Source organism: Centroberyx affinis, unplaced genomic scaffold (genome assembly GCF_046629955.1).
Source record: "Centroberyx affinis isolate AG114_WGS23_722 - 3 ecotype Tasmania unplaced genomic scaffold, CSIRO-AGI_Caff_v1 ptg002863l_1, whole genome shotgun sequence".
NCBI classification, from domain to species: Eukaryota; Metazoa; Chordata; class Actinopteri; order Beryciformes; family Berycidae; genus Centroberyx; species Centroberyx affinis.
In genome coordinates this window covers 14,346-76,038 of record NW_027280998.1, presented here as the reverse complement: position 1 = coordinate 76,038, position 61,693 = coordinate 14,346, and the positions used below count along the sequence as shown (strand labels likewise).

General features: G+C 42.8%; 3 protein-coding genes across 3 annotated transcripts; all 3 read left to right on the top strand.

Annotated features, from left to right (window-relative positions):
* Positions 1-1,492: 1,492 nt before the first annotated feature.
* Positions 1,493-17,187, top strand: wdr91 (WD repeat domain 91). The gene is made up of 14 exons (XM_071536360.1): positions 1,493-1,863; positions 3,426-3,535; positions 6,926-7,097; positions 8,427-8,648; positions 9,388-9,578; positions 10,641-10,695; positions 10,950-11,045; positions 11,197-11,291; positions 11,778-11,931; positions 12,716-12,824; positions 13,915-14,027; positions 14,538-14,645; positions 15,501-15,590; positions 16,093-17,187. Exons 2-14 carry the CDS (start codon positions 3,474-3,476, stop codon positions 16,255-16,257), a joined length of 1,632 nt encoding a protein of 543 aa, XP_071392461.1. The 5' UTR covers positions 1,493-1,863; positions 3,426-3,473; the 3' UTR covers positions 16,258-17,187.
* A 1,168-nt stretch (positions 17,188-18,355) lies between these two features.
* Positions 18,356-21,009, top strand: LOC139658278 (myb-like protein V). Its single transcript, XM_071536362.1, has 2 exons — positions 18,356-19,114; positions 20,224-21,009. The coding sequence occupies exons 1-2, from the start codon at positions 18,605-18,607 to the stop codon at positions 20,386-20,388; spliced, it is 675 nt and encodes a 224-aa protein (XP_071392463.1). The 5' UTR covers positions 18,356-18,604; the 3' UTR covers positions 20,389-21,009.
* A 10,107-nt stretch (positions 21,010-31,116) lies between these two features.
* thap1 (THAP domain containing, apoptosis associated protein 1) lies at positions 31,117-38,062 on the top strand. Its single transcript, XM_071536361.1, has 3 exons — positions 31,117-31,275; positions 33,203-33,398; positions 34,858-38,062. Exons 1-3 carry the CDS (start codon positions 31,205-31,207, stop codon positions 35,434-35,436), a joined length of 846 nt encoding a protein of 281 aa, XP_071392462.1. The 5' UTR covers positions 31,117-31,204; the 3' UTR covers positions 35,437-38,062.
* The last annotated feature ends 23,631 nt before the right edge of the window (positions 38,063-61,693 follow it).

Sequence of the window (61,693 nt, the reverse complement as noted above, 5' to 3'; positions counted from 1 at the left end):
TTAATGAGCAACTACCTTTTAGAAACTATGTATGTTAATTCTTAAATCTGCATTACTTTCAGCTGCTATCTTAGAAAAAAAATACATGTTGCTACATATAGAAAAATTAGACTGTTAAGAGTTGGAAACTTTTTAGCCTGATACCGTATATTAAAACCAACACTGGCCTTATTTAGCTGTAAATACCCCAATTACTATCACTTGCTTTCCAAGTTTGACACACACAGTAGTAAAGGACTAATGTTAAAGGAACAAACGTTAAAGTAAAAAAAAGACAAAAAAAAGAACTGCCTTTGCCTACGCAGGCAAGGCAGTTTTTTTTTTTACTTTAACGTTTAAATCTCTGCCCAGCGATGGCACTTTGTTTTTTTATGTGAGTGATGTTAGCCTCATCCTGCAACCTTCTTCTTTTTTAAAACTTCCCACAAAGTAATGAAAACTAATGTTAGTGATTATACTGTACATTTGACAGCAGTGTTGTCTGCCATGTTTGACAAGCAGTTGTGTAAGTTAGTTGTCATGGTTACGCATGGACCAGGTTGCTTAGTGGAAACACTTCAACAAGTTTAGCCCAGCGCTTAAGTTCCAGGCTGGAGCTCCTGGGCCAAAGTTCTTGGGCTTTTGGCCTTCAGTGGAAAGGGGGCTAATGAGTCCCATACTGATGATGTCATATTGGATCTCACACAGAGCCACACTCTTCACCGTCAGTTTACAGACATCCACATCTTCTTCTGTCCTGCAAACCTTAACGGTCGGTCACGTTATCCCCTGTGGAATAGGTCATTTAAGGAAAAAGATCTCCAGCCACATTTTGAGTTACAGGACACAGACGGTAATAAATTATCAGCCACGCTCCTCTGTTGTGTTATTCGTTGCTCTGGGTGGGTTTTCCTGGGCTTTCAGACCAATCGGGAAAGAACAGACTTGTACAAAGCAAGATCATTGTTTTCAATGGGTGACATAGCTGTGCTTTCCCAAAGGTTTTATACCCGAAGTCCAAATAACTTCAACTTTAACCCCCAAAAATACTGACCTCTAGAGGTGGGACTGATGGGATTTGGTTATGTAGTAAATGGAGACTGAAGTTCAACCTAATTAACATGCAGCAGAATGAAGAAGGAGAAATTGATCTTGTGTGTCTGACTATTCAGTGGTCTTTCTTCTTCTGTTCCTGGACCAGGAAAGACCAGGAGAGACGATCAGAAAATGAAAACTCATTATTTTCTTCTTTGTGGCGTTGTGCGCTCTAGGTTGCGTCCCGCCTTGAGCAAAGTGCAGAGCTTTCTGTGTCCGGTCTGAAAGGCTGTCAGCCAACGGCAAACAGACAGAGATGCAAAGTCTGATCAGATGTTCCTGATGCAAACTTGCTAGTTGTTTCAATACAAATTAAATGGGTTCCACATCCTGCTCAGTCTACAGATAGGTGACCATCATCACCTCATTGGCTTCCCAGGATTATATGGCCTGGGTGAAGGTGGGTTCATAACAGTTAAATCAGCAAACCCTCCTCAAATGCTTCCATGTCAGCCTGTCTTCACCTTCAACTTCAACTACAACCAGTAGTTAGGACGTTTACATTTTTGTCATTTAGCTGAGAAGTAGAATAAGCTTCAATTCCTACATCAACACTACAAGGCCAAGGAGAGAGGAAGGACAGGACAGACAGAGAATAGAAGTATTCCTTGAAGTATTTCTTGAAGAGATGAGTTTTGAGCATCAGATGGACTAAGTGTAATCAAACTGTCAGCCCACCGGTTTCCAGTCCTTAACTGGTTTCCACCTCAGCCTGTCCTCCTGAGTTTTGACGCTGAAGTCCAGAAGACGACCAGCTTGACAGAAGAGAATGAACAGCTACGCCAACTGGTAAGAATACAATGTTATAATAAACTCTGTTAGTTCACCACTTCTCCTTTTTAAAGAATGGTAGCTTTACATTTCTTAATAGAAATAGGGATCAAAAATAGGAATTTAAAGAAGAAAAGATTAAACTTCACATGAAAAATTAAAGGTAATAAAAGTAAAATGAAATAAACTACATGAAAAATTAGGTAAAAGTAACTCAAATCTGATTAACTAAAAGTCCATAAACGTGAGCTTTTAAGTCACTTAGAGGAAGATTCTGGTTTGGTTAGCCTTATGTCCTCAACAAGCACATCTTTAATACATCTGCATACACATCAATATAGACTGTGGTATCCCAGTGGTGACTTAGATTATCTTCTGTCTTCATGCACTCATTGTACATGTGTTGTAAAGACACCGGGTGTTTTTATTTCATCTCATTAAGAATGATAATTAGCAAATGAAGAAGTCATTTCCATAACACCATGTATCTATTTTGGAAAACAAAAATCCAAACCCCTGAAGTTTCATCATTCAGTATCATTCAGCGAGTGTGAAATCTAGAGGATAACCCTAACCCAGTCTGTAAAAGTGAGTTAGTTCCCTACTGTCCATTAACATTCCCTTCATTTGGTTTAGAAGGCACCATTATTTGGTTTAAGAAGTGCCATCATTTGGTTGAAAATGTACCATCACTTTTCTTATGAAGTCTTGACTAATTGGAACCAATCACCAATCATCACACTAAAGGAATAACAATAAGGTGCAAACATTCCCTGAATAGTGTAAGAATCCCATCATTTGGTTTAGTAGGTACTGTCATTTGGTTTAAAAAATCGTATGTTTGGTTTAAGAAATCCCAACATTGGGTTTAAGAAGTCTTAACATTGGGTTTAAGAAGTCCCATCATTTGGTGTAAGAAGTCCCGTCATTGGGTTTAAGAAGTCCCGTCATTGGGTTTAAGAAGTCCCATCACTGGGTTTAAGAAGTCCCATCACTGGCTTTAAGAAGTCTCAACATTGGGTTTAAGAAGTCCCATCATTGGCTTTAAGAAGTCCCATCCTTGGGTTTAAAAAATCATATTGTTTGGTTTAAGAAGTCCCATCATTTGGTTTAAGGAGTCCCAACATTTGGTTTAAGGAGTCTCGTAATTTGGTTTAAGAAGTCATGTCATTTGGTTTAAAAAATCATATTGTTTGGTTTAAGAAGTCCCAACATTTGGTTTGAGAAGTCCCATCATTTGTTTTAAGAAGTCCCTTCATGGGGGCTTCCTGGTGGCTCAGTGGTCTAAGGTGTGTACCATGTAAACGCAACGTCCTGGGTTTTAATCCGGCGCAAGACCTTAGTCTTAGTCCTAAAAATAAAAGAAGTCCTATCATTCAGAAGTCCCATAAGTTGGTTTAAAAAGTCCCATCATTTGGTTTAGAAGGTACTATCACCTGGTTTAAGAAGTCCCATCATTGGGTTTAAGAAGTCCTGTCATTTGGTTTAAGAAGTTGCACCGTTTGATTTGGTTTCCTGCTGTCAGTTTAGGTTTTCTCTGCCATTGTATCTTAACTCTCGTCCATCTCGTCTCGTCTCAGCTGTTCGCCCTGCAGGGGGAGAGTCGGGACCAGAAGGACGGAGATGAGATGGTTCACCACAAGCTGCCGGCCTACGTTCAGAACATGGACCGCCTGGGAGACACTGAGCTGTGAGACACTAACAGTACCGCTTTAACACACAACTGCACTGGACAGATGGCCTCCTCTGGTACAACTAAGATGGCTGCCATAGAATATTTTTTAAATCTCATCATGGAAATGATGTTCGATGTGTCGACCATGGATTTATAATGTGTAGAAAGGACACTTATCATATAAGATGAAAGATTTGGTGGATGCTTTTATCCAAAGTATTTTATCGTCCCATGAGTCATTACCTTTCTAATATGGCTGACCCCAGCAGCTCCTTCCTGATGGAATGTGTCTATCTTTGGTACGCCCAAGATGGCTGCTGTAGACTTCCTCTGAAATGTTGTCATGTTAATGAGCGTTGTTTTGCTGTGGGCGGCGCTTCATGCTGTCAGTTCAGCACAACTGACCCTGGGATGCTGAGCGAAATATTCAGTTTGCCATTTGAACTTTCACGTAGTAACTTTACTGTGGTAAATTTACTGTCTCCTGGCAACTTCACCATGATATCTTTACCGTTGGTAACTTTGTGGACACCAGGGTGTCCTAGGGTTAGAAAGTCCGTCCTTCGACCTCAGTCCAAGGTTTAAACCTCCCCACAATAATATGGAGAGAGGAGCACTGTCCCTCTGTCTGACTCCAACCACCAAACTCACCATAAGATTAGACAAAACTTTAGATCAGATGTAACCTCCATTACGTTAAACACGCACTGTCACCACTTAATCTGTTCATATAGCAAAGTGGTATGGTTGCAGGGTTAAAAAAGAAGATAATCCCAAATATTTTGCTAAATATTGTTATCATGGTTAAAGTAATGATTAGTAGTTTCGATGAGCAACAAAATTATTTTGCTCCATTTACATCTGAGGCAGGCGTTCTAAATTAAATTAAATGTTTGTGCTGCTGATATATAAACTAAAAACCGTGATATTAGAATATACAACATTATTTATGCTGTGTTTTCATGTCAGTTTAAGCGTGTGTTTAAACCAAAAAACTAGATTGTGTGTTGTCTGTTACACATGGCAGCCATCATTAATGTTTCAGCCAAATGGTCTTCAATAATATTGACCTGAACACCCTTCCTATCCGCCCCAGTTCTGTGTTTTTCATTCTGATTATTTTCATATTTAGACAGAAGTGTTTTGATGTTAGCTCTTCGGCTGCCATGGCACTCCAGCTTGTTCAATTTTACCTCTTGTCATTTTCCTGTTATATGAAAATCTTTTACTGAATTTCATTGCTGGTATTTCTTTTAATATACTGTTAATTTTATTCGTAAGTTGAATGTATTGATTGTGAATAATATTAGTTAACTGTATGTACGCTGAGGTTTAAGGACGTGACATGGCTGGCTTCCTGGTGAATGCAGCATGCTAAAGTTGTGTGTTAATGTTGTATGCTAAGTTGTTTTAGAAGAAAACATCAGTAACTTGAGCGGAAAAAAGAGGATAGAAAATGAGAAGCAGATGAGGAAAAGGAGGAGTTGTGTTTTCAGAAGGTTTAACAGGGTATCAGTAACCTCTTCTGCCTTCATCCCATCTCCCATAGAGTCATGTAACTTATAATATAATTTACACACATTTCAGACACTTTAAACCAGACTGAACTGCCAAGGCATTTTGTGTTTAGCCGCGCAAATAATTTTATGAAGCATTTAGATAAAACTAACTTATTGTCAATGATAAATAATTTATACTGTTTTAACTGTGTGTGCTGTGGTTTGATGAGGTTGATGTTGCCAAATAAACAATTCACCTGATGAATTGTTGTTTCTTTTCACTACGACCCGTTTTTCTTTCACTTACGGTTTTCAGTTTGACCAAAGTCTGTAGATTGCCAGGTAAACAACTACTGGGCTGACCAGCACTCTAAAACTAGAGGTTCATCTGGGGTTCTTCTAAGATCCAAAGGGAGCCAGCAAGCACCTTAGGGCTCCTCACTAGAAGAAATATCCCTAAAAGGTTCCTTGAAGAACCACCATATAGGAGGTTCCTGAAAGTACCATCAGTGTTTATGAAGCCTTTATGAAGGGGTTCCTCGTGGAACCCTCTGGGGTCCCCCTATGGTTGCAATTTGAAAAGCCCTAAAGCTTCCTAGAAGACTTTTTACTCTTTGTAGTGTGGGAGCATCAGGTCTGCTCGGTCCAGACAGAGTTCTGGTCCTGGTGTGGCTCGCAGAAGTTTGTCTCTGTTGTCAACAGTGTAGACTAGATATTCCGGAGACCTTAGGTTTGACCTTGGCTTTAGAAAAGCTTGGCTGGTAGCACGGCAATGTTGTTATGCAAAATTCAAACACCATGTGACAAAGTTCAGGGGCCAGAGTAAGACTTTTGGAGCCCAGTCAGGAGCCTTATGCAGCTCAAGGAAGGTTGGAGCTCATTCAGGAATGTAATGCCAGGGAAACAAACGTACATTGAATACCAGAAAGGTTCCTCTGTGTGGTCAGAAAAAACAATTAAGTGGGACATCTAACAGCGGAAAATACTTCAGCTGTAGATTTAGGGCGTTGAGTTGACACTGACACTGACCGAGCAGCTGAGCTCTCCTGCTGTCCTCCCTGTTCAGGATTACTGTGGTACTGACAGAAGGTCTTAAGTTAGATGTCGATTAGGTGGCAATTGTCGATTTGGTGAAATAATTGAACCTCTAACCCCGGCAATGTTGGCACCAAATGAGCTATATGGAGCCATGATTATTATGATCTATTGAAGATTTTAATGCATTTATATTTGACAATGCAATCCAAACTGAAAGATATCAACAGGCTATTTGGGGGAGAGGAGGGGGAGGGGGAGGGGGAGGGGTGCAGGCAGTCTGTCTAGTAAAATAGAGACAGTCAGCTAAATGGTTAGATTGTAGGACATCAGATTTAGATGAATGAAGTCTGAGGTTGAATTACAAAAAGACCAAATAAAACAGATTTCTTAACTTTGTATGAACCAACAAACTTTACCTTTACCATCACCGGCTTATGAAGCACACAACAGCCTCTCTCTCTCTCTCTCTCTCTTTCTCTCTTTCTCTCTTTTTCCCTCTCTCTCTGAGTCTAGAAACACTGTAAAAAATATCACATATGTGATGAAGATAAACTTCATACTATAAACTGTTTATCAGATGAACTGTAACAGCAGTGCAGCGCTGCAAGTGCATAACTACTTTTTGTACTTTAGGAGCAGGTGAAACCTTTCTGTACATTGTGTTTATTTTCTGTGATCCATTATGTCTTATCTGTGATTATCTGTCTGTCTGTCTGTGTATCTTGCCATCTGTAGGTCTGTTCGTTTATCTAGTCTTTATTTATTTGTGTGATTTGTTTCTGTTTCTCTTTTATTGATTTAATTAAGTATCTAAGTAATGTATTCGGTTATTTACTTGTTTACTTGCTGTTTCCTTCTACCTTTCCAGGGACTTGGTATCGAGCCAGCGAGCGGCCAGCACCACCACCACGCCTTCCAGAAACTTCTTCTCCACATTCCTGCCGCAGGGCCGGCGGACTCCGGGGAAAACACCCCAGGGTGCCGCCGGGTCCTCGCCGAGCCAGGGAGCGCTGGGCAGGAAGGACCCTCCGACTAATCAGGTGAGAACAAGGGGCTGGACTTCAAGTTCAAAGGTTCAGCAGCGGAAAACAAGACAGGAAACCTAACTTCTTCGGATAAAGGCCAGAGCAGCTGGAAACTTTACAAGCCACTTCCAGTATTTCAGCAGCCAACTAGATGTTTAGAATAGAATAGCGCAGGGCTTCCCAACCTTTATAATGCCACGGACCGGTGCATACATAAAAAAAACAATCGCGGACCGGTGGTCAATTTTAATATGCATCGTAGCAAAAGAAAAGTGCAATTTAAAAAGTAGGCTATTATTAGGCTATTATTATTGTTTTACAGTGGTTAATTTACAATGGTTTTAGTTGCATATATTTACTCACCAGCGGGTGGCAACAAAGGCTAATTTTATGTAAATATCAGCCTATTTCAACGGTCAGACCGCTTCACAATTAGACATTTCTTCCCCTTTTCACCACTAAAGACATTACTTCAATACACAACTCACACAGTGATTTCAGCCTATCATAAAAGTAAATGTAGAGATCAAGCTAGCTTTACAGATATTAATGAGCATCAACTTACTGATATTCATGTCAGTGAGACCCCTGGGCTTGTTTGCCGGCCACAAGAACATCATCGTGATGGTTGACAGTGAGACGCACAGGGAGTTCCTCACATCGAGTCTGCTTCTAAGTCTGTTCTTAGTGGCGGTAATTTCCTACCATGCTAGCTGCTTTTCCCCCCAAAAGTTCACGGCAGAATTAACTCCTCTCCGATTGTAAAGGGCTTTTTAGCTTTGGCAATTCGGTGAGCAACGAGATATGAAGCCCTTGTTGCAGCGACGTTTGTTTGCTTTTCTTTTTGGTAACATTTTCCGGTTGTGCATCACCATCTCTTTTACCCGATCAGCCTGCAAAGAAACGGTCCGGAGGTTTGCTGAGGCCCGCTCACCTCTGCCTGCACACTGCGCTGTGCTGTGCAGCTCGGAAGAGGAACTAATGAACCGCCAAGCCGACGTTCAAAACTCCACCGATCACAGGGCTGCCGCTAGTCAAAGAAACCAATTTGGAATTTTTGATGTTTTGGATGAGATAACATGACTGGTGTAGGTGCGAAAATTAAAGACTTTTTGAATGATAAAGAAAATTATAATTCCGCAGCCATTCCATGGCCTGGAAGTAGCACCTCTGTGGCCCGGCACCGGTCTGCGGCCCGGGGATTGGGAACCCTGGAATAGCGGGTTTTCAGGTGATGTAATCCCCCTCTGGAGGCCATATTGCAGGTCCTCAGCTCTGCGAACAGCTGGTTGTGTTTGTGAACTGAAATAATCTTCTGTCTGTAAATTCATTTGTCTTTTCCAGGCTGCTAAATCCAAGGAGGCAGCCCCAGCTAAGGAGGTGAAGCCAGGTGTTTCCAGCCAGGTGTCAACCAGTGAACCTGTGAACTCCCAGTCCCAACCAGCACACCAACCAGCACACCAGACAACACACCAAACAACACACCAACCAGGACATCCCAGACACAAGAGAGTCCAGGACCATGAGAAAGAGCGGAAGGAGCTTTTCTCCAAACCCCCATCTCAGGTACCAGACAGGTTGGGATGGTTTAGCGTTAGCATTAGCGTTGGTTGTGGTGGGCTTGTGATATGTTGGTTTAGGGTTAGCGTTAGCACTAGCATTAGTGTTGGGTTGGGATGGGTTATGGTTATGATTAGGAAAACTCATTACTTGAAGTTGATCATTCAGAATCTTTCATTTGGTCGAGGGTTAGGGTTACTACTGTCCTTTCAAAAATACCATCATTTGGTTTGATGTTGTTTTATCGATCGCCAAGGCTCCGTTCACATGAGCATTTGTGATGGGTCAAAAATCTGACAATATCCCATGTATTTCAATGCAATGTTTAAACTAGTTGAACTTAATGGAGTTCAGGTAAACATCGTGTGGACTTCCATCAGCCAATTAAATCTGTACTGTACTCCTGGGAGAAACAGGGTCCTCCCTGATTATCACCTGGCCTCTGCCTTTCCAGAGCCACTTCTTAAAATGTATAAAGATATTCACCAGAACATTCGCAGGGCGAGTGATGAGCGCTCAGACTGGACCGACAACGTGACCTAGGTGGTTTCAACGCATACTTGTCTGAATTTGTCAGATGCCAAATGTCCCATGAGAACGCCTCCTTAGGCAACCAAGGACCTACGTTGCTCACTGTCTCTCATCAAATGGCAGAGATCTCATTTTGGAACCAAACTCTTCTTGTACTGTGTACCTCTACAGTATGTGTTATGCTGTAATATACATTTGCTTGTGTTTTCCTCAGGCAGCAGAGAAGAAAGGGGAGAGCAGTGACGTGGAGGCTCCTGCCGACGCCTCCATCGACGCTCCTGACTCTCCAGCAAACACCAGGAGCTCTGGAGGAGGAGAGGGAGGAGGTCTGTCAGTGGAGCAGCCTTTCATCAAGCTCAGCCAGGAGGAGTATGGAGAACACCACTCCTCCATCATGCACTGCAGGTCAGGCTTCACCATACTTCTGCTTCAGTTTTAAGGGATTGATTTAAGGGAATGATATGTCTCATGGCTCCATTCTTGCATTTTTAAAATTGCATTGATTGGAGACACCACTGATCTGATTTTGGTGAAATTTGGGGAAATGGTGCATCTCACCGCTGCATTCATCATTCAGAATGACTCTGGTTGGCCCAAGAGGAACCACAGCTACAGCTCAGAACCAGGGCCTCGGTCAAAGCCTGCACCGTGTTGCTGTAATGAGAAACAGTTAAAGGATATGTTTGCTTCCAATGGTGTGAAACCTTTTGCAACGGCTTTTGAGGTCCATTTGACCCCATTTGGGTGATTCTGCAGTTTCATTGGCTACGTGCAAACGGCTGTCATGTGGCTGCGTAATTGTCTTGGAGAATTCTTTGAGGAGGACGCACAGATTCACCGTCTCAGCCAGTAACAACCCTTAACTAACGCTTTGCAACACACTACTGTCTTCTTTTTAACTTTGTTTGGTACTTGTTGGGGCTATTGAACTAGGCTAGGTGACATAGGCCTATTGGTTCCTGATTGGCCCAGACAGAGCTCCATCGTTGGGGGACGACATGTTTACTGCTGGCTTGTTTGCATTTTGTTATGCTTGGCAGCAGCTGGTATCTACAGGAGATCTTGGTTTGTCGTAACTGAAGAACAGTTAGATGTCCATGTTGAACTGTGCTGGTCTGAACTGACTGGTAGTGAGACAGCAGGTGGCGCTGTTCCATTAGATTATCTGTGAGGTGCTTGGACCTGTGGTTGTAACACCTACTGGCCTCTAGGTGGCACTGATGGACTACTTAGGCATTATGTTCTGTTAGTGAGATAGTGCCCCATAGTGGTGTATCGTAGATGGATGTGGATCTTCACATCATGATGACCACAATGAAAAGAAAAAGACCCTGACCTTACTGTGATCATGTGATATACAGTATGCTTTAATCCATATTTGCTTTTAAACATGAAAATGATAAAATCAGAAACCTGAAGCCCCCCTCCTCCTCTCTTTCCTCTCTCCCTCCATCTTTTGTTTTGCAGGGTTGACTGTTCAGGTCGCAGAGTTGCCAGTTTGGATGTAGACGGAGTCATCAAGGTAAAACTGCCTCGTATATATTATTATGGGTTTGTTACACCAAACCTGAAACCTGTGAACTGTTCTGAGGTTTACATCAGGACCTGCTAAAAATGATGACTGTGCTTATTACAAGTTGATGTTATTAAATTGAGATTGAGCTGGTTGGGGTTCAGTGCCTTGCTCAAGGGCACATGGCTGTTGATGGACACACGTTGGGGATTGAACCCCTCCTCCTCTTCCTCATTCTTCTTTATCCTCCTCCTCTTCCTCAGGTGTGGTCGTTCAACCCCATCATGCAGACCAAAGCCACCATCATGTCCAAGTCGCCTCTGTTGTCTCTGGAGTGGGCGACCAAGCCTGACAGACTGGTAACACTCTTTAATACTGGTTGGGCTTTTTAAACCATTAATAATGCTAAAATGTATGTGTACCTAGTTTCAATACATAGTTGAAATTAGGCTGTAAGCCACAGACACTAAAACAAGTGTGTGTGTGTGTGTGTGTGTGTGTGTGTGTCAGCTGTTACTAGGCAGCGGCGTTGGCACAGTGCGACTGTACGATACCGATGCCAAGAAGAATCTGTATGAGATGAACATTGATGAGACTCATCCACGGTAAACCTGTCTGTCTGTCTGTCTGTCTGTCTGACAGTTTGTTTGAATGTATATCTGCATGATATAATATGCAGTATTATACATATTATAGAGGGTTTGGGGTTTTCAGATGGAGTAACCCCGCGCCCCTCTGGCGGCCATGTTGGAGGTCTTCAGCTCTGTGAACAGCTGACTGTGTTTCTGTCTCAACAGAATTGAACAGACGGTTAATTTCTGTCTGTTTCTGACTGAACTGATCATTTCATCACTGATCCATCTGATTGATTTAGTGTTTAGATAATGTCAGCTTGTTAGCTAGCTAACCATAGCATCTGGTCAGCTAACCATCACTGTCTTGTTGTTAACACATCTGATTAGCACACTAGCTAACGTAGCTAGTAGCAGCTAGCGTTAGCATGTTGACATTAACATCAGTGTGTTTGCTGGCTAGTTAGGTAGCTAACAGTTTGTTCAGGTTAACTGAGCTGACTCTTCCCCCCCCTCCAGTATCTTGTCTTTAGCCTGCAGTCCCAGCGGTTCATCGTTCGTCTGTTCGGCTGCAGCTGTCAGTCGCTCAGGAAGCGTTGAGTCTGTTCCTCGCCTCCCTATACCTGTATCTGGACAGCTGCTGCTCTGGGACACCAAGACAGTCAAACAACAGGTAGCACTATCAACAAGTTTAATTCATTTGTTAATTAGTTAACAAGTTTTTTCAGTCTGTCAGCATAACAGTCTGTTATGCAGTCAGTATAACATTCATTCAGTTAGTCAGTTACGGGGTGGAACTAGCCTTTCATTTAACATATTAGCATTAGCATTTTAGGAAAATAGACGAATTATAGGAAAGAGATGAAAATAGGAAGAAAGGATGAAGAGATGGAAGAAGAACAAGATAATACCTGTGGGTATTTTGGGTTGAAAATTAGCATAGTCAGTTTCTAGACAGAGCACCAATAGCTGTTAACCACATCTGTCTCCATTTGGATCTGTCACTCTCTCTGAACCAGTCGTTATTAACTGAACAACCTTCAACCACAGTACAACCTGAATAACAGAGGGGGCAGTGGACACCCCTGTCTGATTCCTCAACAGTTCATTAGTCTGTTTCACTCATCAGTCATTAGTTGTTCGATTAGTGATCATTTATTGTGTGGTGTGGAAAGTCATTGTCTCCTTGTTTCCAAACCTCAGTGAGAAAGACTTCTCCAAATTGATAGAAAACTATATTACATTCAGTTGAACACTGCAGGAATTCCATTTCCATGTAAAACAATCTTACTTCATTGAATTTAGGATTTTGATTAGTTTTGATAAGTTTCTAAAGTTGATAGTGAATCTATTCAATTTATCACTGCTGGGCGTTGTTGAAGGACATTATTACAGTTTAAAACATCAACATATCTCTCTAACTCATATCTCTCCCTCACTGTCTCTCTCTCTTTCAGCTCCAGTTCTCTCTAGAACCAGAACCAGTAGCCATTAACTGTACCGCCTTCAACCACAATGGAAACCTGCTGGTTACTGGAGCTGCTGACGGAGTCATCAGGCTGTTTGGTCAGTATTTAGAAAAAAAGCCTATTAACCCAGTCCTAGCCAGGCTATTTTACTAAAATATAAGGTCAGTCATAACCAGGCTATTTTAAACTGGAATGAATCTTTGCTGAACACCAGTCATTTCCATGTCTTCCTGGTCCCCTCCATAGACAGTGACTGGAATCTGGTCAGTTTGGGGATAATGTGCTCAACACACATGAGGTGCTGGAATCTAATGCTACAGCTGCATCGTAACTTCAGAAACATTCAGCAGCTTAATGTGATCGTCTGGTGGTTGCTTTTAAAGCTTAGATATTAACCTGGTTTCCACTATGGGACCTCACATCTGTAAATTTGTCTTTTTTATTGTCGCTGACAGCTGCCATTTTCCATACTTAGAAAATGTTCAATATCCTGCGACCCAAAGCCAAACTATTGATGTTGTGTTGTAAATTGTAAAAACCACACGTACATAAAAATCTTTACTTCCTCTAATTTTTAAAAGATATTTTGTGGGCTTGAGAATTTGACAAGATAATAAAACCTGAATGAAAGAGGGGTCAGTGGACAGCCTTGACGGACTAATTTGTTGGAAAGCGGAGGGAAAAGCATCATCTGTGGTGTTCAAATCTCCATGAGAATGGCTTGAATTTGATATAAAAATAGGGTTAGGGTTACTGCAGAGTACATTTAATTTAACATGACAGGAATTTTCATGACAGGAGCTTCTCAAGTTGACAAGGTATCTGGTCACTTTGCCACTGCTGGGTCGTTGTTACAGGACATTATATGTAAAACACTGACAAATGAGATACGTTTCCTTTACACTGGTCTAAATGTAAAAAAAAATAATTTAATCTAAGAGCTTTACAGTTGATATTGCTGCAGAAGAGTAACAAAGACGAGTATCGACCAGTCACATTATACTGCTGAAAAAACTGTTGTCTCTGAAAGATATTGAATTATTGTTTTTATGGGATTCATTGTTTTATTGTATATATCTGTGAATATTTTATGCATATATAAACATGCTTTTACTTTTGTACGTTATATTCTTTCTTATTAATATCCTCTGTCCCTCTAACTCTCTCTGTCTCTCTCTCTCCTGTAGATATGCAGCGATATGAGAGTGCTATGAGTTGGAGAGCTCATGAAGGAGAAGTTTACAGTGTCGAGTTCAGCTATGATGAAAACACCGTCTTCAGCATAGGAGAGGACGGCAAGGTGTGTGTGTGTGTGTGTGTGTGTGTGTGTGTGTGTGTGTGTGTTTGTTTACAGTTTATTTAGTAGAAAATCCATCATTGTGGACAGGGTGTCTAGAGGCCCTTAAAATGTCTTAAAATCTTAAGTCTTAAAAATGTCATAAATTGATTTATCTAAATTCCAGGCCTTGAAAAGTCTTAAATACAGATCAATAACTCCTTTAACTCTTAAATATAGTTTCAGAGGTGTTACATCTCTATTGAGATATGAAGGTTTCATTACAAAACACTGGATATCCATTTTGACGAATATTGCTACCTGAAATTCATTAGCCAATATTTCTAAAAATAAATATCATTCTGTCCTTGAAGACAAAACTATTTTGTAAGCAAAGTTATTAAGATGACTCCAACATTTACATCAGGTAGCAATTTGTAAGAGCAGGTCTGAAAGTCACACTGAACTGTATTTTGGTAGATGTACTTTTTTTTCACTTCTTGTGTGTGTGTATGTGTGTGTGTGTGTGTGTAGTTTATCCAGTGGAACATCCATCGCTGTGGAGTGAAGCAGTCGGAGCAGGTTTTACCTCAAGATGCGACGGGTCCGTTCATCCTGTCCGGATACAGCGGCTACAAACAGGTAACGTTTCCATGGAAACTACAGACACACAATGTTTTAACTCATATCAGGTTTCAGGTTTAGTTTATTTACACAAACAAATGATTAAAACTGACATTATTAAGGTTTCACATCTTTGTTCATGACGGAACAAAGACAATACCTCTGTGTTGTGGGAGGTTCAGGTCAGACTATAAAGACAGGAGAAAGCTCAGGGGAGGAAGAGCGATGACATCACACCTTTTAGTTTAGCTGTCACTCTAGCTTTAGGTCAGGGGTCAGAGGTCACAGCACAAATATCCCTGTGAGCCTGGAATGATGGTGATGAGACGGAGATGTTGAGTTTGCAGGTTAAGATGGAAGATACGGTCACATGTTCACAGTCAATGAGCCGATCGACCCGGCAGGTAGGGACGGGAATCGAGAACCGGTTCCAGTTGAGAACCGGTTCCAAATTGTCCGATCCATTGGAATCGTATGCCTCCGAGGTTATCGATTCCTTTTATCGATGCCGGCATGTTTTTCTGACAGTTCTGCATCACTCTGCATCATGATGTCAAACTCAAACTTGCAACACAGAGTCGTGGCAGAGAGGAAGAAACGGTCCAAAGTGTGGCTTCACTTCACCAAGAAAGATGACAGCAGCAGCTTGTCCCACCGTGTGTAACGTCGGCCCGTTATCCCGAAACCCCAATAGTCTGAAAAATGTCCCATTGTTTTCGGGATAGCGGGCCGTCGGAACAATGGCCTTTTTTTTTCACACAGAAAATTGATCGGGAATCAATAAGGGAATCGATAAAGAATCGGACCGATAAGCAGGATCGATAATGGCATCGGTATCAATAAAATCTCATCAGTTTCCGTCCCTGCCGGCAGGTCCAGGTTCCTCGCGGCCGGCTGTTCGCCTTCGACTCAGAGGGACAGCATGTGCTGACCTGCTCCAGCAACGGAGGACTCATATACAGGGTAACTATCTTCATCCTCTTCATCCTCTTCATCCTCTTCATCGCCTGCAGGTTGGCGGTGTGTCTGGCTCTGGTCCAGACTGAGCCGGTCTGAGGTTTGGACATGTGTGTGTGTGTGTGTGTGTCTCCAACACACACACATGAAGAAAGTGTTTAAAAGACATTTGGTGGTTTGTATGAAGATGCAGAGACACTAAAGTTCTGTTATCAAATAAAAACAATAATAAAGGGATGTTAGTGTTTTTATTTATAGCAAAACTTCTTAAATTCACTTCAGTGTTTTTATTTGGTGACAAAACCTCTTAAATGGACTATAGTAGTTTAATTTTATATCAGTATTTTCATTTGATACCAAAAAAATTGATTTAAATATTTTTCATAACAAAACATGTCAAATTAACTTAGGTAGTGTTATTTGATATCAAAACTTGTGAAATTATGTTAAAAATATGAATTTGCTAACGTCTGTCTCCCTGTCTGTCAATCATCCCGCCCCCCTCCAGCTGACCAATGGGGAGCCGGCTCTGGACAGCGTGCTGTCGCTGGGCGGGCACAAGGCGCCGGTGGTGACGGTTGATTGGTGCTCGGCGGTGGACTGCGGCACCTGCCTCACCGCCTCCATGGACGGAAAGATCAAACTGAGCACGCTCCTGGCCCAGAAGTCCTAACTGAGGACCCGTTTGAGGCCGCGCAGTCAGAGTTCAGAGCGTAAACCTTTAGGTTAGATCGACGCAGATCACCAGAACCACAATCTGTTATTCTTATTCTCTAAGCAAATATGAGCTTAACCAGGATGTGGAGAGTAGTTACCGTTGGTTACGACCAGGGAAACGCCGCCATGTTGGAGGAGTGACATCACAGCCTGCGCTCTGAAAAGATGGTTCAGTAGAATAGATTTGATAAATTCACTCTCCACTCTGCCAACATGGCGGCGTGTCCCTCGTCACCGACGGCAACCATCGTGCTCCCGCTCCGGATCTGGGATTTTCACTGTTAGACAAATTTCGTTTTCCAGACTCAACTGTTATGCTGCGTTCAGGTGCCGGTGGGAAAATCTGACATCCGGAAATTCCAAGGCCCGGATGCTTTCACGTGTGATTTGGTGAGAAAATCAAACCTGGAAGAGAAACGATGAACAAACACAAAGCGTTTGGTTCAGTGCTGCAGCTCTGAGCTGCTCAGAGACTCTGCTGAGTTTGGGTTTCAGTGGAGAGTTAAACTGCTTCAGAGGCTTCTGGAGAAACACTGAAGTCCTGCCAGTTCACTCTGTACAACATTATGTAGAAGTGAGAAACAGCCAGACAGTTAAATGTGAATCTGTGTCTGTTCAGTCTAACTAACCTTCATCTGCAGCCTGTTCTGTTCTGTTCTGCTCTGCTCTGCCTCTTTTCAAAAATCCACTTTGTTTGGTAAAATAATGAAAGTAGACGTAAAAGTCGGTTTTCTGGCTGGAACTCAGACACTGAAGGGTCAAACTCACTAACTATCTTAAAAAAAAAAAAGGAGAAAAAAAAGTGCATATAAAACACGAATATGTCGTTTCCTATTTTGTCTTCTTTTCTATGTACATTTGGCATGGATGGCATTCAGTAAATAAACTACAATAAATTTAAAAAAATGCAATTCAGTGTATTGGCTCATTGTGTAACAACAGACAAAACTTCTGCACATTACACAGAATAACTCTGATATTTCTGAACAGCATTTAGATTTATTATTGTTTTCTATTGTTTATGTTCATATTTTTAGGCAGTAAGTTCAGATAGAAATGTGAAACTCCACATGTGAATTCAAAGCACATGTGCCTTTGGACACATGTTGGGTTTCACATGTGGAATTTGCCCATTGACATTTTCACCTGTGAATTGTCTCTGCGTGTGGAACGAAGTTTTCACATGTGAAGCAAATATTGACTAAACCAGATCTGATGACAGGTGAGAATGTGGAGAAAAAAAACACTATCTACAAATTGAATACATCTGAAGTAAAAACTGTCAGGTGATGACAGAATGCAAAGTGAGAAAAAATATTCACATGTGAAAACCAACATGTGTCCAGAGAGCACATGTGCTTTGAAGTCACATGTGACTTTACTGTGAGTCAGTTCTGTCTGTCAGGAAAACTCAGAAACCCAAATGAAAGACTCGCTAAAACTATAAATAAATTATGAAAAATGGCCTTTTCTCTCCATGCAGGTAAAACAATTTTCTCATCAGATTGTTTCAGCTTCATGTCACATCTATAGGTCAAGAAATAAAAATAATAATAATAATATAAATAAACTATTTAGCACTTATCAATACTTATGTTGATTTCTGAAAAAATATTTCTCATGTGCTTCATATTGCATACATTTTGAGTATATTTTCATATCTAATATATTTTTTATTTATCTTCTCAGCACGTTTGACTGCTATGATTTCACACTCTCATAATGCTATAACTCTTTTTTTTTTACATGTGTTTATTTCCAGTATGACTGTAAACACTCTTGAAATATTTTCTGTCGTGAGTTGTACTGTTCAAATATGGAAGCTCATGGGCTTCCATAGTTTAATATCCTCTGTCTGTCTGCACTGTTCTTATTTAGATTATATTTTGATTCTGATTCTGATTTTTCTTACCGACTCGGTTTCCCCGCAGCACCGGCAGTGTCGCCTGTCCTCCGCAGGCGGCGCTGTGTCGCGCTCTGCTGTATTTACTGGCAGCGACGAAGAAGCGGGAGCGGAAGTGGGAGGCACAACAATAACCCGTAGCTAGCAGGCAGCTAGCAGCTAGCTGCCGACATGAAGCCCTGCGTAGTGTTTTGTTTCTAAGCCGTCGGTTGTTTCTGCAGACAGACCGAACACCGAGCTGCACGAGATCAACACCGACGACATGTTTGTTTTGTAACGTAAATCCGCCGCTGTCGTGTCTGCAGCTCAGGTGAGCGCGAGCCGTCCTGCGGCCGCAGCTTGTTTATGTCTGACGCTCTTCTTCGTTTCAATTTAATGTCATTGACCGCAAACCGCAAAAATGGAAAGTTTATACAAGAGGAAAGTGTTCGCGTCGATGCGGAAGACCAAAGCGGCCGCCTCGAAGCGGCGGCAGATCGGGCTGCCCGCCTCCATCCTGGACGACAGTGATGAAGGCTCCTTCTCCTCCTCCTCCTCCTCCTCCGGCTCGCAGTCCGACTTCCGCAGCTCGGCGGACAGCGACGACCGGAGCTCCGGCTCCTCCAGCGACGACAGCCGCTCCGTGACCCGCAAGAAGCGCTCCTTCCTGGGCGACGACAGCTCGTCCAGCAGCGGGGAGGACAGCGAGGAGGAGGAGGAGAAGAAGAGCCTGAAGAGGAAGGCGCCGCCGAAGAAGCGCAGCCGGCTGCAGAAGCAGGAGTCCGACTCGGACGCGGACCGGGAGCAGAGGGCGAAGCGGGAGGAGGAGAAGAAGGAGACGGCGGCCAAGAGGAAGCAGAGACACAACAAGCTGCTGGCGCTGTCCCGGAGGATCAAGTCCCGGGTCCCCAACAGGAGGCGCAGGATCAAGGTCCGCTCCTTCTTCTTCTTCTGCTCCTCCAGCAGTCTGCAGGCTTCATCCACACAGCACGAAACAGTAGAAGAAGAAGCTTTGGTGATGAGTTGAAAACCTGCAGACTGCTGGACTCAAACCTGCTGCACATCAGTCCAGACTTAGATAAACAGGCTTTGTATGTCTCCTATGTCTTTTTTTTATGAATTGACAGACTATAAATCTTCTGAATCTGACAGTTCATCTCTTCATATTGTAAACAAGCAGCTTGTCACTGCAGCGTGTTGCTCTGGAGGTTTCTGCCTTCAGTGTCATTAGAGCTGCAACTAACGATCATTTTCATTATCGATTCATCTATCAATTAGGTTTTGGATTCATCATTCGGTCTGTGAAATGTGTAAAATAATGCCAGATGTTCATCACAGTTCAGTTTAGGGCTGAACAATGAATCGAAATTTTATTGAAATTGCAATATGGCCTACTGCAATTTTCAAATCACAGGAGGCGCAATATTTGTTAAAGGTGAAATGTGTCAAAATATCATTTTAAAGTAAATATCGTGGTGCTGCAGAGATGTCCTGGCCTACACATCATATTCTACAGACTGAAGAAAACATCTTTGTTTGGTACAGATCCCCGCAAAAATCACACCATAATCATTTTAATACGTTTTTCAATGAAAATGAGAATAATGATGTAAAAATTATCATTACCTCTAATATCACAAATCATATCGCAATTGCAATATCAGTCAAAATAATCACAATTAGATATTTTTTCAAAATCGTTCAGCCCTAGTTCAGAGTCCAAAGTGATTGTTCAGGTTTCAGTTAATAAAGAGATGAAACTGAGAAAATCTTAACATGCTGCAACCAGCAAATGTTTGGTGTTTTTACTGATAAATGACTGAAACGATCAATCAACTATTAAAAATTATAATCTCAACCGATCAGTATTTTGAGACAAATCTTAGTCAGAATTGGTGTCAAAATTGTCAAAATATGAATGTTGTTTTGTACCAAACTGTTCAGACACATCGCCATGGAAACACGTTTTTTCCCTCACATACACTGTGTGAATGTGTGTGAGTTGTGATTTTAAGAGTTTTAGTGTCTCTGTGTCTGCAGGATCCGACGGACGAGGAAGAGTCGAAGGACGGAGAAGGGGAGGAAGACGGAGGAGGAGAGAACGGCGGCAACAAGGAAGCTGCCGGAGGGGAGGAAGGAGAGGAGGAGGAGGAGGAGGAGGAGGAGGAGGAGGAGGAGGTGGAGGTGAAGAGGAAGAGGAAGTAGAGCCACACGGTGACGTTCCCAAAGAGGAGGAGGAGGAGGAGGAGAGGGAAGGAGGCGAGGAGGAGAGGGAAGGAGGCGAGGAGGAGAGGGAAGGAGGCGAGGAGCTGGAGGAGGAAGTTGAATGTAAAGAAAAGAAGTTTCCGGCAGCAAACTGTCGACTTCAGAAAACTAACAGCTGTTTGGTTTTAAACTTAAAGACAAAGAACTCTTTGTTTGTTCGGTTTGTTTCATCTTCTGGAATTCTTAAATTCAAGTTAAAAACATGAAAATCACCAAAACCGGAGTTACGAGGTTTTGGCAGCGAGAGACTGTCGGACGCTGTCGGACGTTACCGTGGCAACAGCGTTTGTGGCGTCGTTCACGGAACGAAGCTCATCTCCGTGTCAAGACGCGGTCCGATCAGTCCGATCACTGATCAATACTCAGGAAGTGATCAGTGAAAGCAGCTGCTGTGATTGGCCATCAGGACGGAGAACAGACTCTGCAGTTTTGGATGAAGCACTCCTCACAGTGTTGAACACACACACACACACACACACACACACACACACAGACACACACACACACACACAGACACACACACACACACACAGACACACACACACACACACACAGACACACACACACACACACACAGACAGACAGACAGACAGACAGACAGACACAGACACACACACACACACACACAGACACACACACAGACACACACAGACACACACACAGACACACACACACACACACACAGACACACACACACACACACACACAGACACAGACACACACACACACACACACACAGACACACACACACACACACACACACACACACACACACACAGCCCAGAAGCATCACCTGCTGCTGGTCTCTCAGCTCTGAGGATCAAAGAGTTTCTCTGTTTGTTTCTCAGTTTGTGTTTCAGAGGATCGGAGGCGGAGCTTCACAGATCTCCTCACAGCGCCGCCGGCTTCTTCTGTGGTTTATTTACAAAGTAAAGGAGGCGCTGTTGCTTCAGCCAATCATCTGACAGACTGATGGATGCAGAGAATAAATCCTGATGAGGAAGTTTGATATTTCAGTGTTTCAGTCTGCTGGGAAGCTCCAGATAAAACACTGATACTGATCAATAAATTCAACATTTAGTGTTTTCATTTTGAAGGACAAAAGTCATTTAACCAGGAGACTGGAGGCAGAGGAGAGGAAGCTGCAGCCGATCTTTTATCTTTGTGAAGATGTTTGACTCGGATGTGAAACTGAGCTGCTGCTGTGAAGACGGACAACCAGCCTCCTGCTCCCTCCTTCTTCTTCTGCTCCTTTATCTGAAGCTCTGAGGAGGTCAGCGGTTACCGTGGTTACATGGGACTGGTGTTCCAGAACACAGCGGTTACCGTGGTTACATGGGACTGGTGTTCCAGAACACACCGGTTACCGTGGTTACATGTTGTTGTAGTGTTCCGTTTCCTCAGTCTTTGAATAAGAGCTGGAAAAGGATTCTGGTCCAAAGAATGAGATTTTTCTGTGTGATGACATCATAGTCTAGGCCTCGTTTGATTGGCTCCAGGATAAAGTCAGCAGCCAATGAATTCGGATACAAACCTTGTACATTATGTAGTTTGAGAATGGGTCATTTGTTTGTTTTACTTTAAGGGAATTTTTCCTGAGTTTCTTTGTTTCTGAGCTTTCCTCCTAAATCCAGAATGCAGTTTAAGTTTTGCACTTAAAATTATTTCATCTAATTTGTCATTTTTGTAAACATTAACAGACAAATGTGGTTCGCTGACGAGGAGAAATACTGTAAAGAATGTTTCTGTTTCCGGTCCTTCAGGTTTCCCTCCTGTGTGTCATCACTGGGCTTCACAGGAAACTTCCTCCTCATGTAGTTTAACAGAGCGAACAGCTGATGGTCTCTCTGCCTCGGTCCTCCAGCTCAACTCTCAACACTAAAGCTGCTTTTCCACCACATGGTGCCGGCTCCACTGCACTCTACTCCACTCCACTGCACTCTACTCCACTGCACTCCACTCTACTCTACTCGCCTTTTTTGGTTTTCCTCTGGCCGAGTCCCAGGTCCCAGGCACTGGTCACCTGGTACCTGGGACTTTTTTTGGCAGCACCTTCGAGGTTCCAGGCGAGCTGAGGCGAAACCAAAAGGAGACGTGAAAACACTGCAGACTGCTGATTGGTCAGAGAGAATCGTCATCACTGCGCGACACGGGACATATATGCTAACGTTAGCTAGCAGGTTAGCGGTTAGCTTACCCTCTCAGAGCAGCCTGCTGTCTCGCTGCCTTCAGCCTCTTCTCAAATAAAATCTGTCTCTCCACACACCGAGAATCAAGAACTCCTTCCCTTCCATATCCTCTGTTGTTGCTGTGTGTGTCGCGTTAAAGATGACATCACGGCAGTTTCACACGGTGTCACGGCATCGCTATGACGACCGGTTGTGGGGGTGGGGGGGGGTCACACTGAGGGGGCTACGATCTGCAGTGGAAAACCAGGTGTGGTGCCACCAAAAGCGAGTCTAGGCGGGCGGAGCCGGTACCATGCGGGGGAAAAGCTTTAGTTTGTAAACACAAGCTGTCATCATCACATCTTCATATCTGTGATTGGTCCCGTCTGGTTCCAGCTGTACTTCAGACCTTTGTTGCTCAGTAAAGCACTTCAGGACAAACACGTTTTGTTAAAAGCGCTTTGTTAATAAAGTTTATTTGACTTACTTACAGAACCGGTCTCTCCCACAGATTTAATGAGAGATTCACATTGTGTGGACGATAAAATACAAATCTGTGGAAATAAATCCTGAGAATTCAGAAAATGTTTAGAGACAGAGATTTGAGCCTTTTAAAGGTAAAGTTAGTGTATTATTATTATTTATCACATCGGTTTATTTGTTTACAAACTCAACTCCAACATGACAATATGATTATTGACAGGAATGTGTTGGAGAAAAAGACCAAATGATCAGCTGTAATATGACACTGTGTTTATATGTATCTTGTGTGAATTAGGACACAAACACATTTCTGTAACTTGACGAAAAAGGCTTCGGCACTAGACTGTGTTTATGAACTACATTTCCCATGAAGCCTCTCTTCGTCATAATGAGCGAACCAAAGTGATTACTGCTTTATTCTGCTGAGTCTGTTCTGTCAGCAGCAAGTTCCTGCTACACATCCGGAAGCTTCTACACCAGGAAGCTGTCAGGTTCGTATCACAGGGATTACATTACATTACATTACATTATATTATATTACATTATATTATATTACATTACATAATATTACATTGTATTATATTATATTACATTACATTATATTACATTACATAATATTACATTATATTACATTATATTACATTGTATTATATTATATTATATTACATTATATTACATTACATTACATTATATTATATTATATTATATTACATTATATTACATTACATTACATTACATTATATTACATTATATTACATTACATAATATTATATTATATTATATTATATTACATTATATTACATTATATTACATTATATTACATTACATAATATTACATAATATTACATTATATTACATTACATTATATTATATTATATTACATTATATTACATTATATTACATTACATAATATTACATTACATTACATAATATTACATTACATATTACATTACATTACATTATATTATATTACATATTACATTACATTACATAATATTACATTACATATTACATTACATTACATTATATTATATTACATTACATACTATTACATTATATTACATAACATACTATTACATTATATTACATTACATTACATTATATTATATTACATTATATTATATTACATTACATTATATTACATAACATAACAATATTACATTATATTACATAACATTACATTATATTACATTACATTACATTATATTATATTACATTATATTATATTACATTACATTATATTACATAACATTACATTATATTACATTACATTATATTACATTACATTATATTACATAACAATATTACATTATATTACATTACATTACATTATATTACATAACATATTACATTACATTACGTCATTCTTCAGACACTTTTGTGTGACTTACAATAAGTGCATTTTGTCAACAGTGGTGAAACCAACTGTGCATCACAGTCTTCATCAGCTGAGACTAAGAGATTTTTCAGAGTAGAAGAGGAAGACGATGGTTACATGATAGGTCAGTTCTGACAGAGGGGCGGAGCTCGTTCCTCCGTTGTGGTTCCAGGGAGGAGAAGAGTCGACCGGGACGAGGACTTCTGAGTCCCGTAGTGACGGAGGGGCGGGGCGACCTGCGAGGGGGGAGGAGCCGAGCGAAGGAGGCGGAGTCTGAGCCTGAGCAGTGATCGTAGACAGGGAGGGGCGGTCTGATGTTCCGCTCCTTAGGAGAGACCAGGGTCTGGAATCTGATGCAGGAGAGATGGAAGCCAGTGAAGAGACCGGAAGACGGGGGACTTATGAGAGAGTTTTGGTTGGTTGACCAGCAGACGGCTGCAGCGTTCTGATTGGCTGTAAAGGTCTGATGGCAGAGGCTCGCCCGGCCAGAAGCTGCTTCCCTCACAAGGAACGGGAGAATTCTGATGCTGCAGAGGGAGAACCTGCAGGACCGCTGCTGGTCCAGGATCAGCCCGAGGTTCTTGGCAGTCTGAGAGTAGGGCTGCAACTAACGGTTATTTTCATTGTCGATTAATCTGTCGATTAGTTGTTTGATCTATAAAATGTCAGAAAATGGTGAAAAATGTGGATCAGTGTTTCCCAAAGCCCAAGATGACGTCCTCAAATGTCTTGTTTTGTCCACAACCCAAAGATATTCAGTTTACTGTCATAGAGGAGGAAAGAAACCAGGAAATATTCACATTTAAGAAGCTGGAATCAGAGAATTTTGACTTATTTTTCTTAAAAAATTACTCAAACCGATTAATCGATTATCAAAATAGTTGGCGATTAATGTAATAGTTGACAACTCATCGATTAATTAATCAATTAATTGTTGCAGCTCTATCTGAGAGGAGACACAGTGGCGTTGTCATGGTGATGGAGGTCTGTGTGAGGACAGTGTCTCCTCTTTCCCTGGGAGAAGCAGGAGCTCCGCCTGTCAAGATGGAGCTGGAGGTGGAGAACAGACTTCGAGACTCGAGGAGACGCTCCATCAGTTTGTGTTTGTGAGGAGAGGGAGAGCTGGGTGTCATCAGCATAGCAGTGACAGGAGAAGCCATGAGAGGAGATCACAGTATACAGAGAGACCAGCAGGTCCAGACGAAATGTCGTCTGGACCTAAAAAACTTGTGAAACAATCCGGTCGTAGACGTCGTCTCTCGACTCCGTTCTCACGTCTCAAGTCGCTAATCGGACTGTAAACAGACCGGCTCAGGAAGAGGAAGTCTTGGTCCGGATGTCCGCCGGCTACACCGGAAACCCCCAAATGTTGGCCGACGCCCCCAGAGTCTGATCATCATCAGACTGATAGACGATGGGTTCCCAGATTGCTCTGGATCAGAGAAGCAAGTAGAGAAAACCGACATCAGCCGGACCAATTTATTAGAGCTGCAACGATTAATCGATTAGTTGTCAACTATTAAATTAATCGCCAACTATTTTGATAATCGATAAATCGGTTTGAGTCATTTTTTAAGAAAAATACATCAAAATTCTCTGATTCCAGCTTCTTAAATGTGAATATTTCCTGGTTTCTTTACTCCTCTATGACAGTAAACTGAATATCTTTGGGTTGTGGACAAAACAAGACATTTGAGGACGTCATCTTGGGCTTTGGGAAACCACAATGTAGATCCACATTTTTCACCATTTTCTCACATTTTATAGACCAAACAACTAATCGATTAATCGAGAAAATAATCGACAGATTAATCGACAACGAAAATAATCGTTAGTTGCAGCCCTACAATTTATTGCCAAACGCTTTGGGATTCAACTCATTAACTTTGCTTCCCATGGTCAGAAAAAGTCTCCAGATTTGTCTCTAGTCTCTTTTGAGAAATAAAGTCTCAGGGAGGTCGGTCGTCTTTTGATTCATTTGCTCCACCGTAAAGTCGGACGATCATAAACCGGATAATCCAGTAACGAGTAACGAGCCCATTTAAATTTCAGTAATTGTAATTGTGTTTTTAATTTGAAAAAGTAATTAGTTACATTACTAGTTACTGCCAAAAGTACTACAAAAAGTGTACAAAAGTACACTGCTCAGCACCAAACCAAACACTTTCAAACTAAACCCAGATTGAACTAAAACAGACAGACAGCTCACCAAGTGCTGCTGGATCCCAACAGAAAGTTTCTACTGAACCAAGCTGAGATGAAACAAACAAAGTCTCAGGTCCAAATCCTTCAACCTGATGGAGACTCCTTTTTTTGTAATTAAATGTTTTTTTTATTTTTAAATTTCCCTTTTAGGGGGTGAATGACATACATAGGAGCATACAGAATAGTACAGATTACATTACATTTCACCCCCTCCCCCCCTCCCACCTACTGTCCCTCCCTCCAAGGGGCACAAAACAGAGAGATCAGGTCCTAGAAATAAAAATAAAAGTAGCAATATCCAGTTAAATGTAAAATAATCAGGTTTAGGATATTGAGTACATACAAAGTAAAATTGCAAATTATACAAAGAAGAAAAAGTAAAAGGGGGTGAAAAATAAACCAAAAAAAACACAAGGACACTTTTACGGAAGCCGAGAATTATTTTTTTTAATGCCGTTATCTCGAGATCACGAGTTAATTATCTCGTTATATCGAGAAAACGGGCTTTGTTATCTCGAGATAATCAACCCGTTATCACGAGAAAACAAAATGTCGTTTCCTCTTATAATTTTTATCAGAGATCAGGAGCCATGCCGGCATGAATGGGTGAATGCAGGCATTGTAAAGCGCTGTATCAATGCATTCTGACCGTCTGCTCTGATGACCTGACTGCAGCAAACAAAACTTCACATTTATTCCTCGACTTCCTGTTCAGTTCTGAATCCTCCTGACAGTCATGACAGTGATCTGAAGGCTGAAATCAGCTGTGATCAAATGAACCAGACGCTCAATTTCCACCATGATTATCCCGTGATCTCGAGAAAACAAAAGTCGTCTTCTTGTGATAAATTATCTCGTTATCTCGAGAAATCGGGCTTTTGTTTTCTCGAGATCACGAGATAAATCAGAATCAGAATCAGAAATACTTTATTGATCCCCGAGGGGAAATTGGGTTACATTGCAGCTGCTCACATTGTAGAAGTGAATATATACAAGCGTAGAGAAATTATAAGAAATTATAAGAAAAATAGAAATACGAAAGTAAGAAATATGTAAAATATGTGCATTATACTACAATATATAACAATGAGAATAAAAATAATAAAAACAATAATAAAAATAATAATAATAATATAGAAATAAGAGAAATAAGAATTCTGTACAATATGGGGGGTGCCGTTATCTCGAGATAACGGCATTAAAAAAGAATAATTGCAAGCACGGCCGTTCTCGGCTTCCGTAAACTTTACATTCATGTCAATAACAATAACAGAGTCTGAACGTCCTCCACAGTGTTTGTGTTTCAGCTCTGTTGACCCTCTCACTGGTGACAACTCCAATACATCACATCCAGGAGAGCTTGTCCCCAACGCTTTAATGACAGTTGGTTTGGAGGCAGCCAACGCAGAACTAGGATTTTTTTTTTTCTCTCTCTCTCTCTCTCTCTCTCTCTCTCTCTGAGATCTGGAACCCGGAGCCGTCACTCAACAGGAGGAGAACAGGGTCTGAAGGGAGGCCTCAGTCACCGCCTCCACCTAGAACCTGTGCTCATCCGGACGCTCCCATAGCCCCCCCCCCCCCCCCCCCCCGACCACAAAGCGTACAGTATGGACGGGGGTGATGAAGAACCCTGAAGCAAAACATCCGGCTCGTTTGAGATGAAGCCCTGCGCAGCTTTGACCGGCGACTCGCTCGCCCCCCTGTTGCATGATGGGTAGAGAAGTTGGCTCCGAGGATGACGGGAAAACAGCTGTATCACACACCCACAGTGACATGAAGAGGCTTCAGTTTTAATATCTGGTCCAAGACGTCCCCCCATGAGCCGCCTGTGTACCGTTTCATTAGAACACTACAGACATGTCATATTTTCCCTGTAATGCCGACATCAAAATAAAAATAAGTAACATCATGTGAAGGTCCGGGTCGGTGAGTGCGGGCGGCGGTAACGCTCCTTTTACGTTGTTTATCAACCACCGTTAAACAAAACTGAAGAAGAAGAAGAAGAGGTCTGTTTTCCATCTGAACTGTCTGACCCCTGACCTCTCTGTGGAGGGCTGAAGAGAAAACACTATTTCACTACTGGGAGAAATAGAGGGCCGCAGTATTATTATTGTCGGTTGTTATTATTGTTTACCTTTGACTCTCTACTGCCCTCTAGTGGACGCATGGAAGTATGAGGGCAGTGACGGTTACATCGTTTGAAACCGACGTATTTATTTTCGTAGTAAAGGGAGCAGAAATGAGCCTTTAGTGATTCGTAGCAGTATCAGTAGTGTTGTCACGGTGGCAAACGGTCTGGAGTCCACACCGGTGTTATCAGCCCCACACCGGGAATACCGTTATTTTGTATTTTGTAAAATAAAAGCTCATATTCAGAGCTTCCATGTTCAAGTTAGGCTACTAAATGATAAATGGACATAATAACAACATACTGATCGCTAATATCTGATCACTAATATGACAGATTAGGATGAATAGGATTAATCAATTAATTGTCCTTACCTAGTGACAGTAGTGAGTCCAGTACAATCCACTGGGAGCCTACAGAAGAGCGATGTGCCAGAATCTGCCCTGCGGTCACATTAACTCTCTGAGTGTTGAACAGTGTTAGAAAACTCTGATTAAAAACTGTTACGTTTACAAATGCGTTAATAGAGTTTGGAGGAATTTAAGTTTCACTTTCATCATAGTGACCTGTGACAGCGCTCAGACCCTCTAGTGGCGACAGGCGGTATAACCGGTATATGGCCGGTGCTGAGGAGGGAAACGACACCGGGGTCAAAATGACATCACCGTGACGACTCTGATCAGCAGCAGGTCCTAGAGAGCCACAAACTGGTTGCTAGGATAATTATTTAGAGAATAAACTTATTATTTAACTTTAAAAACTCTTGAATCACCAACAGTTCATCCAGTTTGACTTCATATTCTCTTAGTTTATATTAATTTATTCATTTCTATCTTTATATTTTTTTTAGTTCAGTTAATTTTAGTTCAGATATTTCTATTTTCCTCTCTGTGTATGAAACTATATCACCAAAGCAGTATGGAAAATATAACTATAGAAACATTCTAACTCTAGACAAAAAAAAACATTTGGTTTACGCTTCTGAAAACATGTACTATACCAGTGGTTCTCAACTTGGGGTCCGGGGACCACCAGGGGTCCTTGAGGGCATCCGAGGGGGTCCCCAGCAAATTGATGAAGCGTTAAACTTCATTATTTCATTTACAAGAACAATTATAGAATGTAGGAGAATGACTGTTTTGATCATAGTTTCTCTGTTATCTGTCTCCCTACAATACAGATAGTCATGGACTTCTGGACAAAATCATATCTAACAATAAAAATATTCTCAGATTTGGGTCCAAGGGACAAAATCACATCAAATGGGGGTATGTGGCTCTAATGTGGACTAAACTAGGGGTCCTTGATATGAAAAAGGTTGAGAACCACTGTACTATACAATACTACATGATCAGCAATATCAATAACAAAAAAAAAAGTTGATTGTGTTACTTCTTGTCTAATATGTTGTTACACAGGCTGCTCATGTCTGAAAACACTAAACATCTACATGTTAGTAATATAAACATGATATCTAGCTTTGTATTCACACTGTCTGTCTAACATGTAACTGCATGATATCTAGCTCACAGTTACCAACCACAGCTGGATCTGGAACAGCTTGTAATGGTTGTAATGTTGTTTGAGCTTTGTCAGCTTCCGTAGAGCTCAGTGGATTATGGGTACATTTTTGTCCTTACTACCTGTGAAGTTGCCCTTCCAAGCAAACATAACAGTGTAACGGACATTTTTGTAGCACCGTGAAATAATGATGAACCATACCGGAAGTCCTTCACGTTAGTCAACAAGCCCAGTAAAGAGGGACCTCGGCTAGCGACGTTAGCTCAGCAGCTAACTGCCTTCTGATCAACTCCCACATGACAGAGGCAGCTGTGGATACACAGATCAATAATGACCCGATCAAGTAGAAAATTAAAGGTGAAACAAATCTGAACGTGCTAAAATAAGCGAGCTGTGAAAACATTATTAGCTAAGCTTGTACAGTCTCTACTTATTGGCTTAGCTAGCGAGCTAATGTTTTCCACCGAGGTCCGTGTGTACCGGGCGGTCGCTGGATAATGTTTGTTTGTTTGTTTGTTTGTTTGTTTGTTTGGATAATGTTTGTAGGAAGTGTTTCCAGAGCGGAGCCATACTCCACGGCGCTCCAGATTTGACACTACACCGGAAATGGAAACATGACGGAGTTGCTTCTTCCGCCCTACCGAGGGCGCTGCGGAGGGATCTGCTGCCCGACCGGGACCGAGCTAACTCGCCGCAAATCAAAGCCGACAACACATGTCACGTGACTAAAACGCGAAGCCGTTTCCGACATCATTGTGTTCCTCGCAGGAAAAGCTCGTCAGGGATGAACGAGGCGTCCGGAGCGAGGAGGAAGAACAGCGGCGGACAGTGAAGTGTGTGTCCGGCCGCAGCGCGAGGCTCCGGGCGGCAGCCATGGTCCAGTCCTGCTCTGCGTACGGATGTAAAAACAGATACCACAAAGACAGAAACATTTCATTTCACAAGTAAGTTCAGCTCACCGCTACGTTATGTTAGCTAGCTGTCTAGCCCCGAGACGCGCTGTGTTCTCCAGTGTGGACAGTACGCAGCACCAAACTCCATTCAAAAATCTGCCACTTTAATGTTTCATTGCTTTTCGGTGGGAGTACAGACCTGGTCGACCTTGACTTCAGACCTTTCACGTATTAATGAGGTTCCCCGGTAAAACCGGCACACATATAATCCACCAAGCACCACTTTATTCCAATGACATTTAAAGTTTTTACAGCGGGTTCGCCCGTTATCCCCACTCTGCGTCCACCAATAGTCACTGATGCCAGCGGTGTGAACAAGCTGAACCAACTGACAAAGTTGATAATTTATTGAAATGAAGAGTTGCTCCCTGAATCTTTATTCGCCGAATTTCCCAGAATACCGTAGCTGTTCGTAAAAAGGTCTCCTAATGTACTGCTATGTATTTATCTATACTGACAAGCCAGGCAGCATCAAACTCATATTTTAATGGAGTTTGGTGGGAGTGTCTCTCCACACCGAAGAGAACAGCACGTACCGAGGTTAGCTAGCTGTCAAGCTAACGTTAGCCTGCTGGACTGACCGGGCATGGCGGTCCGTTGTTGTGTCAGTTTCTTATGGTTTTTGTGTCTTGCAAAAAAACCAAAAAACTTTATTCTAATTAAATATAGAAAGTCACGCTGACTTTGCTCACGTGCTTCACAACAATGTAAACAAGAGTCCAGACGCTGACTGACAGGAATCAGGCTGCTGCTGACAGGCTGTTGACAGACTGTTGACAGGCTGCTGACAGGCTGTTGACAGATTGTTGACAGATTGTTGACGGACTGCTGACAGGCTGTTGACAGATTGTTGACAGGCTGTTGACAGGCTGCTGACAGACTGTTGACAGATTGTTGACAGACTGCTGACAGGCTGCTGACAGACTGTTGACAGATTGTTGACAGGCTGTTGACAGATTGTTGACAGGCTGTTGACAGGCTGCTGACAGACTTGACAGACTGTTGACAGACTGTTGACGGGCTGTTGACAGGCTGTTGACAGGCTGTTGACAGACTGTTGACGGGCTGTTGACAGGCTGTTGACAGGCTGTTGACAGGCTGCTGACAGACTGTTGACAGACTGTTGACAGACTTGACAGACTGTTGACAGACTGTTGACGGGCTGTTGACAGGCTGTTGACAGATTGCTGACAGGCTGTTGACAGGCTGCTGACAGGCTGTTGACAGGCTGTTGACAGGCTGTTGACAGATTGCTGACAGGCTGTTGACAGGCTGCTGACAGGCTGTTGACAGATTGTTGACAGATTGTTGACAGGCTGTTGACAGATTGCTGACAGGCTGTTGACAGGCTGCTGACAGGCTGTTGACAGATTGTTGACAGATTGTTGACAGGCTGTTGACAGATTGTTGACAGGCTGTTGACAGGCTGCTGACAGGCTGTTGACAGGCTGCTGGTTGAAGGTTCAGTTCCTCTGAGCAGAGCATGACATCACATGACAAACTGACTTGTTGACACTGATCAGCTGATCAGCTGTGAAAGCTGCAGGTCTGGATGGAGCTGACTGACCTGAAGTCAGCCTGCCATGTGCTGATGAGCAAGGCAGCAGTGACCAGATCAGTGCTGAAATGATTAGTCAGTTAATTGATAAGTTGATCAACAGAACATTAGTCAGTTAGATGTTGATAATGTGTTAATCTTCTAAAGTAAAACACTAAACGTTCAGGTTCACTGCTCTTCTGTTTCATCTCTTTGGGTTTTCAGCTGCTGGTCAGACTGAGGAAGACATTTTCAGAATGACTTGTGATGGGCTCGTGTTTTTATTTTGACATTTTATAGACCGGATGAATATTTGTTTTTATCGGGAAAAAATAACCGATAGATGAACGGATACTGGGAGTAACCCCTCTGTGTGGTCAGGTTTCCTCTGGCCCGGCCGGACGTCTGCGGGAAATGGATCTCTGCGATGAGGAGGAACAACTTCAAACCGACCAAATACAGCAACATCTGCTCCCAGCACTTCACCAGCGACTGCTTCAAGAGGGAGTGCAACAACCGGGTGCTGAAGGAGAACGCCGTGCCCTCGCTGTTCAGCTGCGGCACGCTGAGCATCAAGGTGACGCCCGGACACGCCCACGCTTACAGGAACAGTTCACCCACAAATGAAAACTCTGTCATCATCTCCTCCCCCTCATGCCAGATGAAACTCAGGTGAAGTTTGTTAGTCCATATAACACACAGGGAGGCTGCAGCACAGCTTGGTAGCAGCCTTCTCCAAAACAACTGAAGTCAATGGGGACCTGTTCTTTAGAGCTCCTATACACCATTATTTGTTGCAGATCAATCAGCTGTAGTTCAGATTTGCACTAAATGATGGTGTAAATATACTGTAGGTCTTTGTGGAACTCTGAAGAACTGGTCCCCACTGACTTCAGTTGTTTTGGAGAAGGCTGCTATGGAGTTGTGCTGCAGCCTCCCTGTGTGTTATATGGACAAACTTCACCTGAGTTTCAACTGGCATGAGAGGGAGGAGATGAGGACAGAGTTTTCATTTTTGGGTGAACTATTCCTTTAACGGCTCTCACAACTTCACCTTCCAAATAGGGCCGGGCAATATATCGATATTATATCGATATCATGATATGAGACTAGATATCGCCTTAGATGTTGGATATGGTAATATGGTGATATGGCATAAGTGTCTTTTCCTGGTTTTAAAGGCTGCATTACAGTAAAGTGATGTCATTTCCTGAACTTACCAGACTGTTCTAGCTGTTCTATTATTTGCCTTTACCCACTTAGTCATTATATCCACATTACTGATGATTATTTATCAAAAATCTCATTGTGTAAATATTTTGTGAAAGCACCAATAGTCATCCCTACAATATTGTCGCAATATCGATATCGAGATATTTGGTCAAAAATATTGTGATATTTGATTTTGTCCATATCGCCCAGCCCTACTGACAACTGAACATTTAGCCCACTTCTTAGAAAATACTGAGATATATATCGTGTATCGCCATTCAGCCTAAAAATACAGAGATATGATCTTTGGTCCATATCACCCAGCCTTAGGTCCAGCTCACACTGCAGACTGATCAGACTGGATCTGAACAGGATCTTCTGATTATAAATTAACTCACACATTATAAAAAACTCATTTTATTCAAACATAGCAAATCTTAAGAAACAACATCTCAGTTTTTTTTTATTAATTAAAAGTTTCTTTGCAAAAAAATTGAAAATACTGAAAACTCATGTTACTGATATAATCAGATGTGGTTTATATGTTTTACATCGTGGTGTAAATATAAACATGTTTCCATCCTGCTCATGTTGCAGCTTCAGTAGAAACTAAAGGATTTTTCTGAACTGTTTACAAATAGAAACCTACAGACTTTACTTTCTGTTTTTCCATTCCAAATTAAAAACAATGTTTTCCAGTGAAATCTGACCAGGAAAAAAACATAATGACTATTACAGCAACAGCAACATGTTGACCTGGTAAACAAATTTACATATTAAACATGAATATTAACCGGCTGGTTTTCCACTTCCTTGTTTTGCAGTCAGAATCCCTGGAGGATCCGTTTCCGTCAGAGATCGACTTCACGCTCGCTCTGCCGCTGTCCGACCAGGAGGAGGAGCCTGCGCTGCTGCAACAACAACAACAACAACAACAACAACAACAGCAGCAGCAGCAGCAGCAGCAGCCAGACTCGACCCAGAGCCTCGACTCCTCCGCTGCACACACCGATGTCGTCACAGCGACCGTCACCAGCGGCCCGCCGGCGGGCCACAGCCCGGTGGCGTGCGGCCCGCCGGCGGGCCACAGCACGGTGGCCTGCGGCCCGGTGGCGTGCGGCCCGCCGGCGGGCCACAGCACGGCGGCGGTCTCCTGCGACCATAACTACACGGTGGAGGATTCCGTGCAGCAGAAGAAACGCATCGAGCAGCTGGAGGAGCAGCTGGAGCGGCTGAGGAAGAAGCTGAAGACGACGCAGCAGAAATGTCGGCGGCAGGAGCGGCAGCTGAAGAGGCTGAAGGCCGCCGGCGAGCCGCGCCGCGAGCCGGCGGGCGGCGAGGGATACGTGATCCTGCCCAAGGAAATCTACCACGTCCTGAAAGGCATCGACGCCATCGAGTAGCGAGCGGAGGGACGGCGGGGTGCGGAAACCGGCCCGGACGTCCCGGGAAGCGGCCGGTTCGCTCCCGCCGGACTCCCGGACCGCCGCCGCCGCGTGGAGACGGACGCGTGAAACGACTCGCCGGTGGGAAACGCACACGCAGAGACACGTAAAACAGGCGGGACACGTGCAGCGAGTCTTCTCGGTCGGTGTTTCTCTGTCCGGACGTCCGGCGCCTCTCAGCCGGAGCGGCGTCCGGCGCTCACTCTTCTTCTTCTATGCAGTTTATTTATTCTTCTGAACACGAGGGGAACTGAACTCACGGGACTCGTGTTTAGTTACTTTATCTTCTTCTGAAGTCGATGTTTTCAGTCAGAGTTCAAACAGAAAGGCTTGTTTTAGTTTTTTACTGTGTGGAAACGTTCGGTTCTGTTTGCAGTCTGGACTTCAGCAGTCTGGACTGTGGGGAGGGGCGGGGCCTGCAGGGATTTCATGAGTGAAATAAACGTTTTAAACGTGAGAGAAAGCGCCACAGAGTCACTTTACTACAGCTGCTGTAATGTGAAAACCAAAGGGAAGATCACACTTAATAATATCATTATTATTATTATTATTATTATTTTTAATAATCATTATTCTGGTTGAACCGACAGCAGCTGCAGAGACTTGGAGCTGCAACGATTAATCAATTAGTCGATTAGTTGTCAATTTAATCGCCAACTATTTTGATAATCGATTAATCGGTTTGAGTAATTTTTTAAGAAAAATAAGTCAAAATTCTCTGATTCCAGCTTCTTAAATGTGAATATTTTCTGGTTTCTTTCCTCCTCTATGACAGTAAACTGAATATCTTTGGGTTGTGGACAAAACAAGACATTTGAGGACGTCATCTTGGGCTTTGGGAAACACTGATCCACATTTTTCACCATTTTCTGACATTAATATGACATGAAAATAATCGTCAGATTAATCGACAATGAAAATAATCGTTAGTTGCAGCCCTACTTCAGACTCAAAACTGTGTCGCTTCACTGATTTTCAAATGAAATCCATCATTAAAGTGTCGTTTCCCTCATCTGGGAAACAGACGTATTGATTATGGATTATTATAGATCACATTCAGAGAAATGAGTTTTTACGGTTCTGTGGTTTAAACGTCTTTTGTTTCCGTGTTTCTTTGTCATGAGAAACAGATTTCTGTTACTGGAGTCAAACTAACGGACCGTTTTCCACCAAGTGGTTTAAAATACATTTTCCATTATTTCCTTGTCAGTGAAAGACAGATGTGTGTTGTTGAGACCACATGAGAAAACTAATGAAACGGATCGGTCTTCGTTCAGGGGAACTCGGCGTGGAGCTCGGAGCCGCGGAGCCGGGTCGGACCGTGAAGCCACGCCCCCTCCTGCCTCCGCTGACCGTCTGCTTCCTCTGGGGTTAACGGAACAACACCAAACGGGAGGTGTGATGTCACCTGTGACATCATCAAACCGCCAGACGGTGGAGGAGCCGCAGGATCCGTCTGACGGGTCGGAGCAGCTGGAGTCCCGCTGTTCTTTCTTTAACTGCACTGGAACTGAAGGTGAAAACCAGCTGTGAAGGGAAGTTTAACACTGAAAACAGACTCAGCTTTTTCAGGTTTCATCTCCAACCTGCAGCTTCTGCTGGACCCGTCAGGTTCTGCTGGACCCGTCAGCTTCTACTGGACCCGTCAGCTTCTACTGGACCCATCAGGTTCTGCTGGACCCGTCAGGTTCTGTGTCGCTGCTCTCTAACAAGTCTGTGAGTTTCAGGAATGAAGAAAATCTTCTCAGTATCACTTTCATTTTCCTGGTCCGCAAATTCCTCATAATTCCCTAGATAGGAACTGTTGATTTGTGAGGAAGTTTCCTACAGTGAGACCAGAGTTAGAGTTCAGTAGAGTCCACCGGTGAGTTCCTCCAAGGTTCCCCGACATGAAGTGATGTAGCAGTTAAATAGATAATTAGAAATTAACTAAAATGATTTAAGAATTCAGCAAAAAACGATATTATATAATTATATGAGTAATGGCTTCTGATAATTGACCTCTGCTTGATGAGGAAAGTAAAGAGTCGTGTGTTTCTGTGTGAAACAGCAGCTTCAGCAGCTTCAGCTTCAGCAGCTTCAGCAGCTTCAGCAGCTTCAGCTTCAGCAGCTTCAGCAGCTTCAGTCGACACATAAAACACAGAAACTTTAAATCGAAGGAAATAAAAGTTAAAATGTGTTTTTATCAGACAGCAGAAACACACAGATCATATTATTGTTTTATTAACGCTCACATGGAAAAAAAATCCCCAAAATCAAGTCATTTGTTCTTGTGTTCTGATTTATAAACTGATTTTGAATTGATTTGAAAAGCGCCATCTTGTATTTATGTAAATCAGCCTTTTTCAAGAATCTGTCACCTTCCAGAAAAAGCCTGATAGAGAATCAACATGTTGATGTTTTTCATAAAGAGTTTGACGGTTTGTTGAGGCGGACTCTCTCAGCGTTTGGTTTTGTTTCTACTTTAATAAGTTAAGTCTGTTCATATGGTTTGGTTTGGTTTAGTTTGGTCTGGTTTGGTTTAGTTTGGTCTGGTCTGGTTTGGTTTGGTTTGGTTTGGGCTCGATGTTCTGTTGGTGAGTTTGAAAAATAAAAAATGCAATAAAAAAATAAAACTTGCAATAAAATTATCACTTGTCTTTATTCTACTCTCAAACAAAACTCATTTTGAATTTATTACTATTATTTATTACTTTGAATTTATTATTTACTACTAAGACCTGAACAGTCTGACAGTAAAATGGTTTTCCACCATCTGTCCAGCAGGGGGCAGAACAGAGCTGTCTGTCTCTCTGTCTCTCTGCCTGTCTGTCTGTCTGTCTCTCTGTCTGTCTCTCTGTCTCTCTGTCTGTCTGTCTGTCTGTCTGTCTGTCTGTCTCTCTGTCTCTCTGTCTGTCTCTCTGTCTGTCTGTCTGTCTGTCTCTCTGTCTCTCTGTCTGTCTCTCTGTCTGTCTGTCTGTCTGTCTCTCCATCAGCAGCAGAAACTGGATCAACTGTAAACTGACAAACTGTGGATCCATTCACAGTGAGAAGAGGAATCTGACTTTACTTTGTTTCTGCACTTTATTTTCTCGTTTCTAATGTTTCCAGTGAAAAGAATCTAGTGTGAACTCTGTCCTCTCTCCTGTTAGAACCACATGGAAAAGATCACAGCTGACAACGTTCTCTGTTCTAAAGAGGAACTCAGGAACTTTCACTCTGAGGACATTTTAAATCACACACTTTGTACTTTTACTGCAGTACATTTTTACACTAGTACTTTTACCTTCTACTGCAGTAGAAGGTAAAACAGAACAGAACTTGTACTGCAGTAGTATCTGAACTCTGCTCATATTCATCAGTAGCAGACAGTCAGACTGTCTGATCACATCTTCATCACATGAAAGTTTTTCTCAGAACACAAACAGACTCATCAGGTGAGTCAGGATGAGCAGGAGAAGAAGAGTCGACTCCTAGATGAACTTTACAGCCAACAGTACGGGGGTCAGGGGGTGAGACGGGTCAGGGGTGAGACGGGTCAGGGGTGAGACGGGTCAGGGTTTAGACGGGTCAGGGTTTAGACGGGTCAGGGGTGAGACGGGTCAGGGGTGAGACGGGTCAGGGGTGAGACAGGTCAGGGTTTAGACGGGTCAGGGGTGAGACGGGTCAGGGGTTTAGACGGGTCAGGGGTGAGACGGGTCAGGGTTTAGACGGGTCAGGGGTGAGACGGGTCAGTGTTAAGACGGGTCAGGGGTGAGACGGGTCAGGGGTCAGACGGATCAGGGGTGAGACGGGTCAGGGTTTAGACGGGTCAGGGGTGAGACGGGTCAGGGGTGAGACGGGTCAGGGTTTAGACGGGTCAGGGTTTAGACGGGTCAGGGGTGAGACGGGTCAGTGTTAAGACGGGTCAGGGGTGAGACGGGTCAGGGGTCAGACGGGTCAGGGGTCAGGGTTTAGACGGGTCAGGGGTGAGACGGGTCAATGTTTAGACGGGTCAGGAGTGAGACGGGTCAGTGTTTAGACGGGTCAGGAGTGAGATGGGTCAGGGGTCAGACGGGTCAGGGTTTAGACGGGTCAGGGTTTAGACGGGTCAGGAGTGAGACGGGTCAGTGTTTAGACGGGTCAGGAGTGAGACGGGTCAGTGTTTAGACGGGTCAGGGGTGAGACGGGTCAGGGGTCAGGGTTTAGACGGGTCAGGAGTGAGACGGGTCAGGGTTTAGACGGGTCAGGGTTTAGACGGGTCAGGGGTCAGACAGGTCAGGGTTTAGACGGGTCAGGGTTTAGACGGGTCAGGGGTGAGACGGGTCAGGGGTCAGACAGGTCAGGGGTCAGAGGTCACACATGTTCCTGTGACCTGAATGATCAGTAAATGTCTGAACAGAGAAACAAGCTGAGGAAAGATTTGAGTTTTTAAATTTAAAAAATTTAAATACATTTTTCTTATAATCTGCAGACATGGAGAAGTGAAAGAAAGCGTCTCTAGTTTTCAGAAAGTAAAAGTAAAAAGTGTTTTTACAGCAGGAGAGATTCTACCTGCTGGCAGAGGGTTAAACCTCAGTCCCAGTGACCTCACAGTAATGTGATTACTTTTTCAGTAACAGAAGTGTAACAGATTACAATGTAAAGTTCAGTAATTACATCACAGATGGGATCAGTCACTGAAACCTGAACCGCTTTTCTTTTCCCTGAGTTTCTGTGTTGTTTAAATCCCTGTGTGTGTTTCTCTCATGTGTCTGAGAGAGGAGCTGAACCCTGAACCCTGAACCCTGAACCCTGACCCTGCTCTGTAGACCGTGACATCATCACCTGGCACCAGACACCAGCCAATAGCAGACGTCCAGTGCAGTACCCACTTTTCACCAGTAGGTGTCAGGCTTCACCACAGGTTTGGGTTTGGGCTTCAGTTCAGCTGGAGGTTTTCCTGTGAACTGATCTGAGTCAGGATCAGAGAAGGTTCTGGTCTGTTGTGAACTTTCCACAGAGAAACAAACATCAGCGTGGAACTCACTGCTGCTGCTGATGAAATAGTAATGTGATTACTTTTTAAATGAGTAATAAGTGAAGAGTAACTGATTACATTTTCCCGGTAACCTGCCCAGCACTGCAGTACAGTGTGGAGGTGAATATTAAAGCGTGTGTGTGTGTGTGTGTGTGTGTGTGTGTGTGTGTGTGTGTGTGTGTGTGTGTGTGTGTGTGTGTGTGTGTGTGTGTGACCTCGACAGCAGCTCAACCTCTCCGGGGGCTGAACAGATCTGGGGAGACGTGGACGGTCTAAACACCGCTGTTACACCTGAACCTGAACCTGAACCGACCGTCAAGGTCACCCCCCCCCCCCCCCCCCCCCCTCCCCCCGCAGGCTGACACAAAACACACCTGGACACACACACACACATTGCTGGAAGATTTAATACAAAATCACATATCATAAACATCATAATGGCAAAATAAACATTACACTGTAAACCTGCAGTTAGTCTAACACACACATAGAGACAAAATAAAGAAAGGAAGAACTGTGATTTAGATTTTAAACATGTTGCATGATTGAATCTCTCCTCTCCTCCTTTAAAATTAATATCAAACTTTATTGTCCAGGAAATTTGTTTTGCGTCCAGCGGTGAGAACACGATGCAACATGACCTCACACCCCGCATACACACACTGATCCAGGTAGTCATAAACACAGTGCTGCCATTCTGCCCCGCCATGGTCCAACAGTTAAAATATGTGTGTGTGTGTGTGTGTGTGTAGTTAAGAAAATAAAATAAAATCATCACATACACTATTTCATAAAATTACAATGGCTACCCATATACTGCCCCATTCCATCCTGCCCCCCCCCCACACATCTAAGGTCATGTGTGTGTATGTGTCCATTGACCGTGGGCCCAGTGCTTCTTCAGTGTCCTCGGTGAACGTGGACCAGATGTAGTCTGGTTCCAGACTCCTGAATCGAGACCCGCCCACTCTTCAGATTCGGTCGAGCCATTCAGGCGTTGCTGTATTCAAAGGTGATTTCTTGACTAAACCGCTCATGCGACGGTTTTTCATTGGTGTTTAGGCAGAATAATATTTGTTGAAATCTCCTCTTTAACCAACATACTGTCTTTGCAAAATATTTTTGTCAAAAACGACTGACATTTTTGGTAAAGTACACTGAACAACAATATAAACGCAACACTTTTGTTTTTGCTCCCATTTTTCATGAGTTGAAATAAAAGATCTAAGACTTTTTCTATGCCCACAAAAGGTTTATTTCTCTCAAATTTTGTTCACAAATTTGTTTAAATCCGTGTTAGTGAGCACTTCTCCTCTGCCAAGAGAATCCATCCACCTGACAGGTGTGGCATCAACATGCTGATTAAACAGCTGATTATTGCACAGGTGAGCCTTGGGCTGGGAGCAGCATATGGTTGCCTACAATTAATTTTGTCCTCAAAATATGCTAATTTTGTTGAAACCTCCCTTCTATTTTAGGCAATAAACAAAAATATGTTATTTTAGTCATTAAATACAATGGTAGCCTTGGATAACACATTGCTATGGTATTGGTCTCAAATCGGACTCGTAGTTTTGCGGTCTTGGTCTCGACTCGGTCTGGACCCCCCTCGGTCTCGGTCTTGAATCGGACTCGATTCACCAATGACTCGATCCGGACTTGGACTGGACCGAGGCGGTCTGGACTACAGCCCTAAATCCTGCTGCCTGCCGTCTTCTTCTCTGTTTCCCACATCTGTGTTTTCCAGTCTATCAGAGCGTCCGCCTCATAACGGATGATAATGATATGCAGCGTGCCGCCGAGGAGAAATCTCCCCAGTGACCCAGATCCAGCACAGAATACGGTTCAGCTCCATTCTCTCCTGTTTCATTCGCAGCAGCGTTTGGCCCGCAGCGAGCGGAGAGACGAGAGGCGAGGAAGAGGAAGAGGAAGTATAAATAACATAAACACGGCCGCAGGCGACCATCAGATCCATAACATGATGATATCGCTGCCAAGCGGCTGCTTCCCGCCACCGGAGACACAAACAGCCCGAGGGAGACGAGCAGACAGGAAGCAGGAAGCAGGAAGCAGGAAGCAGGAAGTAGGTCGACGGTTCGAATCCCAGCAGAAAATCAGACTCAATCTGCATGAACACACTGCTGAGGAGCTGAGGAGCAAGGCACTGAACACTGAGCCCAGGAGAAACCTGCTTCTCTGGTGTCACTGATTATTGATGAATCCATTAGTCATTGTCAATGATTATTGACGGGCTATTAGCATACAGTAGTCACTATGAATTACTATTGATTAGTCCATCACAGTCCATCACTGTCACTACAGCTTGAGAAGAGTCAGCTCAGTTAACCTGAACAAACTGTTACGTTAGCTAGTGTGCTAATCAGATGTGTTAACAACAAGACAGTGATGGTTAGCTGACCAGATGCTATGGTTAGCTAGCTAACAAGCTGACATTATCTAAACACTAAATCAATCAGATGGATCAGTGATGAAATGATCAGTTCAGTCAGAAACAGACAGAAATTAACCGTCTGTTCAGTTCTGTTGAGACAGAAACACAGTCAGCTGTTCAGAGCTGAGGACCTCTGACCTCTGAGCCTCTGACCTCTAACCCTCTGACCTCTGACCTCTGACCTCTGACCTCTGACCTCTGACCTCTGAGCCTCTGACCTCTGACCTCTGAGCCTCGGACCGTTCTCCAGTTCACATTTTGTTTTCCAGCAGTGTGTGTCTCACCCTGAACAGACGAACTGAAAGTGACACATTGTTTTTGTCCCAACAGACTCAGATCTGGGTCGCGTGCAGCCGGACTGACGACTCGTCAAAACTTCATGTTTTTTATTTCTGCCTCGTTCTCCTTTCCAAACTTCCCCTCCGCTCTGCTCTGCTGAGGTTATATAAGGGAAGCCTCATGTCTCATGTCTGTGTGTTTTAATAGAGAGGCTGACAGGTACGGGCCGCGGCTGTCACAGCCAATCAGACGGCAGCCCGACGTGATGCGCTGACTCTTCACCACGCTGCAAAAAGTGTCCGTCAGTCTGAAGCTGAGGCTGAAAGTCTGTGAGGAATCTGCTTCACCTGCTTCACCTGCTTCACCTGCTTCATCTGCTTCACCCGCTTCACCCGCTTCACCCGCTTCATCTGCTTCATCTGCTTCATCTGCTTCACCTGCTTCATCTGCTTCACCTGCTTCAGCTGCTTCAGCTGCTTCACCTGCTTCACCCGCTTCAGCCGCTTCAGCCGCTTCACCCGCTTCACCCGCTTCAGCTGCTTCAGCTGCTTCAGCCGCTTCACCTGCTTCACCTGCTTCAGCTGCTTCAGCCGCTTCACCTGCTTCACCTGCTTCACCTGCTTCAGCTGCTTCAGCCGCTTCAGCTGCTTCACCTGCTTCACCCGCTTCAGCCGCTTCAGCCGCTTCAGCTGCTTCACCTGCTTCACCCGCTTCAGCTGCTTCAGCTGCTTCAGCCGCTTCACCTGCTTCAGCTGCTTCAGCTGCTTCAGCCGCTTCACCTGCTTCACCTGCTTCACCTGCTTCAGCTGCTTCAGCTGCTTCAGCTGCTTCACCTGCTTCACCCGCTTCAGCCGCTTCAGCCGCTTCACCCGCTTCACCCGCTTCAGCTGCTTCAGCTGCTTCAGCCGCTTCACCTGCTTCACCTGCTTCAGCTGCTTCATCTGCTTCACCTGCTTCACCTGCTTCAGCTGCTTCATCTGCTTCACCTGCTTCACCTGCTTCAGCTGCTTCATCTGCTTCACCTGCTTCATCTGCTTCAGCTGCTTCACCTGCTTCAGCTGCTTCATCTGCTTCATCTGCTTCACCCGCTTCACCCGCTTCAGCTGCTTCAGCTGCTTCAGCCGCTTCACCTGCTTCACCTGCTTCAGCCGCTTCAGCCGCTTCACCCGCTTCACCCGCTTCATCCGCTTCACCCGCTTCACCCGCTTCACCCGCTTCACCCGCTTCAGCTGCTTCAGCTGCACAGTGTCAAAGTGTCAAAGTGTCAAAGTGTCAAAGTGTCAAAGTGTCCATTGAGCCTCAATCTGCTACTGAAGTCTCATTTGTCTGAATACAAATTAAAAATTGAATGTTGGTTGTTTCCACTGCAATCGGTTTGAGAATTTTCTAGAATTAAATAAAATCATGTTGATGCAGAAATCTGCCTGATTTTAAAATCCTGTCACTTGTTTTAGGAAATGGGAACAAACAGGAGACGAAGTGAAATGATCTGAATCCTCTGAAAGTTTCACTTGTTCTAATAAAATCAGTTTTAAGACACAATGAGTTTTATTTTGGAGTCTGGCCTCACCTTCAGTCACATTAATGATCATAATGTTATTATTTATTGACACTGAAGGGAAACTGTCTCTTCTGTTGAGGTCAGAGGTCAGAGGTCAGCTACAGAACATATATTAATAATCAAAACTGACACAACACATAATGTTATTAACATGATGACAAGTAACATGATGATACAAAAAAAATCACCGAGTAGATTTCTTCCCTTTTTTTCAGAAAAGGATTTCTAGATCATGTTTTTGTTTTTGTCGTTTTTAATTCATTGAATTGAGAGTCGATCTGTCATTTCCATGTGTGTTCTTACTTTTCAATTCAACATGTATCAGTAATCAATATCATCATCAGGTAAACAACCAGTGATATGAACAAAATCAATTACATTCTAAAAAATATCTTCCTATAGCTGACATTGTTACATTAACTTAATAATTAATTTGATATTTCAGATTCTGATGTTTCCTGTGACATCACATCATAAAGTTTTATGTCTTAATAAAGGCAGTGAACTTCAGTTTTCTGTCTGGATCTTATGAACACGTATGGAACACGTATGGAACACGTATGTAACATGTATGTAACATGTGAAACAGCAACAATACAAACAAATCACCGGCCTGTTTAAATAAAAGGTCAAGGTCAAGGCAAACTTTATTATCCCACAAGGGGAAATTCATGTGGTCATACACGTCCTGTTTAAAACACAGAGGTACACTGTACATGCACTAACAAACACACACACACACACACACACACACACACACACACACACACACACACACACACACTAAGGCTGAACGATTTTGAAAAAATATCTAATTGCGATTATTTTGACTGATATTGCAATTGTGATATGATTTGTGATATTAGAAGGAATGATCATTTTTACATCATTATTCTCATTTTCATTGGAAAACGTATTAAAATGATTACGGTGTGATTTTTGCGGGGATCTGTACCAAACAAAGATGTTTTCTTCAGTCTGTAGAATATGATGTGTAGGCCAGGACATCTCTGCAGCACCACGATATTTACTTTGAAATGATATTTTGACACATTTCACCTTTAACAAATATTGCGCCTCCTGCGATTTCCAAATTGCAGTCGGCCATATTGCGATTTCAATAAAATGTCGATTCATTGTTCAGCCCTAACACACACAAACACACACACACACACACACACACACATTAACAGAATATCCTGAGCAATGCTAGCAATATAAAATATACAATATACAATCTAAATATACAATATACACAATCAAATACCCAGATCTAGTAATATAGGTGCACATCTATCTCTCATTTAGAAATCTAATTGCTGTGCCTTGTTGTCCTGCTGCAGGACTCTGCTGTCTGACCTGCTGCTGCTTCAGGTGCAGGATGTCCGGCTCACTGAGGATCTGATCAACCTTTTTTTTAAATGAGTTGATCAGCTGAGCTGCAGACAGCTGATCAACTGATCAGTTGATCAGCTGATCAAGTGATCAGCTGATCAGCTGATCCCGCCTGCTGTGTTGATCCTGCTGCAGCTTGGTGCAGTTTGATAAAATCAGACGGTGAAGCAGCAGACTGATATTTTGTGCAGTGCGGCGTTGAGTCTCCCGCGCTGAGGCGGAGCGTCCGACCCCGAGTCTGTTCGGCCGAGCGTCCGGCGCCGGGGGTCGGAGGTCACGGTCCGGCCGGCCGGCTCCTCGCCGCGTCCGCACGCATCACAGCTGCCGCCGGAGGCCTTTTTCCAAATAAGGACGGCCGGTTTGCGGCGGAGCGGCCAGCCGCCATGTTGGAGGAGAACTCACCGCAGCTGCAGCTAACGACTTCAACTGGGAAGCATCTGACAGGAAGACGGATAAAGATGATTAACATGTAGCATTAATATATATTAACATATATCTTCTTTTTAGTCTCTTTTAAAAGACCTAATTTATAAACTTGCCTTTTATTATTTTTTTATTATTATAAATTGGGCTTTTACTTCTCTACTGGTCTTATTTTACCTTTCTTTGACTTTAATGTTTCTACTGTTCTCCTTTTTTATTTCTTTTGGCTGTAAATCACTTCAGAAATTAATTTTAGGACAGTGCCATGTAAATACAATTTGTTATTAGGATTAATATGATAAAAATAAGTGAGTGTTATTTGTGAAATCTTTAACCAAAACACTTTATACCAAGCATATTTTTGAGTGTGTGTGTGTGTGTGTGTGTGTGTGTGTGTGTGTGTGTGTTTCTTCTGAGCAGTGTGTGGCAATGTGTTCAGACAGCTGCCGTTTCCTCGCGGCTACACTATTCGATGCCCACAGCCACACGCACACACACACACACACACGCACACACACACACACACACACACACACACACACACACATATACGTATATATACAGACTTACACACATGCACACTTACATAGTTACATAGACAAACACACACACCGACACATAGAGACAAACACACAGACACACAAAGACACATAACCATGCATGCATTAACACACACACACACACACACACACACACACACACACACACACACACACGTATATCTAAGCTGACAGCGGTTGGCTCTGTGCTCCACCTCAGCGCCACACTGGATCCATGTTACAGGAACAATAACAGCGACAAATAACAATAAAATGTAAAGCGAATGTGTTTGTTGTTGTTTGTGCTGTTGGAGATGAGGAGCGATAAAAGCCTCAATGAAGAGCCGAGCCCCCGGAGGAAGAGGAGGACGGAAAGTAGAAGCGGGACTCTAGTGTGTTTACTGGTCTGTCGGCTCTGAACGCAGCACATTAGCGACGGGTTTTAAAGCGCTATAATTAATCCTTTCCACGCTTATCTGTAATTCATGGGGTTTTGTTGGATTTGGAAGAGAGAGAAGCTTATTCAAATTTTCCACCGTTTGCTGAAAATAAGGTGTGTGTGTGTGTGTGTGTGTGTGTGTGTGTGTGTGTGTAGGGAGGGGGTCTGTCTCTGTGATTAAACTAATTTTTAATGTTTTTAATGTCTTGTCTACTAAATGTCATCAGCCTGGTGTTTCCACTGAACCTGCTGCTTTCAACCTTTAATCCTCCAGGGAAGAAAAACCAGTAAAAAAACGATATAACCAGTATAACCAGTACAGCTCTGTGTAACTAGTAAAACCAGTATAATCCAGTTTAACCCAATATAATCAGTACAGCCAGTCAAATCAATAGAACCAGTATAACGAGTACAACCGGTATGACCAGCATTATCGGTATGACCACTACAACCCAGTTTAACCAGTTTGACCAGTATAACAGAGAGACAGGTAGAGAGAGAGACCTATAATTACCTGTCTGACTGATATTATTTTGATTTTATTCAGATTGTAGAAGCAGAAAGACAAAATACTTTGTGTTCAAAGCCTTTAATCCTAGACCTCATACATATTTAATATTATTTAACTCTTTTTAGAGGTTTTAATCATTAAAATTCATTCCTTCATTTACCATAATCTGATGATTTTAAATTTTAGCTGGCTCCATATTTGTAGAGAATTAAATCTATTTTACATAAATCAGTTCCTTATTAATGAAAATAGAACATAAACCAAAATTAACTGACCGAGGGAAATTCAGTTAACAAAGAAAACATCGACGTCAACATGGAGACTGAGTTTAGTCTGACAGGCCAGAACGTCTGGTCTCACATGACATGAATATATACTGTATATTTTATATTTTATTCATTGATCTGCTGCTCTAAGCTTTAATTTCGAGATCACCAACATTGATAAGGACGTTAACATCCACATTTTAGTCATTTATCTGTTCAGTGCCTTGCTCAAAGACACTTCAGAAGGACACATGGCTGTTCCGGTTTCTCTCTGGTCAGACAGGATGTTTTCCAGTGTGGAGGTTAGGAAACGTCTGGCGGAGTGAACACAGCCAGAAACCAGGGTGGAGCTGGAGAACTTCTCTCTCTCCCCCTTACATATTCCATATGCATGGGGAAGAACCCTAGCCTGGTAAGACCGTCCTGATCATGTGACCTCACATTCTGTTTCGCTCCACGGATCAGTCTGGACTTCTAGCCGCCCACATCGATTTCAGTGGGCGGGACTACTTGCTTTGACAGACAAACTCCTTCAGCCAATCAGCGTAACAAAACTTATTTTCCGCCGAGAAACTCCGCTAGTGCATATTCTTGTTCTTGTTTAATTGTTGTTATTGAGTCTATTTCTGCAATAACTGCACTCATGGCTGTGTTTACTCTGCTAACGTTAACGTTTCCGCTCGTTGCTTCGGGAGACGGCGTCACTGTTTTGCCAGCGGCGGCCTGTATTTCACATCATCAACTACGACGCAGTCCCTGATTGGCCCGGTTACATTGTGATGTGGGCGGCTAGAACTCCAGACTGATCCGTGGAGCGAAACAGAATGTGAGGTCACCTGATCAGGATGGTCTTACCAGGCTAGAAGAACCCCTCCTGGGTCAGGTAATGTGGATACTTCTTTAAGACACACCGACCTGGCCGGCCACGCCTAGGCTGCTAATCTATAAAGCGCCTGTGTTGGTGTGGTATCACTGATCTTTTGATCTCCACCTGGTCAGGTGCATCAGACGTGAAGTCTCAGATAATAGAGAAAAAAAAAACTAGATTGAACAGACAACGGCAAACAATCCACTTACCGTGTGTCTCTTGGCAGCCTCCCTGGACCACCTTTGCCTGTACATTGATAAAATCTTCTGGTGACGCTCGGAGAGTGGTTACCAGAAGCTAGATACTGTGGAGATCGTCTGTTGGGTGTTTTGCACACGACTGCGAAGCTGACGCACCCAGGACTCCTGTGCTGCTGTGCTGACGGGTCGGCTAAGGCAGCAGCAGTATCTCCTGTGTCCCCTGTACATCCACTGAGTTTCCCTGGTGTGCAGCAGCTGCTCCGGTGGGAGGAGTGCAGGGTGTAGAGACCCCACAAGGCGTATTGCTGGCAGCTGTGTAGCTAACATGTGGCTCGAGCCGGCAACGCAGCGGGCCAAGGGCTGCAGTCACCCCGGCTATGTATGGTGGTGAGCGGCCCTCACCTATCACAACAAAGAGAGAAGCAAATATTATATATATAGTGGTACCTGTAAGGGAACTAGAGGTGTGTATTTCCCTGAGTATAGCACTTCTGCATTTCCTTTGCCCTGCCCACCAGGTGTTCCTGTCAGTATGGCGAGCACTGAGGGTCATAATTGTGTGAAATGCTCAATTAAATGCCCATGGAGGATGGGCATGATAAATGTGTTTTGTGCCTGGGCTATAGTCATGCATTGAGGGCTAGGGAAGATCCTGCTTCTGTCACAGAATACAGGGGAACCCAAGAACAGACACTCAGACTGGAGTTTTTAGATTTCAAGCAGTGTATTAGTCAGACAGGTTCAGGGTACAGGTTCAGGCCTCCCAGACAACGCAATTCCTGGGAATGGTATTGGACTCCAGGGCTGCAATGCTGACATTGACTCTGGAGCCTCTCCCATTTCTGGCTGGAGGAGGCTGGAGGCTGTGTCTTTGCCTCATGGGCCTAATGGCGGCAATGGTTCAGGTTGTTCCATTAGTTCTCTTGCACTCAAGTCCTGTACAGAGGTGCTTCCTGGGCTTGGGCCTGGCCCCACAGAAGTCCTTGTTGACCAAAGTGTCAGTCACTCAGAGACTTTGTGTGGCCCTCCGCTGGTGGGAGAGCCCGGGCAATGTTGCGAGGGGAAGGACATTGGGTCCAATGACCTTCTGTCAGCTAATCTCAACAGATGCTTCCCTGGGCAGCTGGGGCACAGTGCACAAGGGCTGAGGTGTGAGCGGATGCTGGACTGGGTCCTGGGCATCCCACCATATAAATGTGCTAGAACTGAGAGCTGTCCTCTTGGAGCGCCAGCATTTCCTTCCGTGCTTGTGGGATCACCATGTACTGACCAGAATGGACAGCACAGTGGCTGCAGCCTATATAAACAGACAGGGGGGCCTCCTGTCCTGTGCAGGCTGCCACACAAATTGTGGACTTGGGCATTCCCATGGTTCCCGTCATTGAGGGTGGTCCATGTGCCATGACCTGCCTACTTTGCCGCAGACTGGTTGTCAAGAGGAGGCTCCACCCCCAGGTGGTCCAGCAGATCTGGCACCACTTCAGACAGGCAGAGGTCCAGGGTGTGACACACTGCCGCCTGTTCTTCTCCCTGGGGAGAGACGATCCTCCTCTCGGGAACGATGCCCTAGCACACCAATGGCCTCCAGGCCTGCTGTATGCCTACCCTCCATTCAGCCTTTTCCCACCTCTTCTTCACAGAGTGCATGTTGAGCATCTGAGGGTGATCTTGGTTGCTCCAAATTTGCCCCACATGGTGTGGTTCTCCAGAATCCCCCTTCTCCTGGACGGGGTGCCGTGGGAAATTCCAGTCTGGAGGGATTTGCTGTCCCAAGGCAGGAGGGACCTTGCTCCTTCCTCCAGGGACTCAGACTCTGGGCCTGGCCCCTGAGAGGACAGGGCATCTAGCCTTGGGACTGCCAGAAACAGTTGTCAGGACCACGCAGGGGGCTCAAGCACTATCGACTAGAGCTGCCTATTCCTTTAGAACAGATGTGTTTGCGTCATGGTGCAACACAAGCCACATCGACCCCTAACGGCATCAGCTCATGAGGTCCTGATGTTTTTGCAGGAGCTGGATGCGGGTAAATCCTCCACTACCCTCAGGGGCATGGTAGCAGCCATCAAAGCTGCACGTGTTTGGGAACCACAAGTCTTGCTCAGAGTCCCATTTGCATCAGCTGCAGGGTTCTATTGCCCTCAGCAAGGTGATTGGGTGGGACAACAGCGGTCACTGTGTGCCCAGTAAGGGCGTTGGAAGACACCTGCACAGACAAACAGACCAGCTTTTTGTCCGTTTCAAACCAGGATGTCTGGGTAGACCGCTGTCCATGCAGAGACTGTCCTGCTGGGTCATAGAAGTAGGCTAATCCAGCAGGCCTACAAGGCAACGGATTGGCCAGTGCCAGCAGGAGTGCGGGGACTCTCTACAAGGGGCATGGCGACCTCATGGGCACTGTGGCGAGGTGCCTCCCTGGCGGATATTGGTGCAGCTGCCACTTAGGCAGTAATCCTGTTCACCCATTGCACTGGAGGCCCAGCCCATCAGGGTCTCAGTCGGGGTCATGTCTGTCTCCCTTGTCAGCCAGCTTAGCATCTTGTGGGCTGGCTTGAGCAGCCACTCCACCTCTCAGCATTGGTCTTAGCGTCTGGCAGGGCCTTCAGCTGTTAGGTGTGTATAAAGTGTACGTTTGTAAATAGTTTGTTTGTTGTGGGCCTATATGGCTTTCTTGTGAGTTGTTCACTGATTTGGGGTCATGCTCTGTGTGGGGACTGCACCGTCTCCTCGCAGTGTGTCTTACAGAATTCCCCGTACATATGGAATATGTAAGGGTGGAGATACGATAGAGAACCATGGTTACGATGTAACCTTCTGATCTGCTACCAAAACATATGATGCAACTCTTCATGTCTCAGGACTGAACTGCTTAACACGCTGTAACTAGAGGAACCAGACGATATGTAAACACACTGATCCAAAACCAGATTCACACTGTTCCAAACACACTGATCCAAAACCAGATTCACACTGTTCTAAACACACTGATCCAAAACCAGATTCACAGTGTTTTAAACACAATGATCCAAAATCAGATTCACAGTGTTTTAAACACAATGATCCAAAACCAGATTCACACTGTTTTAAACACACTGATCCAAACACAATGATCCAAACACACTGATCCAAAACCAGATTCACATTGTTTTAAACACACTGATCCAAAACCAGATTCACACTGTTTTAAACACACTGATCCAAAACCAGATTCACATTGTTTTAAACACACTGATCCAAAACCAGATTCACACTGTTTTAAACACACTGATCCAAAACCAGATTCACACTGTTTTAAACACACTGATCCAAAACCAGATTCACACTGTTTTAAACACACTGATCCAAACACACTGATCCAAAACCAGATTCACACTGTTTTAAACACACTGATCCAAAACCAGATTCACAGTGTTTTAAACACAATGATCCAAAACCAGATTCACACTGTTTTAAACGCACTGATCCAAACACAATGATCCAAACACACTGATCCAAAACCAGATTCACACTGTTTTAAACACACTGATCCAAAACCAGATTCACACTGTTTTAAACACACTGATCCAAACACACTGATCCAAAACCAGATTCACACTGTTTTAAACACAATGATCCAAAACCAGATTCACACTGTTTTAAACACACTGTTCCTAAACCAGATCTATACCATTCTAAACAGAAATGAAAAGGAAATTAAAAGAGAAACCTACAAAAAAACAGATAGTGTTGAAACAAAACCAACATCCGTATCAGTCTACAAATAGACAGATTTATAGACCGTTTATTTCACCAGTTCAATAAAGTCAGTCCTGCTCCTACTACTTGTAAATAAGAATTAGTTGTTTACTGACTTTCCTGGTTAAATAAATAATAAAAGTTGGTTCCTTACAGCAGCAAAGAATAAAGCTGTGGGCCGAAGAACAAAGAGTTAAAGCTACTAAAACATAGGAATTAAAAGGATATAACTAAAACACAATAAAACAAAATAATAAACATACAGTGTCTTCATGATGCTGATAATGACTTTCTACTGCTTATTGTCTCTTGACACATATACAGATGTTCAGATGTCTGCAAATACATGCAGGATGTGTCTTTGTTTGACAAAATAATAAATACTTTCACAAGCCCAATCCTTTCGATTTTATTTGATTTATTTTCAATAATAAACTCCAGGTAATGATTTTCTTTTTCCAGATGAATGCAGAGTGTTGGCGGGCCGGAGCCTCGTGTGTTTTCCCTGCAGACAGCCGTGAGCAGATCAGAGTCTAATCAACATGGATGTAAAGGAATCACCCTCCAAACGCTCAAACTTCTTCCTGCTCCGCGCTACAGAGCCGTGAGTCACTTCACCAAAACCCAGCGAGGATGAAAGCAGTATTAGTGATGGTTAATTCATCTTGACAGTTGGAAATGTTAAATCCTGCAGGGGGCTTAGCGCGCTCTCTGCCTAAGTAGGTTAAATACAACTTGTGTGATCAATCTGCAGACAGTAAATCCACGCAGCCGACCGAACGCCGACTTTCCTGTTGAGGAAACAGACGAGGAAGAAACAGAAGGAAAGTAAAGGACTAGCGGTGATGACCCCCCCCCCCCCCCCCCCCCAAACACACACACACACACACACACACACTTGCCAAATACCACTGGGGAGCCCTGGAGCAAGGCATTAAATGCACAGCTGCTCATTAGCCACCAGCAGCAGACTGTGGTTGTACTGGGAAACTCCCAGTTCCAGTGTGTGAAACTATGAAGCAGGATGTTGACAAAGAGAAAAACTGCTCAGTCGACTTTCCCTGGATTAATGAAGATAAAAATAAAATAAAATAAAATTTAAAAAGCGTGCCTGGAGGTTGCTGGTTTCAAGGTAAATCAGGACTCAAACTGGTTTCTCATTCAGAAATATCTGATTTTTTTCACCACCAGTGAATCTGTTTTGACTGAACCTGAGTTCATCCCTCTATAGATTAACGCCAATAAACTTCTGAATTAAACTTGTACTGCAGCCATTTTGGAAAAAAACAAAATTTATCAATCTACAATCTCTATAATCTGGAGGATCCGGTCTGTTAAAGCGTCTCATTTAGTCAACAAAGAACTGAAGTTTCCTACTACCGTTTAAAAGGCCGATCGTTTGGTTTAAACAGTCCCATCATTTGTGTCGGCCGGTGAAAATCTCATTCTGGAAAAAGACTCTTTGGTTTGCGACCTGCAGCTGGAGCCGAAACACGAGGAACCAGAAGAAGAAAAGCCTGCAGCTGCTGCATGAAATTACAGAGAAACACGGCGGAGAAATTTATGCTGATGCTTCTTTCTGTTCGCGTTGCTGCCGAGGAATCGGAGCGTAACCTGATTAGATGCGATCGGCGACTTCGGAGACGAGGGCAGCTGTGGAGGAGCGTGTGTGTGTGTGTGTGTGTGTGTGTGTGTGTGTGGGGGCGGGGGGGAGGCACGATCACAGAGCCATAAAATAATTGCATATGGAGTCGTGGCCGCGGCTCGACTAAAAATAACATCTCATGTATTCTTTTATCTTCGAACTGAAAGGTCACAGCGAGATTCACAGCGCTTTCATCTCTTTGACGGAGCCGACCCACATTCACGTTTCCACACGTTCCACTCGAATAAACTTCCTCGTTCCTCGATCACCAACATCAGTCGGGAGGTGAAGGGTCAGAGGTCACAGCGCCCTGACAATAAAGACGGATTAAACACAGGAAAGGTGTCAGAGTGTTTTTAATGCGAGCCGGTCGAAAACACGCGGCTCCGATTAGTCAGTCGAGGTTAAAAATGATATTTAGGCGGACGGGGAAACTCCGGGCGGAAACCCAGCAGGGAGCGACCGGCCGGTTATCACCATGGAGACGATTAATTAACCAGATCAGATAAACAAAACGACGATGATACATCAATAAAACTTCATGAGGAAATGCCAAGTAGCATTACATGCAGCGGAGGAGGAGACAAAATAGGACAAAACTAATGCACTGTAAAAAAATATCTGTTAAGTGATTCGATTATATACTGAGAGGAAAAATCTTTTTTTCTTCTGCATTTGTTTTACAAATTTTCTAGAAGCAAATGACCAGATGTTCACTCCATCATCAAGATAATGTCACTTGATTTACATATTTTTTTTAAACAGATGAAAACGAGGAAATATCTCACATCATAACAGATTTTTTAAGCTTGTTTTAAAAAAAAAACCCACGAAAATCTTTTTGCGGTGAGGAGACTCTCCCTGAGGTCAGATGATATTAAACCTCCTGATAAAACAGGCAGACGTGTTTAGACTGTTGGCCTGTATATGCTTTACATCAAAAGGCTGCAGTTTCACACACACACACACACACACACACACACACACACACACACACATACACATACACCAAGTCTGATTGCGTTTTCATTCAACACAATAAAATCTATAACATTTATTTAACAATCTATTACTTACATGCTCTTAAATATAAAGCTCTTATTTACAGTATATCGATGGTTTGGTGCAAAAGGGGCATATGTGACATCTTGAGTGACAAAATGAGTGTTAAATATCAATATAAAGCTGTTCTGAGCTTCATCTGGAAGTTTAAAACAAATCTCAAATGTCCAAAAAGACTCAAACTCCATTCAGTCCGGTGAAACTGCACTAACAGCTTTTTATAGAACGACAGGTTTCAATCTTAATCTCTGTAAAAACATAAATAGTTCCCATGTTATGTTCTGAGTAAAAAGATGCAATCAATTCAAGTTTAGCTTTTTGCTTTGCTGTAAAATAAGGAAAATGTCTCTCTGGCTTTAATGTCTTGTTTAGTTTTATTTATTTAATCTTATTTATTTAGTCTTTTTTATTTAATTTCTAATCCCTGGCTGTCTAGTCTTCTGTTGTCTAAATTCCCTCCTGCATCGATTACAAAGCGACTTCTGTTCCATATAGATTTTATTGTATTTCTGTTTATTTTTAAACGCGTCTCATTCCCTGTTGACAGGTGCAGGATTAAAGTTTTCTGTCACTGTGACGGATTTCTGTCATTTTGTATTTCAGAGCGGCGGGAGACACAGAGAGAGAAGAAGAAGAAAGGTTTTGTGTTTTGAGCCGGTCAGAACACAGAGCTCCACCTCATCATATACTGTATATATATTTATATACTGTATATTTAACTCAAAACACACAGAACTGACACAGAAACATAAACATGTAGAAACATCAGAAAAGAGAAGAAAAATACTGTAAACAAAGCAAATGTAGAACAAAGTCTATTAACCAGACAGAATGCAGATCACAGTTATGAAGAAAACACAATAACTGAAATGTCATTGTGTTTTGTGAAATGTTGTGTTTTGTGAAATGTTGTGTTTTGTGAAATGTTGTGTTTTATGAAATGTTGTGTTTTGTGAAATGTGTGAAATGTTGTGTTTTGTGAAATGTGTTTTGTGAAATGTTGTGTTTTGTGAAATGTGTGAAATGTTGTGTTTTGTGAAATGTGTGAAATGTGTTTTGTGAAATGTTGTGTTTTGTGAAATGTTGTTTTGTGAAATGTGTGAAATGTGTTGTGTGAAATGTCGTGTTTTGTGAAATGTTGTTTTGTGAAATGTCATGTTTTGTGAAATGTGTTTTGTGAAATGTGTGAAATGTTGTGTTTTGTGAAATGTGTGAAATGTGTTTTGTGAAATGTCGTGTTTTGTGAAATGTTGTTTTGTGAAATGTGTGAAATGTTGTTTTGTGAAATGTCATGTTTTGTGAAATGTGTTTTGTGAAATGTTGTTTTGTGAAATGTTGTTTTGTGAAATGTTTTGTGAAATGTGTTTTGTGAAATGTGTTTTGTGAAATGTTGTGTTTTGTGAAATGTTGTGTTTTGTGAAATGTTGTGTTTTGTGAAATGTGTTTTGTGAAATGTCGTGTTTTGTGAAATGTAGTGTTTTGTAAAATGTTGTGTTTTGTGAAATGTGTTTTGTGAAATGTTGTGTTTTGTAAAATGTGTTTTGTGAAATGTCGTGTTTTGTAAAATGTGTTTTGTGAAATGTCGTGTTTTGTGAAATGTGTTTTGTGAAATGTCGTGTTTTGTAAAATGTTGTGTTTTGTAAAATGTTGTGTTTTGTGAAATGTGTTTTGTGAAATGTCGTGTTTTGTGAAATGTGTTTTGTGAAATGTTGTGTTTTGTGAAATGTGTTTTGTGAAATGTTGTGTTTTGTGAAATGTTGTGTTTTGTGAAATGTGTTTTGTGAAATGTTGTGTTTTGTGAAATGTTGTGTTTTGTGAAATGTGTTTTGTGAAATGTGTTTTGTGAAATGTTGTGTTTTGTGAAATGTTGTGTTTTGTGAAATGTGTTTTGTGAAATGTGTTTTGTGAAATGTGTTTTGTGAAATGTGTTTTGTGAAATGTGTTTTGTGAAATGTTGTGTTTTGTGAAATGTTGTGTTTTGTGAAATGTGTTTTGTGAAATGTTGTTGTGTGAAATGTTGTTTTGTGAAATGTTGTTTTGTGAAATGTTTTGTGAAATGTTGTTTTGTGAAATGTGTTTTGTGAAATGTTGTGTTTTGTGAAATGTTGTTTTGTGAAATGTTGTTTTGTGAAATGTTTTGTGAAATGTTGTTTTGTGAAATGTGTTTTGTGAAATGTGTTTTGTGAAATGTTTTGTGAAATGTTGTTTTGTGAAATGTGTTTTGTGAAATGTTGTGTTTTGTGAAATGTTGTTTTGTGAAATGTTGTTTTGTGAAATGTTTTGTGAAATGTTGTTTTGTGAAATGTGTTTTGTGAAATGTGTTTTGTGAAATGTTTTGTGAAATGTTGTTTTGTGAAATGTGTTTTGTGAAATGTTGTGTTTTGTGAAATGTTGTGTTTTGTGAAATGTCGTGTTTTGTGAAATGTGTTTTGTGAAATGTTGTGTTTTGTGAAATGTTGTGTTTTGTGAAATGTCGTGTTTTGTGAAATGTTGTTGTGTGAAATGTTGTGTTTTGTGAAATGTTGTTGTGTTTTGTGAAATGTCGTTGTGTTTTGTGAAATGTCGTTGTGTTTTGTGAAATGTTGTTGTGTTTTGCCCCTCAGGGCCACCGTAGTAATCACCATCCACAGCGATCAGGACGAGCAGCACAAATGCGTTGGACCAGTCGTGTTTGGACGCCAGTGAAGGCTCGCAAAGCCAGGAGCAACACTTGTAAAGAGACCTAGTCCACCATTTTGGTTGTTGTGCTTGAAGTTGGCGCTAGTGTTGCTGGGAAAGCGGAGACGTATACAGAGTGACGTGATGACGCGGCTCTCTGGCCAGCTCTAGCCCGTGGAAAAGCAAACCGGTTCTTAGAAGATTCGCAAGTTGAACCAACTGCGACCCGGGACCAGCACCAGGTTGCAGTTGGTGGAAAGGGGGAATGAGTGCCGGCTGACTCCAGGGCTGAGACCGGAATGGATCACTATTCCCTCATCTGTGTTTCCCTATATAGTGCTGCTCTATTAGTGCACTAATCAGCGGTGAATCTCACATGATTGATGAGTGAATTTGGACACATAAACAAATGTTTCAGCTCACATTTGACAAGTTACCAATATTCCTTCAAAGACATATATGTGTCACTAGCTGACATTAAACAGAAAAAAATATTCACCTTCGTTCCCGTCTCGGTGTTTTCCGACCTTATGTCTGAATAAATATTCTCTGTGTCGGAGTTTATTTTCACACAGCAGCTCTTCACTGATCCAGCTGTGAGGTTTCCTTCAGGTTTTGGATTCTCACTAGCTGACATTAACAAAAAACACCTGACAATAAGCTCTGAACCGTATAACCTGCAGCTAGAGATAAATACCTTCCTGAACAACAGACCGCAATGTTCATGTTAGCGTTAACCAGCTCAAATTAGCATAACAAAACCTGCATTTATAATTAGTTATGAATTGGCAGTTAAAAGAAAACATCTTTAGAATAGCTTGACAACTTTTTGGTACCAAAAAAAGTTTATTTACTTGCATTAGTAAACGAGGTTTGGTGAAGAAGAGGATGATGTCATCATTATAAAACCACAGAAGGGTTACAGCTTGGTTGCTTAGTAACGGCCAGGTGACGACAGACTCGCAATGCATTCTGGTACTTTCACCGTTTTAGTGACCGGGCTTGTTCACTACATATTACAGTGCATTGTGGGAAATATGTAGCGCCCTAAAAATCATTCCACAATATCATTTTGCAATTCGGACACTAAAGAAAAAAGTCTGATGTTCGTATCAGAGCCCTGAGACACAGACAGAGAAGTCCAGGTCAGCTGGACAGACAGCAGGTTTCTCCTCTTTCTCTTCTTCTCCTCAGTCTGGTCTCTGCACTGATGTGTTCACCTCATCTCAGCCTCAGTTTCCTGTATGTATTCATGTAGGATTCTGTATGTGTGAGCATGTATGATATGAGTGTCATGTATTGTCTTATGTTTGTATGTATACAGTATGTGTGTATTAACTTTTCTTCTATATACACTTTTGATCTTAGTATTTCTGTCTTTATTATGTGGCGTGTGTTGAGACGAGTGATAATGCACTTTAAATAAATCTGACTTTGATGGCTGTATAGATGTATTGATGTATTGTCTGCCTCGGCCTCAGTCTGATCGCTGTATTGATCAGGATGCTTGCAGCTCGTCTCCTGGTGGGAAAACAGAAAATAAACTTACAGAAAACTTCTCCCATGTGTTTTAATGGCAGAGGTGTGTTTTAGGTCAGCTGACGACTGAGAAGGACAATGAATCGATCAATAACCCTGACAGCGGTTTATTGAAATCAAATCACAGCTAAGCTCTGTTGTCTTTATCTTTTTGTTCAGTTGTTCCACTCTGTGTTCAGTTCAGACATAAATGATTTCTGGCTTTTTTTTTTTTACTGCCTGTTTCTCTGCTGACTCCTCACATAACAACAACAGAATATCAGAGTAAAATACTCAGTAATTCAGATGTGCATTCAGAATGGAATCAAGGTGTCAGATTACATGAATAAACACCAAAATAAAGGTTATTTATCAAAATTTTCCCCATGGGAGCCTGACCATGACCTCTGACCTGTTGTCCCACATGGTGACAGAAAAGGTGCAGAGAGTCCATGTGGAAAAGGATCTTCCTGTAAAACTCATTCTCTGTAAAACGGTTACAGCTAAAAATCTAATAATAATCTGATAATCACATCTGTTTCACATAAAAGCTGAGGTTAATTTACCCGCAAAAACGGTTTCAGTCACAAGATTAGTCATGTCTGCAATTTCCAGTCCGACTTCTAAAACACATTTAACTCTTCTATTATTAACACATTTAACTATTTAACTATCCAGAGTGTTTTCTTATCAACTCACGTTTTATTGTTGTCTCATTTTGTCCGTGACCAGCTGGTTCCTCGTCGTCGTCGTCAGGTCAGAAATGTTTTTCCTGTGATGTTTATTTTCTCTGCAGTTTTGACTCAGTTTGTTCTTCCATAAATTAATGCAAATAAACGTCTGAATTAAACCTGACAAATCCCAAACAAATGACTGACTGACACAGGTGGTGTGTGTGTGTGTGTGTGTGTGTGTGTGTGTGTGTGTGCATGTGTGTGTGCATGTGTGTCAGTCATTGACATACATCCCGTCTTGATTTGCCACACTGTCTGTACCTCCAGATTACATTAGGCAGTAGGCTTAGGGTGACAACTATAAACACACACACACACACACACATGAATAATTCATTATTTTTGTTCACATTAATTTACATTAATCCAGCAATAAAGATAAACAAACAGACAGATAAAACTCTACCAGCTAATACCAAATTGATCCTGTCTTCTGAAATTACCTGAGTTAGGCAGGTTGCCTTGCTCATAGGCACTCTGACCAGACACATGTGGTGGAGTTGAAAGTTGGAAGTGACTGGTGAGTTAGTCTAGTTGGCTGGCAAAACAGTGAAAGTGGCCAATAAGTTAGTGGTTGGCTGGTAAAACAGGGAAAGTGGCCGGTAAGTTAGTGGTTGGCTGGTAAAACAGGGAAAGTGGCCGGTAAGTTAGTGGTTGGCTGGTAAAACAGGGAAAGTGGCCGGTAAGTTTGTTAGTTGGCTGGTAAAACAGGGAAAGTGGCCGGTGAGTTAGTCTAGTTGGCTGGTAAAACAGGGAAAGTGGCCGGTGAGTCAGTTATTTGGCTGGTAAAACAGTGAAAGTGGCCGGTAAGTTAGTGGTTGGCTGGTAAAACAGTGAAAGTGGCCGGTGAGTTAGTCTAGTTGGCTGGTAAAACAGGGAAAGTGGCCGGTGAGTTAGTGGTTGGCTGGTAAAACAGGGAAAGTGGCCGGTAAGTTAGTGGTTGGCTGGTAAAACA

Bases quoted from the DNA above. Each gene is read 5' to 3' on its own strand.
- thap1 (XM_071536361.1), top strand. From the start codon at position 31,205: ATGGTCCAGTCCTGCTCTGCGTACGGATGTAAAAACAGATACCACAAA. The intron at 31,276-33,202 runs GTAAGTTCAGCT...CTGTGTGGTCAG, and splicing joins AGAAACATTTCATTTCACAA to GTTTCCTCTGGCCCGGCCGG. The intron at 33,399-34,857 runs GTGACGCCCGGA...CTTGTTTTGCAG, and splicing joins GCGGCACGCTGAGCATCAAG to TCAGAATCCCTGGAGGATCC.
- LOC139658278 (XM_071536362.1), top strand. From the start codon at position 18,605: ATGGAAAGTTTATACAAGAGGAAAGTGTTCGCGTCGATGCGGAAGACC. The intron at 19,115-20,223 runs GTCCGCTCCTTC...CTGTGTCTGCAG, and splicing joins ACAGGAGGCGCAGGATCAAG to GATCCGACGGACGAGGAAGA.
- wdr91 (XM_071536360.1), top strand. From the start codon at position 3,474: ATGGTTCACCACAAGCTGCCGGCCTACGTTCAGAACATGGACCGCCTG. The intron at 3,536-6,925 runs GTGAGACACTAA...CTACCTTTCCAG, and splicing joins CGCCTGGGAGACACTGAGCT to GGACTTGGTATCGAGCCAGC. The intron at 11,292-11,777 runs GTAAACCTGTCT...CCCCCCCTCCAG, and splicing joins ATTGATGAGACTCATCCACG to TATCTTGTCTTTAGCCTGCA.